Source organism: Cannabis sativa, chromosome 7 (genome assembly GCF_029168945.1).
Source record: "Cannabis sativa cultivar Pink pepper isolate KNU-18-1 chromosome 7, ASM2916894v1, whole genome shotgun sequence".
Taxonomy (NCBI): domain Eukaryota; kingdom Viridiplantae; phylum Streptophyta; class Magnoliopsida; order Rosales; family Cannabaceae; genus Cannabis; species Cannabis sativa.
Genome location: NC_083607.1, coordinates 37,610,861 through 37,682,949, shown reverse-complemented (window position 1 = coordinate 37,682,949; position 72,089 = coordinate 37,610,861). Strand labels below are relative to the sequence as shown.

Sequence of the window (72,089 nt, the reverse complement as noted above, 5' to 3'; positions counted from 1 at the left end):
ATCCAAAAACAAACAAACAATCGTTTTAAAGTCCAAATTTCTTGCAAGTAAATCAATTACCATGGCTCTGAGGCCAGTTATTGGAAATTATTTTACCAGGATCTTAGATCTACTCACAAGTATGTTTATTAACATCCTAAATAAGAACTTTCTAAAACGATGAAATAAACACATATAAAGTTAAAGAAACCTTACATTGGGTGCAGCGGAATATAATGACTCCTTCCGTTCAGATATCTAGCCCTTGATTCCTTTCTGTAGCAGAGCATTATCAATATCTGAACCTGGATCTCTTTCTCTGAATCTTTGATGCTGAATCTCCTTTGCTGATGATCTTTCTTCACGATCTTCCTCACTATGATTGAGGTATCACTTGATGTGTGTGGGCACTACTCATACACTAAGGATTTCGAAATATTGAAGAAGAAGAGAGAGAGTGGTCAGCTAAAGATAGGGAGAGAGAGAGGCTCAGTTTTTCTGAATCAGAAGAAGTAGAAATTTAAGTGTAATTTTCCTGAAGCCTTCACTATCTATTTATAGCATTCCACTAGGGTTAGGTTTGAATTATTTGGCATTAAAATAATAAAAATATCAGTTTAAATTGCCTACAAAAGTGGCTGGCCATGCTTAGTGGATTTGGGCCTCACTTTTTGCAATTTTGCAGTTTTACCTTTTCTGCATCTGATTTTCTCAAAAACGCCAATTTTCTAATTCAACCATTTAAATGCCAATTCTAACTATTTAATAACTATAAATAATTATTAAATAATATTGTCATTTATCATATTTATTAATTGAACCATACAAAGTATCATAATTAACAAATATGCCCCTATAAACTCTTTCTTTACAATTTCGCCCTTACTTAGTGAAAAATTCACAAATAGACATAGTTTAATTTGAGAATTATAATTGATTAATCAAAACCAATTACATGAGTCTTACAAGCAATATTATCTCAACTAGTGGGGGGACCATGGGTCTATATAACCGAGCTTCCAATAAGTAGATCAAGAATTTAGCACTAAAATTCACTAACTTATTAATTCTTCGTTAAATCCACGCATAGAACTTAGAATTGCACTCTCAGTATATAGAATGATCTATATGTTCCACCATATAGACACATCATTAGTTATCTATTGTTATAATCCTAATGTGATCAATGATCCTCTATATGAATGATCTACACTGTAAAGGGATTAAATTACCGTTACACCCTACAATGTATTTTATCCTTAAAACACTTGACCCCGTATAAATGATATTTCAGCTTATGTGAAATGAGTACTCCACCATTTATGTTCGTTTGGTCAAGCTCGAAGGAGATCATCCTTTGCTTACTATTCGCCAGATAGAAGCTATAGATTCCATGTTTATGCTAGCGCTCCCACTCAATTGCACTACCGTGCTCCCAAAATGTACATATCACCCTGACCTAAAAGTAGGCTTAACTAACAAATCAAAGAACACGAATAGCCTTTCAAGATTGAGCCTAATCATAACAGGATTAAGAACATTTGATCTAGGATCAACTAGGCGATATTGACTTGAATAGATATTACGGTAAGTTTTATAAATCTAAGTCAAAGTTCAATATCGGTCCCTTCCGATGCATACTCCATGCATCCAACCTGAGCTTTACTTTAACCAATGCTCTGGAAAGAACATAGTATTTCTCCAAATACAAGTAAACTCTTGTTGTAGATTATCATATCAGTAAAACCATGTGTTTGATAAATCTAGGAAACTTTATTCACATAGTCATGTTTACTTTCCAATGTGTTGACGGCACAATAAACAGGATCAAGTATGTGAAAAGGGTTTCAGATGAATTCATACATTATGTACATATAATCATGAAATAAATCATGTGATCCATGCAACATTAAATGTTATTTCTGATCTATATTAATAAGTAAATCTGATTATATTGAAATGAGTTTTATTTAGGGCATAAAACCCAACAGTATATACATATAGGGTATTATGGATAAACTCCACCCCTAATTATATAGAGATTATGATCCACCCCTAAAGGTTGTAAAGATCATGATTCTCTAAGTGTGATAGAGTTTATGTGGAGTTGAATACTATCCAGAGTTCATTAGATATAAAAGATCGTTGAACTGCATAGTTTTCTTAACTTTTCTCCACCCCTATTAGATCAAAAGATCTTTTTATTAAACAAATTCTTAATAATTGTATTGGAATGAACAATTATTAATAAACATAGAAATAATTTCTAGTGTTTATTTAATATAACTCTATGAAGAGTTGTAAATATTATAGAATTTGCATCAATAATAAAAAACACTTACACATACAAACATATAAATATAATGTGGTAATAGTTGATGAAGATAAAATAAATGAAGCTCAATCTCATAAATTGCAATGGTTTGAGTTCGTAAAATATAAGAAACTTTATTAATGATAATAAAAAAAATATTGCAACAATATGAGAAAAAACAAGGATAAATATCCCTAACTAAAATTTGAAATCCAAATTGTCTTTAAACTAAAACAATTAATTCAAAATAAATTGAAGAGCTTCATCTTCATCTGGACGATTTCACCCTTGGTCCAGCTTTCCGATCCAACTCATCTGAGTTCAAGTAGCTTGGCCTATAAGAAGAAGAAAACAAATAAACAAAGTTAGTCCAGAATCATAAATCCAATTGGATAATAATTCACTAAAACTCTTAAAGTTTACAAATAGAAATACCTTGTTTCCTTGCAAGATGTTTAGGATACTGGGGTTTCCAATGACTTTTCTCATTGCAGTAGAAACACTTTCCTTTGAGTGTAGCATCACCAGAAGCAGCAGCCTTTTTGTGTTTCATGGCTTTTGCACGCTTCTTGGTGTTCTTCCACTTCTTCTTCGATTTGGGTTTCGAAGCAGATGCAACATTTGCTTCAGGTTTTATCGTCCCGTTACCATTCCCAAGATTGTGAGGTTTACTACCTTTCTTCTTGGGTCCTCCAATCAAATTTTCATAAGTTTGAAGGTCATTGACTAACTCATGAAAGTCTATTTCCTTCTTATTCATGACATAATTTTATGTGTATGGTAGAAATGTTAGAGTTAGACTATTCAAGATAAGGCTTACTTGAGTAGTACTATCCATTTCAGCACCATGATCCTGGGCTTCTTGGAAATAACTTGCCATGAGGAGAACATGGTCACGCACGTTTTGATGAGGTTCCATCCGTGCATTAATATACTTCTTAGTCGCGTCGAAGCGAGACTGAAGTGATGCCTTATCGAATAGCTCATTTAACTTCGTCATTACTTCAGCAGCCTTTTAGAAACCCGAGTTTTGAGGGTGTCAACCATGCTGGAAAGCATAAAGTATAGAGCTTTGTCATTTGCTTTCTGCCAAAGCTCATACTTTTCTTTCACAGCTTTGGATGCATTATCCCCAGGCACTTCAGGTGACGGCTCAGTTAAAACGAACAAGGCACTTTCTCCTATGAGAGCAATATTAATGTTCTCATTCCATTTAGGAAAGTTAGATCCATTCAGCTTATTTTCAGTCAACAGTGATAACATGGGATTAATTATGATAATACAGGATACTACAAAATAATAGAAATCAACAAATAGAAATTAATAATGGTTTAACACAAAATCAATTCAGAAATTATATGCACATAGCAAGTAGGAATGATATGAGAAAATACTTAAAAAAAAAAAATCAATCCTAAATAATTTCCAAGGTTTTTCAATAAACTGATATCAGTGCCCCGTTTAGGCGAGAGTCAAAGCTACCATCTATTGAATAGAGTTGTCAGCTCATCTAAAATGTTAAACATTCTAGCAACCTTTTATTCGATCAAGATTGGAATCCAGCGTTGTCTCGTTTAGGCGAGAGTCAAGGCTATTCTATCTTACGAGCTACTACCATTGCTTCGCAATTTGCAAGGCAAATATGGTCGCCACCATTAGGGTGATCCATACCATATAAAACACTTACAAACTACTTATCTTTCGAGATTAAACGGTGCAAAATTGCTAATGAACGTTCCTCCATTAGGGAGGATGACTCACTAAAACAAACGCGATGTAAAACCAACAATAGAGATCGAATATCTTAATAATAATAAAGCTCATTCTTTAAAATGTATTTTCTTTATTATTCTAATAAATATATTCATTAAATTCGAATTTAAAATTAAAAATTCAAAAATAAGAATTTAATATAATATTTATAAAATTATACTTAGATGGTGATTGAAATAAAATTAATTATTTCCATCTTTAGTAGTAATTTTAAATATAAATATTAAGGAAATTAATTTAAGTTGTATTAATTTAAATTAATTAGCAACTTAAAAATTTCCATAAGAATATATTTATTGTATTCGAAAAATAAAGTATAAAAACTATACAAATTTTCGAAAATAATAAATACTTAAAAAATACTTCAAGCAAAAATATCACCTATCTAGATTTTCTTTTTACTAGTTAATTCAATTTCTAATAATATATTTTAATTCATTTATTTTAAATTAATCAATTAAATGAAAAAATCATTGATTTAAGTTGGTCCAAGAATTAATTAAAATAAATAATTAATTTACAACTCAATCTATTTTTCAAGATAAATTCAAAAATATTGCATAATTAAAATGTAATTTTCGAAATTGATTAATAAAATAAAAAAATATATATTTTGAAAATTATTTAAATTTAAGTTGAAAAGAAAATAAATTTCAACCTAAAAATAATTTTCTATTTAATTAAGTGTCATGAAAAATAAATATTTAAGTATCATGATGAGAATCAACTTAGATATTTAAAATTTTCAATTTAATTAAATGTATTAAATTCAAGAAATAATAATTAAGTGTAGAGAAGGCTTAATTATTAATTTCTACTTTAATACTAGGAAAAATATACTTAAATAAAATTGAACCAAAATTAATTATTTAAATAATTAATTTCACAATGTATAATATTTTCCTATTTAAATATTAGAAGTAATAAGTAGTCTAGAAATAACTATCTAGAAAATATCTTATTTGACTAAGTATCTTTTCAACAAAAAATTGAAAAAAATATCTAATTTAAGTTGTTTAGAAAAAATCTAAAACTTAAATAATTTCAAATTTAGATTTAATTAAATATCAAAAATTAAGTTGTAACCACTTAATTTGAAAAATATTCCATTTTAAGTGTAAAAATAACTTAAAAAATATCTTAAGAATCTTTAATAACTAATGCCTAGGATTCCTCAACTTAATTTAAAATTTAAATAAAATATTCAAATTTAAGTTAGATATGAAAAATCAGTTAAAATAACTAATTTATAACTTAAATAGGAATATTTAATTAAATAAGTTCCAGAAAGAATCTAGTTAGTTAAAATTCTTTATTTAATTAAATACAAGAAAAATACAAATAGTTTGTCTAGAAAAAATATCTAAAACTAAAAGTGTTTTTCTTGAAATTAACTTTAAAATATTAAAATGAAAATAACTTTTCATATATTTTAAAAGTTAATTATGTTGCTAATTCAATTTTATTAGGTCAAACTAATATAATTAACCTAGTACAGTTATTCAAATCAGGAAAATGGGCCTTCACAATTGGGGTAGTTCATGTGAGGGGGTGCTGGGTTTAGTATGTCGTACCCACTTCTATGGCTCCCAACTCCCACACAAGGCCCAAAAGAGAGGAATTTAACCTTAAAATAAATAACTGTTATGAATTGAATATGTCCAAAAACTAAATGGACCTTAATAAAATCTATCATGGTGTGACATTTTATTTAGCAACAACCTATATGCATCTATATAATAAAATAAACATATAGGCTCACACAGGCACACACTTGGATGGATCCTATCATGTTGCTAGGTCATACATAGATGAAAGAAGATTGTAAAATTTTACCTGTTACAAATTATTAACTTGACCAAGGGAGCCATGAGTTAAAATCAGATCATTGAATCTGTCAACAAGTTAACCATGGCTATTTGCAATCAAGTAATAATAGGTTTTGAAAACTTACAAACAAGCTAAAACCGCATACTCCTACAACCAGGTTAGCTGGATAGTTGGAAGTAGGATTTATTTAATTTTAAATAATTAAATTTCAAAAATAAAATAATTAAATAAATAGATAAAATTAATATTTAATTTTCGAAAAAAAATAAAAAATATTATTTATTTTTCGAAAATAAAAAAAAATTAAATTTAATTTCGAAATTATTTAAAATAATTATTTAAAATTAAACCTACAATTTTGAAAAATTAGGTTTCAACTAACCTAAATATCATTTCAAAATTTACTAACTACTTTTAAAAATTAAATGTTATTTTATAAATAAAATTAAATAAAAATTAAAAAAGATAAATTAAATATCTTTTTCAGATTTTAAATTTTATTTAAATAATTAAACTAACAAAATTTAAAAGTTAGCAAAATATCTTACATCTATTTAAAATTACATGATTATAGTTATCTTATTTTAAATTTAAATAAGGTCAAATTATTAAAAAAAAATTAATTTAAAAAAAAAAAAATTAATATTTGACCTTAAATTTAAAAATAAGATAAGATATAATAAAATTTTAAAAATAAGATAGATAATTAAGCAAAAAAGATAGATATTTACTATTTTCAAATTCAAATTACACTAATATCATGAATTAAATTTAAAAAATATTAATTAAATTAATTATGATAATTAGAATTGAATTAGGAATAGTAAATATATAAATACAAAACTACACAAAAAATCAGAACTTAAATCCATGAAAAAGTATGAAAAAACGAAGAAAAACGAAAAAATTGTGAGCTGTACGGACGGTATGCGTTGCATACACGTCCGCGCACGCACAGATGGGTGCTGGCCGAGAAACCTTGGCGGAAGGGAAAGAGTGCAGCATTTCCGCTGGCGTATGAGGCTTCAGACAGGCGCTGGGCGTGAATCTTGTCTGAATGCACTCTGTCCGTGCGCGTGGGTGTGTGCTGCTGCCCTATCTTTTTTTGAATCTTCAAAAAATCATAACTAATTCAAATTAAATCGAAATTGAGTTCTGTAAAAAGGTGACTTGCTTAATTTTTTCCATACTATCCAATAAAAATAATTATAGAAACAGATATTCAATTATTTTTTACGAAAATTCACAAACATCAATCAATCATCATATAACACTCAATACAACATGAAACCATCCAAATAACAAAAAATCGTTTTAAAGTCCAAATTTCTTGCAAGCAAATCAATGACCATGGCTCTGAGGCCAGTTGTTGGAACTTATTTTACCAGGATCTTAGATCTACTCACAAGTATGTTGTTTAACACCCTAAATATGAACTTTCTAAAACGATAAAATAAACACATATAAAGTTAAGAAAACCTTACATTGATGCAGCGGAATTAATGTCTCCTTCCACTCAGATCTCTAACCGTTGTATCCTTTCTCTCACAGAGTATTATCAAGATCTGAGCCCGAATGTCCTTCTCTTTGAGTTTGATCCTTCACAGTCTTCCAATCTATGATTGAGTTACTGCTTGCTGTGTGTGGGCACTCACTCTTTCACTAGGTTTTGAAATTTAGGAAGAGAAAAGAGAAGAGGGGTTTCGGCCAATAGAAGAGAATAGGGAAGGCTCAGTTTTTCTGAAGAGAGAAATTTCTGACAGAAAAGGTTATTGAAAACTTGCTATTTGACTGAGCCATCACTTTCTATTTATAGGCAACTACTAGGCTTAGGTTAGGAATTATTTGGCATTAAAATAATGAAAATATCAATTTTAAAAAGTCAAACAAGTGGCCGACCAAGGTGTAGATAATGGGCCCACTTGATTTTGCAATTTTAACAAATTTTATTTCTATTTTCTCAAAAATGCCAATTTTCCAATTCTAACCATTTAAGTGCCAAAAGTAATTATTTAATAACTAAAATAGATTATTAAATAATATTGTCATTTAATTTAATTATTAACTAGACATATAAAGTCCATTAATAAATAAATAAACCTAGAATCTCTTTTCTTTTGAATTTCGCCCCTGCTTAGTGAAAATTCATAAATTAGACATAGTCTAACTTTAGAATTATAATTGACTAATCACTAATCAATTATTGAGTCTTACAAGCTGAATGTTTTCAACTAGAATGGGGACCATGGATCTATATGCTGAGCTTCCAATAAGAGAACCAAATTTACCAAGTAAATTCCAACTTATTAATTCTTCGTTGAATCCACTCTTAGAACTTAGAATTGCACTCTCAGACTTATATAGAGCATATTATATGTTCCACGATATCAATATGCTATCTCATTTAACCATTGTTATAATCTTATTGTGATTTAAAGATCCTCTATATAGATGATTTACATCGAGATGGGATAATTTTACCGTTCTCACCCCTCAATGTATTTTGCCCCTTAAAACACTTAGCTACCTGTAAATGATGTTTAGTGATCTAATAATTAGTCAGTTAAACAAGAGCTCATCCATTTACTTATATTTGCTAAGCTCGAAGGGAATCATCACTTGACTTCTATACACCAGTAGAAGCTATAGATTCCATATTTATGTTCAGCACTCCCACTCAATCATGCTATCATGTTCCCAAAATATACGTATCACCCTGACCCAAAAGTAGGCTTAACTAATAAATCAAAGAACATGAATAACACTCCTGAGCTGAGCCTAAGCATATCAGGATTTAGATTCTTTTAATCTTAAGATCAACTACTGATATTGACTTAGAAAGATATATGACGGTAAGTTTGTAATATCTTAACTTAGTTGCAATATCGGTCCAGTCCAATGTATACTCCATACATTCGAAACTAGTATACTTTACTAATGTCCTGGAAAGAACATAACACTTACTTCAAGTGTAAGTACACATCATCGCTGATTATCACATTAGTGTAAATCCAAAACACTGATGAAACAGGGACTTAGTCTTTTGATTCATATGATCACAATCACATTCCACTGTGTTGACGATACTGTAATTGTGAATAAACATATGATCTGGATTTAACTGATTCTGTGTGTAAAAGTAATAAACATATTAAACCATTAGCATGTAAAATTCATGCAAACATAAATCACTTAAAATTTCTTGTATTGATTACTAATCAGATTGTAAAGAGTTTTATTTAGGGCATAAAACCCAACAATTATCACATCAGTGTAAATCCAAAACACTGATGAACAGGGACTAAGTCTTTTGAATCATATAATCACAATCACATTCCACTGTATTGACAATAATGTAATTGTGAATGAATATATGTTCTGGATTTAACTGATTTTGTGCATATATTAAATATGTATATTAAACCATAAAAATGTAACATACATTTAAACATAAATCACTTCAAAACACTATATTGATAACTAATCAGATTGTAATGGGTTTTATTTAGGGCACAAAACCCAACAATTAGTGCATCCATCCAGCACGAGACTTTCCGTTCAAGTTGGCCAACTCACTTGAATTTGGAAAGAAGGTAAGAATTGTATATAATGGTAATATGAATATGTGAATGTATGTATATGTTAAATGTATATCCATGCTTATATGTTAGTTATGTTGGGTTTTATGCCCTAAATAAAACTCATTTCAATATAATCAGATTTACTTATTAATATAGATCAGAAATAACATTTAATGTTGCATGGTTCACATGATTTATTTCATGATTATATGTACATAATGTATAGATTCATCTGAAACCCTTTTCACATACTTGATCCTGTTTATTGTGCCGTCAACACATTGGAAAATAAACATGACTATGTGAATAAAGTTTCCTAGATTTATCAAACATAGGGTTTTACTGATATGATAATCTACAACAGAGTTTACTTGCATTTGGAGAAGTGCTATGTTCTTTCCAGAGCATTGGTTAAAGTAAAGCTCAGGTTGGATGCATGGAGTATGCATCGGAAGGGACCGATATTGAACTTTGACTTAGATTTATTAAACTTACCGTAATATCTATTCAAGTCAATATCGCCTAGTTGATCCTAGATCAAATGATCTTAATCCTGTTATGATTAGGCTCAATCTTGAAAGGCTATTCGTGTTCTTTGATTTGTTAGTTAAGCCTACTTTTAGGTCAGGGTGATACGTACATTTTGGGAACACGGTAGTGCAGTTGAGTGGGAGCGCTAGCATAAAAATGGAATCTATAGCTTCTATCTGGCGAATAGTAAGCAAAGGATGATCTCCTTCGAGCTTGACCAAACGAAAATAAATGGTGGAGATCTCATTTCACATAAGCTGAAATATCATTTATACGGGGTCAAGTGTTTTAAGGATAAAATACATAGTAGGGTGTTACGGTAATTTAATCCCTTTATTGTGTAGATTATTCATATAGAGGATCATTGATCAAATTAGGATTATAACAATGGATAACTAATGATGTGTCTATATGGTGGAACATATAGAGCATTCTATATACTGAGAGTGCAATTCTAAGTTCTATGCGTGGATTCAACGAAGAATTAATAAGTTAGTGAATTTTAGTGCTAAATTCTTGATCTACTTATTGGAAGCTCGGTTATATAGACCCATGGTCCCCCCACTAGTTGAGATAATATTGCTTGTAAGACTCATGTAATTGGTTTTGATTAATCAATTATAATTCTCAAATTAGACTATGTCTATTTGTGAATTTTTCACTAAGTAAGGGCGAAACTGTAAAGAAAGAGTTAATAGGGGCATATTTGTTAATTATGATACTTTGTATGGTTCAATTAATAAATATGATAAATGACAATATTATTTAATAATTATTTATAGTTATTAAATAGTTAGAATTGGCATTTAAATGGTTGAATTAGGAAATTGGCATTTTTGAGAAAATCAGATACAAAAGGTGTTAAAATTGCAAAATTGCAAAAAGCAAGGCCCAATCCATTAAAGGTATGGCCGACCACCTATTGTAGTATTTTAAGTTGATTTTTTCATTATTTTAATGCCATATAATTCAAATCTAACCCTAGTGGAATGCTATAAATAGATAGTCAAGGCTTCAGAAAAATGAGACTTTTTCCTGACACTTTCTGAATCAGAAAAACTGAGCATTCTCTCTCCCTATCTGGCTGACCACTCCCTCTCTTCTTCTTCAATATTTCGAAATCCTTAGTGATTAGAGTAGTGCCCACACACATCAAGTGATACCTCAATCATAGTGAGGAAGATCGTGAAGAAAGATCATCAGCAAAGGAGTTTCAGCATCAAAGATTCAGAAAAAGAGATCCAGGTTCAGATATTGATAATGCTCTGCTACAGAAAGGAATCAAGGGCTAGATATCTGAACGGAAGGAGTCATTATATTCCGCTGCACCCAATGTAAGGTTTCTTAAACTTTATATGTTTAATTTATTGTTTTAGAAAGTTCTTATTTAGGATGTTAATAAACATACTTGTAAGTAGATCTAAGATCCTGGTAAAATAATTTCCAACAACTGGCCTCAGAGCCATGGTAATTGATTTACTTGCAAGAAATTTGGACTTTAAAACGATTGTTTGTATGTTCTTTGGATGGTATCATGTTGTATTGAGTGTTATTTGGTGATTGATTGATGTTTGTAAATTTTTCGTGAAAAATAATTGCGATTCTGTTTCTGGAATTATTTTTATTGGATAGTATGGAAAAAAATTAAGCAAGTTAGCCTTTTACAGAACTCAATTTCGATTTTATTTGAATTAGTTATGATTTTTTGAAGATTCGAAAAAATCGGAGCTGTGCTGAAATTTTCCTGCGATCGCGAAACTGTCCGTACAGTTCACAATTTTTTTTGTTTTTCTTCGATTTTTCATGCTTTTTCATGGAATTAACTTCCGATTTTTGGTATAGTTTTGTATTTATACTATTACTATTCCTAATTCAATTCTAATTATCATTTTGAATTAATTTAATATTTTTTAAATTTAATTCAAGATATTAGTGTAATTTGAATTTGAATAGAATTAGTATCTATCTTCTTGCTTAAAAATCTATCTTATTTTAAAATTTGATTATATCTTATCTTATTTTAAATTTAAAAATAAGATATTTATAATCATGTAATTTTTAGGAAAATTTACATTCCAGTACTTTAATTGCATTCTTTTTACAAAAATATGGTGCTGTCATTTATATATGAAAATGTACCGTTTTTTATACCGTTATCAATTTAATTCAATTTTTTTTTTTTAAATAATTGGATGGGACGTGTGATGTGTGATGACGTCATCACATCACGTCCTGCACGTCTTCCATGTTGCAGTGTTCAACTGTTCACGCGCCACTTTTTTTGCATGTGTAATTCAAATTATGGACGGTTTTAGAGGATTGTAATCATTTTTTTTTTATTATTTTTATATTGTATTTTACCATTTTTATGGTTTTTTAAGTGTTTGTATAAAAGGAAAGTAAGTTTGTTTTATAAATATTTATTTTGAGCTTTTCTTTTCTCTGTTTTCGTTTTATACAGAGTATAGGGGTTAGGGTTTCTTCTTCTTGGTGTGGTTTATTTTTGTGTTAGCAAGAGAGTTTGAGTGCATCATTTTCGTTTATTGCCTTGTTATTATCATCTGTAAACCTAAAAAATGGTTAAAACTCGTTCCTCAATTTCTCCTTCGCATTCTGTAAAGGTAGCTGCTGATAAGAAGAAAATGGAAAATGTCTCTGATGATGGAGATCGTGATGATTCTGATCGTTCTAATGGTTCTGGTGGATCATCGAATGGTAGCCGTGGCTCGGCATTGCAAAAGAGAAAAAGAGTTGTTGATAAAGTGAAGAAAGAAGATGTTCGAAATGTGAAAAAGATGAAGCAAGTTGCTGAAGATTTGCCTGAGGATTATGATAGTGAAGACTTGGAGGTTGAAGTTCGTAATGATTTGAAGGTATTTTTATGATTTTTAAGTTTTTTATTTGGTTGTATTGGGTTTACGATTTTTAGGGATTTAATTTATTTTTAGATTTTATAGTTTATTGTTTTATGTTTTTAAATGTTTTTGATGTTTGTTTGTAATATTTTTTTTGGTTTATATTGTAGTCGGTTTTTATTTGTGGTTTTTTGGGTGTTGTTTTTATTTTGTTATTTTTCATGATGTTTGTAATCTATTTTGTTGATTATAGGTTTGATTATTTGTTTTTAGGTTACTGTTTATGTGTTTTTTTGGTTTATTTGTTAATTTGTTTCGATTTTGTTTATTTAGGTTATGTTTAAGTTTATTTTGTTTTATTTCTGTATGGTTATGGTTTATTTTTGGGTTTTAGATTTTTGATGGGTATTTTTCTTGTTTACTATGGAAAGTTTTGGCTTACAAATATATTTTCTGTTTTTGTTTATTATAGGGTTTGATTATTTGTTTTTAGGTTATTGTTATTGGTTTTTTAGTTTATTTGTTAATTTTTTTTCGATTTTGTTTATTTAGGTTTATGTTTAAGCTTACTGGTTTATTTTTGTATGTTTATGGTTTATTATAGTTTTTTAGGTATTGATGTGTATTTTTTTTTTGTTTACAGTGGAAAGTATTGGTTTACAAATTTAAATGATTTTTGTATCCTGTGAAGTTGTTTATTGATGTTTATTTTTAGTTTAATGTGTGGATTTCTTTGTATATCATTTTTTTTTACAGGAATGGGATTTATATTTCAAGCCTGGTGAAAAGATTCAGGGAAAAGTGATGTTATTCCCTAATCAGGATAACATTGTTGTCAAAAATATTAATTCCAAGTTGACTAAAGATCAACGTAAGTTGTTTCGTGATACTTGTTTTGGTTATTTTTTGGATAGCCATCCTGTTGGTTTTCAGTCTCAATTAGTTCATAATGCCTTACATAGGGAGGTATATCAGAAAAATGAAAAAGAAATGTGGTTTAAGTTTGGTGATGAGAATTTCAGATTCAGTTTAGCTGAGTTTGCTGTTGTTTCTGGTTTACTGTGTGTTGGTGATGCCGATTTGAGTAAGTATACACACAGAGAAAATGCTTTTGTTGATCGATATTTTTGTGATCAGACAGTGACTGTTAGTGCTGTTGAGCATAGGTTTATGTATAGTGATTTCAAGTCAGATGAGTATGCTGTGAAGATGGCTGTTTTGTACCTTGTTACTAATTGTTTGATTAGTAGTGTTTACTCAAAAAAAGTTCCTGTTGAGATTTTGAACATAATTGGGGTTGATGAGTATGGTAGTTTTCCATGGGGTATACCAGTGTTTGAATTAACTTTGCACAATTTAAAGATTGGTCTGAGGGGTGTTATGAAGGGAAAAGGTGTTGCTAAGCCTCTTGCTAAGGTTAAAGGGAAACATTTGGAAAAGGGTCCTCGATCTTATAAACTTCCTGGTTTACCTTTTGCATTTTTGGTTTGGTTGTATGAAACCATTACTTTGTGCTTGAAGGCAAAGTTTTGTTCCTATGATTCTGGTAAACCATATAGGTTTTGTAGATGGAAGAGTATTGGAAATCCTAATTCAAGTGAAGTTGAGAAGAAAGTTCTATCTTCAAATAAGGTATTTTTTATATTTTGTAAATTGTTTATTTGTTGTTTTTATTATATTTTGTAAACTAATTATTTTTTCTTGTTTTGCTAGCTGAAAGGAAAACATATTGTGCCTACTGAAAATGAAATAAAAGGTTTATTGGTGCTTACTGGAATGGAGTTTATTGGCCGAGAAGAGTCAGATGATGACTTTGATGATGTTCCATTCTCAAAGTTTAATGTTGATAGAGTTGGATCTTCTGGTGTACAGAAGGAGTTTACTGGTGGGTTTGATGTCGATGGTGTGATGCGTAAGATGAAGGAGTTTATTTCTAGGCAAAAGAAGACTGATGAGTCTATTGAAGTATTGAATAATGTGTTGGAGGGTAGATTCAAGGAGTTGCAGTTAAGTCTTCAGTCGTATATTGACTCAAAGATCAGTGAAGGCTTGGTTTTTTTTATGGAATTGAAGTTTAATGAGTTGAAGGAAGCTATTGAAAATGCAAAAATTTCTAAAGATGGAAATGATAGCCCTGATGAGAGCGATGGCAAGGTTTGATTATGTTTATTTTATTAGTTTATTAGATGTTTCTTTGTTTTTTCATATGTTATTTTGATTTTGTTGGTTTTTTTTTTGTTGCAAGAATGATGATTTAAATGATGTTGAAGTTTTTGATGTGAAAAGTCAAGATGCAATTGAAACTGTTGGACTCGATGAGAATATTCAATATACTCAGGTTATTCTTGTTTTGTAAACTAGTATATTGTTTTTTGTTTATTGAATATTTTTTGTTTTTTGAATATTTTTTCTTTATGTTATTAATGTGTTCATTGTTTAATGGGTTTTTTTTTTAATTTTTTTGTAGGTTTTTAATGATGATGCTCCTTCATTTGATATTATGAGTTTTATTTCTAGTAAACCTGATTGGTTTACTGAAGAAAAAAAGAATACTGATAAATTGAATGATGAAGAACAGGTTGTTGATGATCATGGCCTATTTAAGGATGTTGTTAAAAAATCTAAGGAGGATGAAGATGATGGTGGTGAGGACCAGGCAAGTTTATTTATTTTTTAGTTTTTTCATTATTTAGATGATTTGTTACTATGTTGTTTGTTGTCTCTGTCAAATGTTTTTTTATGTTTGTTTTGTATATTTACAGGGTTTGGGGGGTGGTGATGCTGTTAAAGCTATTGGTTCAGATGGGACAAATAAAGACAATGTTGAGGGAAAGAATACTGAAGAAGCAAAAGATGTTGCAGATGGGAGTAATAAAGATAATGTTGAGGGCAGAGCAGTTGATGTAGATGCAAGTGTAAATGATGTTGAAGGTGTTTCTAGTAAGGGAAAGTTGTTTGATAGTCAAGGCACTGAGGATAGTATCACTGTGTCTGCTTTGGAGATTATAAATGAAAAGATTGATGCCTATGAGGGAAGCATTAAAAAGGTTTGTCATTTTTTGTTTACTGTATACTTTTTTTTATTTAGTTTATTTTATATTTTGAATCATTTTGTCATGTTTAATTATTTTTATTTTTTGTTTTTAGGATAAGTCTTTAAATAAATTAGAGGCAACAAATGCTGATGTTTTATCTACCTATGGGTTGGACAAGGTTTGTTTACTTTTTTTTTTTATTCTTGATTATGTTCTGAGTATTGATTTTTGGTTTACTATGTTTACATATTTTTTGTTTTTTTTTTGCATGATATTTTAAGACTGATGTTGTTGGTGTTGAGAAGAAGCATGGTTCTCAAGAAAGCTTTTCTGTATCTACCATGGAGGTTGTTAATGATCATTTGGTTTCCTATGAAGACAGTTTGAAAAAGGTTTATTTTTATTTTGTTTATGTTATTTGGTAGTTTGTTTTTTTTTTCTTTTCACTTACTTTTTTTTTTATTTGTTTGTAATTGTTTTGAATGCTAGGGAAAGTCTATAAAATTGGAGGAAGAAACTCCTACAGTTGGAAATAGAGAGAGGAAACCTAGTTCTGTATACAACAGTCCGTATGCCACAGAATTTGGTTCAGGTAGTATTGGTAAACCAAAAGGTGGACGTCCTGGATCATGTGCTTTTGGATTTGGCTTTTTCAATGTGATTGATGATGTGCAAGCTAAATCTTTTGATCAGTGGTTTAAGATTGGGTTTAATGATAAAAACAAAGTGAAGAAGTTTAAAGAATGTCATAGGAAGCTTAAGGTTCCATTGGATTTTGTGGTTTGTCAAATTGATGATAAGATGTGGTTCTATGATTTGCTTACTGTTGGGAAGAACTTGTCATGCTCGGTTAGTGTGTTATTATATATTTTTTTTTTGTTTATTGTATACTTTTTCTGTATATTTGTTTATAACTTTGGATTGTTTTATGTTTTTTGCAGCATATTGATGTTTGTTTCTACTATTTGAGAAAGAAGTTAAAGTATGACCAGTCTGTGAAAATTTCTGGTAATACTACTGATTGCTTCTTTGCTTCTCAAATTTTTGAATTATATAATGAGTTTGTTGCAAGTGGTGAAAATGTTGATTCGATTAAGAAGGATTCTAAGGCAGCTGCATACATAGCGGGTTTTTATATGTTATGCAATAAACCCTGGGCTGAGCTTGATTTCGTACTAATGCCTGTTAACGTGATTGTTCTTGCTCATTGGATATTGTGTATTCCTGACATTAAGATGAGATGCTTAAAAGTGTTGAATTCTATGAGGTTTGGGAGGTACAAGAACAACTCAGAGAGTTTTGTTCGTGCATTTGCTGTAATAATTCCTATCTTACTGTCACATGTTAATTTCTATGAGGGGAGAAAAGATATTGACAGGAGTAGTAAGCACTGGCAAGGTAAAAAAGATATTGATGCGTTTGATATTGTCGTGGTTGATAATTTGCCACAACAAGAGGATAGGTAACTATCTTTGTTTTTTTTTTTATATTTATGATTCTATGTTATTGTTTATTTTTTGTTATCTGACAATTGCTATGGGTTTATTTTTGTGATGTAGTGATTGTGGTGTTTTTATCATAAAGTATTGTAAAGCCCGCTTTGTTAATTTGGAAATTAGCAGTTATTTATGATAATCAGGAAATTATTTATAGCTATTTAAATAATTTATCATTGTTATTTATGGAATTCAGATATGCATAATTATGTCATCAGCAGTTTTTATATTTCGCATTTCCGGTGTCCGGTATTTTGGAACGCGGCGTTTGGCTCAGTAGAAATCACAACTTAGTATGTTAGTATTTTGGGGACGGGTTTTAGACATTGGGAATGTCGGGAATGGCCGGGAATTTAGAATGTCCCAAAAATACCCCTTTAGTATGAATTATGTGATTTTATGGTGGAGGGGCAAAATGGTCTTTTTGCCCCATTAGTGTTTTGTCTTATGTGATTTATTAAATGGGAAAAATAAATGTTTATTTTTATTATCTTGGCTGAATTGATATGTTAAATGTGTGAAAAACTCCTTTTTTCCCTTAATTCAACACTTAGTCATATTTTAAAGAAATTCCAAAAAACTCACACACACAAACACTCTCTCTCTCTTTCGGCCATCTTTGAGCAGCAAGGAGGAGGAATTTTCTTGGTGATTCAAGTCCTTCTTGTGTAGATTTTTGTGATCCTTAGTTGCTTGTAAGTGGTTCTCAACCTTTCTTTGTGTTCTTACTTGTTTTTCTTGAAAAAAGATGATGAATGCATGTGATTGTGGAATGTTGTTGCTGCTGTTAATTAGTTCTTATTTTCAGAGGTTAAAGCTTGTTAGATTAAAGTTATTTAGGTTGTTTTGAAGCATGATAGTTAGGTGGAGTAAAGCTTTGTTGTTTTTATGTAAAATATGTGAATTCTTGAATGAAATGGTTATGTTCTGTTGCTGTGTTATTGTTGATGTTTTGGATTGTTTTCAGAGGCTTAGTTAAGCTTGTCTAAGTAGGTTTTGATGGGTTTGGTTGCATGCTAGCTAGGTTTGCTCAAGTTTGAGTTTAGAACTCAAAGCTTGAGCTCTAATGGTGGTTTTTGATTTAGGGCAATCTGGGTGGTTTTGTTGCCTTAGAAATGTTCTAGGGGAGGTATAGAACAGGTCTGGAAGGTTTCATGTGATTTGGGGTTGAATTGTGCAAGTTATGAATTTTTGATGTTGCTGCCTGCGAGGAACCGGAATTCCGGTTGAGCATCCGGGTCGGATGGGGGTTCGTATTTTCCCGAACCGGAATTCGGTTGGGCAACCTGGTCTTCGGATGGGGGATTTTTCAGAACCCTAGTTTTCCTCGTTTTTGGGTTTTTAGGGGTATTGCCATGCTTTTTATCGATAGGGAAACTTTTAGTTTCAAGTTTTAGTCCCCGGGAAGTGATTTAGCGTGTCACTTATAGCGTTGTGATTTTTATGGTTTAGGAGCCGATGTCAATCCGCCGTTCGGCTTCGATTCCGGTCGGGTTGACGGCACACCCGAAATCGGAATCCGGGTAAGATTAGTATAACGGTATGCATATGTAGATTACATGTTTAGCGTGCATGTAGGAAGCCCGCTAGATTACATTAGATATGTATTTAGGCTTCGAACCATCCAACCCCGTCACGTCGGTACGGTCGGAGTATGACCGACGGCGGAGTATGACCGGTTCGACCGATCAGGCTGACACTTGGTTGGTGGTTCAGTGCTATTGACCTATCCCGTCGGTACAGGCTGGAGTATGACCAGCAGCCGGAGTATGACCGGTTCGACCGATCAGGAGGATACTTGTCAATAGTACCGTCCCCTGAACGTTCAAAACTCAGTACCATGTTGGACATGGCAGTAGTGCTCAGTACCATGTTGGACATGGCAGTAGCGGGACACAGTATCGTGTTGGACACGGCAGTCAGTTTTATGTATGATATTATTATGCTTTTCTTACTGAGTCTGTCGACTCACAGTTTACGTTCATGTGTAGGTAAAGGCAAGGCAGTTGCTGATGGACCGTGAGCGAGCTTATGAGATTGTACATGTCGGGGCGGTTAGGCCTGGAGCGTACGATCCTCGGGACAACAGGGCTGAGATTTTGTAACTGTCGTTAGACGACTTTATTTTGATGTAAAAGTTGAACAGTAAAAACGTTTGTAAATATTTTTATAAATCGGGATCCCGAGACTTTTTGCAAAATGGTTTATAAGTTTAATGAAAAAGCAAAATTTTAATTAATCACGTTTTTCCATAAACCTCGTTGACTAGCAACGAGCTGCACAGTACGTTTAAAAATCACGTAATACGCCTAAGATAGTTAGGGTGTTACAATTTGGTATCAGAGCCGCTGTGTTGTCTTAGAAGATCGTCACGACATGTACAATCATCATCAGCAGTTAGCTCGGTTCACGGTTCAGTAAGCCTTTATTGCTTTAGTAGTTTATTTTATTCAGTTATGAAAAAGAAAAGCCTGTTAGGAAGCATGTTAGTAGCCTGATAGTAGAATAGGCGCATGTTTCATTTCTAATTTCCAAATTAAGCGGCATTAGTAAGCTCGCCTTGAATACGACCTGATATGCCAACTCTTGGTTTCGCAGGCGGTTCTAACTAGATGGACGCCAGGCGGACTACCAGGAGTCGAGGCAACTCCGTGGGGTGGAATCAGGGAGAGGGAGCTCGGTTTCCCCCACCTGCTAGGGGCCGAGGTAGAGGTCCCCGAGGCAGGGCACGTGGTCGGGGTGATGAGAACCCGCCACAGGCTGCCCAGGCTCCCCCAGCCGATCAGGGAGCCCCGAATTGGGAGTTGCGGTTTGCGGAGATGCAAGCCCGGATCGAAGAGCAAGACCTCGAGATTCAGAGGTTGAGACAGCAGGGTGCTCCTGCAGTTCCAGTGCCAGTAGTTCCAGTGGCACACGCCCTCGCCGCCTGTGCCGAGATAGTGGTGGCGGCCCATAGATTGGAACCTTTGTATGGGCGGTTCCGGAAGCAAGCACCTCCGGTATTCCTGGGAGGTCCAGATGTATCGAAAGCCGAGCAGTGGCTTACGGTGATCACCAGAATCTTGAACTTCATGGGTGTCACCGGCAACGACAGAGTGGTGTGCGCTACATTCCAGTTCCAGGAGGATGCCCTGGTATGGTGGGACATGGTGTCTCAGATTCACGACGTCACCACCATGACTTGGGAGAGGTTCCAAGAACTCTTCAACGCGAAATACTACAATGAGGCGGTTAGAAGCGCCAAGAGGAAAGAGTTCGTTCACCTGACCCAGCGGGAGAACATGAGTGTCACTGAGTATACTACTCAGTTTGACCGGTTGGCGAGGTTAGCCTCGGGAATTGTGCCGACCGACTTCAGCAGGAAGGAGAAGTATCTGGACGGGTTGAGTCCCAAGATCAGGCATGACCTGATGATTACCACTGACGACAGCACCACCTATGCTCAGATGGTGGAGAAGGCACTGCGAGCTGAGGATGCAGTGGGGTGTATGTCAGAATCAGCCAGTACTCCGGTTAGTGGCGGAGCTCCTACCCCTCCTGCATCAGGCTTTAGCAGGGGGAGTAGTGGTTCGGCCATTGATCAGAGGAAGAGGGCACCCACTGCTTCCGGCGGCTCGAGTCAGAACAAGAGGTTCCGGGGGAACCAGAACAGAGGGAGTCGTCCTGGTGGTAATGAGACCCGATTCTCCTATCCCGAGTGCCCTAGCTGCAAGAGGCACCATCGGGGTGAGTGCAAGGGGCAGGGATGCTTTCATTGTGGCATGCCCGGGCACTTCAAGAGGGAATGTCCCCAGCTCCGGCCAGAGGCACCGAGAGCTCCAGCGATACCCACTCCAGCCAGGGTGTTCGCTATCACGCAGGCTGATGCAGATGCCAGCCCATCAGTTGTTACAAGTCAGATTTTTATTAACGACTCGCTTTATTCAGTGCTGTTTGATTCTGGGGCTACACGTTCTTATGTGGCGGCCAGAGTCTTTAGTAAGTTGGGTAGACCCTTTGATAGATATGAATCAGGGTTTGGAACCCTGTTACCTGGCGGAGAATTGGTTATCTCCAATAGGTGGATTAGGTCTATGCCGATCAGGATAGATGGTAGAGAGTTAAGCGCTGATCTGATAGAGATGAGTTTAGTCGAATTTGATATTATTTTAGGAATGGATTTCCTATCGAAATATTCGGCGAGCATTGATTGTAAGAGGAAGATGGTGGTCTTCCAACCGGAAAGTGAAGAACCGTTCGTATTTGTGGGATCGGTTCAGGGATCTCGGATCCCGGTGATCTCGGCTATGTCAGCGAGAGATTTATTGCACGGTGGGTGCTTAGGGTTTCTGGCCGTGGTGGTGGACACCACTCGGCCAGACACCATTCGGCCAGAGGACATCAGAGTGGTTCGGGAATTTTTGGACGTTTTTCCCGAAGAACTTCCAGGGTTACCACCTCAACGGGAGATTGACTTCGTGATTGACTTGGCACCAGGGGTGGATCCGGTTTCTAAAGCCCCGTATAGGATGGCTCCAGCTGAACTTAAGGAATTAAAGATTCAGCTCCAAGGGTTGCTTGACATAGGGTTCATTCGGCCCAGTGTGTCACCTTGGGGAGCCCCGGTTTTGTTCGTGAAGAAGAAGGATGGATCTATGAGGATGTGCATCGACTACAGAGAGTTGAACAAGCTGACGGTGAAGAATAAATATCCATTACCTAGGATCGATGACTTGTTCGATCAGCTTCAGGGGAAGACGGTCTTTTCTAAGATTGACCTCCGTTCGGGTTATCATCAGTTGAGGATCCGAGAGGAGGACATTCCAAAGACGGCTTTCCGCACTAGGTATGGACACTACGAATTTCTGGTTATGTCATTCGGACTAACCAACGCTCCTGCAGCATTCATGGACCTGATGAATAGAGTATTCAAGGATTTCCTCGATATCTGTGTGATTGTGTTTATCGACGACATCCTCGTGTACTCTCAGTCAGAAGAGGAGCATGAGTTACATCTTCAGATGGTACTGCAACGACTTCGAGAACATAGACTCTACGCCAAGTTCAAGAAATGTGAGTTCTGGTTGTCTCAGGTGTCCTTCCTAGGGCACATTGTGGGTGAAGACGGGATCAAGGTGGATCCCGGGAAGATCGAATCCGTCAGGGATTGGCCGAGACCGAAGACAGTGACAGAGATCAGAAGCTTCTTGGGATTAGCTGGGTACTACCGTAGGTTCGTGGAGGGGTTCTCCAAAATTTCAATGCCCCTAACCGAGCTTACAAAGAAGAATCAGCGATTTATCTGGTCAGATAAATGCGAAGCTAGTTTTCAGGAGCTGAAACAGAGGTTGATTACTGCTCCGGTACTAGCTTTGCCTTCGGACAAGGAGAAGTTCGTAGTCTATTGTGACGCATCCAAACAGGGTTTGGGGTGCGTATTGATGCAAGCCGATCGGGTTATCGCTTATGCCTCCCGTCAGTTAAAGGATTATGAACAGCGATACCCGACTCATGATTTAGAATTGGCCGCAGTGGTTTTTGCACTGAAGATTTGGCGGCATTACCTTTACGGGGAGAAGTGCGAGATCTATACCGACCATAAAAGTCTCAAGTATTTCTTTACTCAGAAAGATTTGAACATGAGACAAAGGCGTTGGTTAGAATTAGTGAAGGACTACGATTGTGAGATCCTCTATCATCCCGGAAAAGCCAATGTAGTGGCCGATGCCCTGAGCAGAAAGGGTCCCGGGCAAATGGCTAGCATGGTTCAGATCTCACTTCAGCTAGCAGAGGATATGGTTAGATCCAGCATTGAGTTTGTGGTAGGTCAGCTTCACAACTTAACACTGCAATCTGACCTGTTAGAAAGAATAAAGATTGCTCAGACGACAGATCCGGAGTTAGTGAAAATCCGAGATGAGGTATTGGCTGGTCAAGCCAAAGACTTTTCAGTGACAGACAGTGGGATGCTTTTGTATAAAGCCAGGGTTTGTGTCCCGAACAGTGTGGACTTGAGAAACGAGATCTTTGAGGAGGCTCATTCTACCCCGTATTCTCTGCATCCCGGCACCACCAAGATGTACCAAGATTTGAAACCGTACTTCTGGTGGAGCGGTATGAAGAAGAATTTGGTAGAATTCGTTTCGAGATGCCTCACGTGTCAGCAGATCAAGGCTGAACATCAGAGACCAGCAGGGTTGTTGCAGCCTTTAACTCTACCAGAATGGAAATGGGAGGATATTACGATGGATTTTGTGGTCGGGTTACCTAGGACCACGGGTTTGCATGATTCCATCTGGGTAGTGGTGGACCGATTTACGAAATCTGCTCATTTTCTGCCGGTTAGAACAACGTTTACAGTGGATCAGTTGGCAGAGTTATATGTCAGGGAGATAGTGAGACTTCACGGGGTACCGAAGTCTATAGTTTCGGACAGGGATCCGAAATTCACCTCCAAATTTTGGCAAAGTTTGCAACGGGCAATGGGTACGAAGCTAAAATTCAGTACAGCATTCCATCCTCAGACAGATGGTCAGTCCGAAAGGACAATTCAGATATTGGAGGATATGCTGAGAGCCTGTGTTATGGACTTTGAGGGTTCATGGAATAAATACCTACCGTTAATAGAGTTCTCGTACAACAACAGTTACCAGAGTACGATAGGGATGGCACCCTACGAACTGTTGTACGGTAGAAAGTGTAGATCCCCTATCCACTGGGATGAGAAAGGGGAGAGGAACTACCTAGGTCCGAGTCGGTTCGGCGGACCAATGAGGCAATAGAAAAGATAAAAGCTAGAATGCTTGCCTCACGGAGCGGACGAAGAGTTACGCATCCGAAACGTAGGGATGTTGAGTTCCGAGTAGGGGACCATGTGTTTTTGCGAGTATCTCCGATGAAGGGGATTAAACGTTTCGGGAAAAGAGGCAAGTTATGCCCTAGGTTTACAGGACCTTTCGAGATTCTCGAGAAGATAGGTCAAGTGGCATATCGGTTAGCATTGCCTCCAGCTTTATCAGCAGTGCACAACGTATTTCATGTCTCAATGTTGAGAAAATACGTTTCAGACCCCTCTCATATACTCAGTTATGAGAGCCTTCAGCTTCAGTCAGATATGTCTTATGAGGAACGGCCGGTGCGGATCCCGGATAGAAAGGATAAAGTCCTTCGGAATAAGACCATAGCGTTGGTCAAGGTTCTCTGGAGAAACAGTAAGGTGGAAGAAGCCACCTGGGAGCTTGAGTCAGATATGCGAGCTCAATATCCAGAGTTATTCAGGTTAGATTTCGGGGACGAAATCCTTTTAAGGGGGGGATAGTTGTAAAGCCCGCTTTGTTAATTTGGAAATTAGCAGTTATTTATGATAATCAGGAAATTATTTATAGCTATTTAAATAATTTATCATTGTTATTTATGGAATTCAGATATGCATAATTATGTCATCAGCAGTTTTTATATTTCGCATTTTCGGTGTCCGGTATTTTGGAACGCGGCGTTTGGCTCAGTAGAAATCACAACTTAGTATGTTAGTATTTTGGGGACGGGTTTTAGACATTGGGAATGTCGGGAATGGCCGGGAATTTAGAATGTCCCAAAAATACCCCTTTAGTATGAATTATGTGATTTTATGGTGGAGGGGCAAAATGGTCTTTTTGCCCCATTAGTGTTTTGTCTTATGTGATATATTAAATGGGAAAAATAAATGTTTATTTTTATTATCTTGGCTGAATTGATATGTTAAATGTGTGAAAAACTCCTTTTTTCCCTTAATTCAACACTTAGTCATATTTTAAAGAAATTCCAAAAAACTCACACACACAAACACTCTCTCTCTTTCGGCCATCTTTGAGCAGCAAGGAGGAGGAATTTTCTTGGTGATTCAAGTCCTTCTTGTGTAGATTTTTGTGATCCTTAGTTGCTTGTAAGTGGTTCTCAACCTTTCTTTGTGTTCTTACTTGTTTTTCTTGAAAAAAGATGATGAATGCATGTGATTGTGGAATGTTGTTCTTTCTTGTTAATTAGTTCTTATTTTCGAGAGGTTAAAGCTTGTTAGATTAAAGTTATTTAGGTTGTTTTGAAGCATGATAGTTAGGTGGAGTAAAGCTTTGTTGTTTTTATGTAAAATATGTGAATTCTTGAATGAAATGGTTATGTTCTCGTTCTTTGTGTTATTGTTGATGTTTTGGATTGTTTTCAGAGGCTTAGTTAAGCTTGTCTAAGTAGGTTTTGATGGGTTTGGTTGCATGCTAGCTAGGTTTGCTCAAGTTTGAGTTTAGAACTCAAAGCTTGAGCTCTAATGGTGGTTTTTGATTTAGGGCAATCTGGGTGGTTTTGTTGCCTTAGAAATGTTCTAGGGGAGGTATAGAACAGGTCTGGAAGGTTTCATGTGATTTGGGGTTGAATTGTGCAAGTTATGAATTTTTGATGTTGTTGCTCGCGAGGAACCGGAATTCCGGTTGAGCATCCGAATTCGGATGGGGGTTCGAATTTTCCCGTAACCGGAATTCCGGTTGGGCAACCGGTCTTCAGGATGGGGGATTTTTCAGAACCCTAGTTTTCCTCGTTTTTGGGTTTTTAGGGGTATTGCCATGCTTTTTATCGATAGGGAAACTTTTAGTTTCAAGTTTTAGCCCGGGAAGTGATTTAGCGTGTCACTTATAGCGTTGTGATTTTTATGGTTTAGGAGCCGATGTCCGCCGTTCGGCTTCGGTTCCGGTCGGGTTGGCCAAGCACACCCGAAATCGGAATCCGTGTAAGATTAGTATAACTGTATGCATATGTAGATTACATGTTTAGCGTGCATGTAGGAAGCCTCGCTAGATTACATTAGATATGTATTTAGGCTTCGAACCATCCAACCTGTCACGTCGGTACGAGTGGAGTATGACCAAGACGGCGGAGTATGACCGGTTCGACCGATCAGCCGACACTTGGTTGGTGGTTCGGTGCTATTGACCTATCCGTCGGTACAGCCGGAGTATGACCGGCGGCGGAGTATGACCGGTTCGACCGATCAGGAGGATACTTGTCAATAGTACCGTCCCCTGAACGTTCAAAACTCAGTACCATGTTGGACATGGCAGTAGTGCTCAGTACCATGTTGGACATGGCAGTAGCGGGACTCAGTATCGTGTTGGACACGGCAGTCAGTTTTATGTATGATATTATTATGCTTTTCTTACTGAGTCTGTCGACTCACAGTTTACGTTCATGTGTAGGTAAAGGCAAGGCGATTCTTGATGGACCGTGAGCGAGCTTATGAGATTGTACATGTCGGGGCGGTTAGGCCTGGAGCGTACGATCCTCGGGACGACGGGGCGAGATTTTGTAACTGTCGTTAGACGACTTTATTTTGATGTAAAAGTTGAACAGTAAAAACGTTTGTAAATATTTTTATAAATCGGGATCCCGAGACTTTTTGCAAAATGGTTTATAAGTTTAATGAAAAAGCAAAATTTTAATTAATCACGTTTTTCCATAAACCTTGTTGACTAGCAACGAGCTGCACAGTACGTTTAAAAATCACGTAATACGCCTAAGATAGTTAGGGTGTTACAAGTATGCTCATTTCTTTATGCATGGATTGATTGATAAGATTCCTAAGAAGTTGGACATTGCATTCACTCGTAAGAAGTTGTGTGTTGATCTGTTTGTTCATGCAAAGAAGAAGGAGTTGGGTGGGTACGAGTCTACTTCGGAGCATCCAGGAAGGATGCCATAGTTTTATGTAATAGAACAACATGTTGGAAACCTAGTTTACATTTTTTTTGAACTTTATGTGTATTTTCATGTCATGTTGTTTTGTTTTTAGGTTTATGTTTGTGTTTGTTTAAGAAACTGTTTGGAACAGTAATATTTTAGGAGACTCTTGCCTATTTTAATTTTGAAGTAACCTTTTGGTTTACTGGCACAGTATGTTTGCAGTTTTTATGTTATGTATTTCTGTGAGACAATATGTTAATTTTTTGGATTTAGAAATTAGTTTTAGTGTTCTGGCTTTTTTTATGTGATTTTTGTTTAATTTTGTTTGATCTTATAAACCAATGACATTTCTGTATACCATTCTAAGTGGTATAAACCAATGTGATAGTTTATTAACCTTTAAAATGGTTGTAAATAAATTACAGTTAGTAACTGTTCATATATTTGGTAACTTGTTATTTTTAACATTTTATTTCATATAGAGGAGGCAAAAAAAAAACTTACTTGAATCTAAGCGAATTGTAATCATTTTATTAAAAGTTTGTATTAATACATTGAAAAGCTTTATCAACTAACAATTATCATTGTAAATTGTTTTTGTATACTGTCTATTTAGTAACCATGTTTGGTGGTTACCAACATTTATTCATTTTACCTCAGGATCTTATTATCTTTTTCTTTTTCTTGGTGGTTTTAGTACTGGGTCATTTTTACATGATCTTTTGTTGTGTCCTCTCTGGCGACATTGACCGCATACCACTTGTGCTTTTGCTTCAAGTCCATTTTTGTATCGTTGTTTCTTTGGTCTTCGTGACTCTCTTATGTTTAGGTGGGAGGACTACAATATTTCTTATTAAATCTGGTATATTCCATGATGTTGCCTCACCTAATGGGAGTATACTGTCTTCATATGTTGCCATAAAAGCTTCTTTCGTGTAGTAGTATGAGCAATATTTGTAGCAAGACAGGTTCCTTTTGCTTAGTACAGCCATTGCATGAGAGCAAGGCATTTCATCATATTCAAATCGTTGGCGAGTTTGCATGTTTTATTCTCCAAGTTTACTATGTGAGATCTGTTGTTGTCGTGTACTTGGTATACCAGAAGGTTTGCTGTTTCAACCTGTATTAATCAAGTAAACGATTATTAAGTTTACAACAGAGTAAATATGTTTGTAAGCAATTTTTATTTTTCTGTATACATAATTACCTTGTACTTTAAACTCATATCTCTTTGTTTCTTTAATGTTTTTTCAGGTATTTTTGCCAGTGTTGTTGTAGTTTTTTGGGCTCTATTCTTGTTTTCCCAATACCATCTTTGCACCAATGAATGTAGGCATTCTAGTAGAGTTGCGATGGGTAGGTCTCTCATCGCTTTCAAGGCTGCATTGGTCGATTCGGCAATATTTGATGTCATTGTTTTGTATCTCCTGTTCATGCCATATAGTCTTGTCCACTTTTCGACACCAATTTCATTCACCAAGTAATCTCTTATTCTTACATCTATATTGTCCAAGTCTTGCATGCTCTTTTCAAAATCTTCTATGTTGTAAGCTTTAGATGCACTATTAAATGCAATCTTGAGCTCATCACCTCCTTTTTTGAATTTCATTTTTATATTCTTCATCAAATGGTAACAACATACCCCATGCATTATATCTGGAAAGGTCTCTTTTACTGCTTTTAGTATACTCTCATGTCTATCTGATACGATGCATTGACCTTCTCTTTCGCCATAAGTTTCCTTTATTTTGTGAAGAAACCATTCCCAAGAGTTTGTCATTTTCGGAATCTACTACTGCAAATGCAAGTGGGAATATATGTCTATTTGCATTTTGTGCACTTGCTATCAACAAAGTGCCTCCATGTTGGTTTGTCAAAAAGGTTCCATCTGTGACTATTATTGGTGTACAGTGTTGCCAACCTTTTATTGAAGCACCTACTACAAAGTATAGATATTTGAATTTGTTATTTTCATCTGTTACTAGGTCTGTGATTGTTCCTGTTTCAAAAGTAACCAATTAGTTTATAGTATAAATTCCTATATAGCATATTAGTACTTTATGTTGACGAAGTATTTTATTACCTAGGTTTGATATTTGCATCATGTATAAAATTGATGGTATCTCACTGTATGATTCTTGTGGGCAGCGACGAGCATCCACAATTGCCTTTTCTCTAGCTCTCCATGCTTTTTGGTAAGATATAGAGACACTGTAATCATCTGCCATGTCATCCACAATTTCTGTTGGAGTGTAATCTCTTTTTGGGTTTACAAACTTGTTTTTTATAACCTTTCCAACCAGGTTGCTTGTAGCTTGAGGATGGTCTCCAGAAGTGATGTCCAATGAACATGTATGAGTATGCTCTATTTTTCTTATGATAAACATGTCAGTCTTTCCATGTTTTGATGCTAAGAATGTCCAGTTGCAGTTATCATCAATACAGACTAGTTTATAGTCTAGTTTTGATGATCTTTTTACCTTGAAAGGTTGATTGTATCTTATTGAGTGAAGGCTTACTGCTTGTTGGAGGGTTTCCTTGTTTGCAAAAACTTGGCCAATGTGTATTTCAGCAACTTGAGGATTTAAAATTATTTGATTTTCTTCGGAGCTTTCTTCCATCGATATTTGAGTTTGTTCAATCACATAATCTGCCATCTTTGTTGCATATTCTGTTCTTGTTGGTAGCAGTTGCCTTGTTTGTAAACTAGTTTCCCCATTGTAGGTATAGTTTACTCTATCATTGTGTTCATTGTCGGTTGTGGATGTTGAGATGTTAACACAGATAGGATATTTGGTCTCATCATCATTTTTCCTTCGTATTTGTTCATAAAACTTGCATCCACTATCGTCTTTGATTCTTATTGGTGGTATGCCTTCAGTTACTTGAAATTGAAGATCAATCGTATATTTGTTTCTGTCCAAATTCAAAGCTTCGTATACTATGTGAGAAAGCTCATAATGTGAACAATCTGTTGGAATTAGTATACCTTCGACTTCATAATCAACGTATGTTGTTTTGTCAACCCAAGTTCCATTGTAAAAAAGAATCACTGTTCTAACATCCATATTCCTGCGTGATTTGTTTAGTTTAATCATGTTAAGTATTGTATACAGTAAACATTATGTATATACAAAAATAATAAACATGTAATAGGTGTGATGTTCATAAACTAAATTTTATATTTATTATAGTAAGGTTTATATGCAGTTTTACTAATTAGATGACTATATGTTGAACTATAATGTTGGAGCGATTACAATTATGAAGGTTTATAGTGTACTGTATTTTTTAAAGTACTTAGTATTGATTAGTTTACGATCAGTTATGATTACAACTGGTAAACTATCTGATTAGTACTGATTAATTGTCAAATAATCATGTTTAACAGAATTAACAAACATGATGGATTTTTAGGTGTTTTCAAGAATTGGAAGGTGTAATGTGTTATAAGCAGTAGTATGTATCGTAATGTATAATAGGTACCTTATTCAGATTTAGTTTTCGATGTTGTAGTTGACGGACTTCTTCTTCTTCCTCGAAGCAACGATTTCTGGTTTTCGATTTTTTGTTTGTTGTGATCAGCTCATAGGTTTATTGATCGATTGAATTGTAGGTCGAATTAGAGAGACGATGATTTGCTTGTTGTATACAGCAACAGTTTTGAGAGATATGATGATCGATTCTATAATTTTCAGATTCGTCGAGGTCTGTATTTTTCCGTCAATGGTGTTTTTTCGTTCAAGGTTGGTTTGGTTTCTGTTTTTCGTTTTCGTGTATTATTCCTATGGTATTTATAGCTTTCTGTTTTAAACAGTAGAACCACGTGCAGAGATGGCCGAGAAATATGGAATTGTGGGCGCGTCTCCTTCATCGCCGGTGGTTCCAAAATTATTGAAGCTAATCACGGTAAGCTTAATGACGTGTCACGGCATACACATGGATTGTTTTCATTTAACGTTTTTTCTGTAATATTAATGTATATAATGTATATATATAAAAATTTCCCAAATGATATAAGATATTTTGCTAATTTTTTAAATTTTGTTATTTTATTTATTTAAATTACATTTAAAATTTGAAAAAGATATTTATTTATCTTTTCTAATTTTTTATTTAATTTTTATTTATATAATAACATTTAAAATTTAAAAGTAGTTAGCAAATTTTTGAAATGATATTTAGGTTGGTTGAAACCTAATTTTTCAAAAATTGTAGGTTTAATTTTAAATTTAATTTTTTTTTAAAATTTCGAATTTTTCAAATTTTTTTTAAATTTTCGAAATTAAATATTTAATTTAAAATTAAATAAATCCTACATCCAACTATCCAACTAACCTTGTTGCAGGAGTATGTGTTTTAGCTTATGTGTAAGTTTTCAAAACCTATTATTACTTGATTGCAAATAGCCATGGTTACTTTTTGCCAGATCTAATGATCTGATGGCTCCCTTGGTCAAGTTAATAATTTGTAACAGGTATATTTACAATCTTCTTTCATCTGTGTATGACCTAGCAACATGATAGGACCCATCCAAAGTGTCCCTGTGTGAGCCTATATGTTTAATTTTATTATAAATACATATAGGTTGTTGTTGCTAAAATAAATTATCATAGTTCTTGATTGAATTTATTTAGGCCCATTTAGTTATTGGGCTTATTCAATTAATAACAGTTGTTCTTATTAAGGTTAAATTCCTCTCTTTTGGGCCTTGTGTGAGAGTTGGGAGCCATAGAAGTGGGTACGACATACTGAACCCAGCACCCCCTCACATGAACCACCCCAATTGTGAAGGCCCATTTGCCTGATTTGAACAACTGTACTAGGTTAATTACACTAGTTTAACCTAATAAAATTGATTAGCAACATAATTAATTTCATTTATTTTGAAATTAATTTAAGAAAAACATAGTTTAAAGAATTTTTTATTCTAAGCTAAACTATGTGTATTTTCTTGTATTTAATTAAATATAGAATTATAACCATCTAGATTCTTTCTGAAGCTTAATTTAAATTTTTCATTAAATATTCCTATTTAAGTTGATATTTAGTTATCTACAACTAACCAACTTAAATCTGAATATCTTTTGAATTTCAAATTTCAAAATTAAGTTGAGGAATTTTAGGCATTGGTTATTAAGATTCTTTAGATATTTTTTAAGTTAATATCTTTTCAAATATTAACTTAAAATGGAATATTTTCAAATTAAGTGGTTACAACTTAATTTTTGATATTTAATTAAATTTAAATTTGAAAATATTTAAGTTCTAGATTTTTTCTAATACAACTTAAATTAGATATTTTTTCAAATTTTGTGGAAAAGATACTTAGTCAAATAAGATATTTTCTAGATAGTTATTTCTAGACTACTTATTATTTCTAATATTAAATAGGAAAATATTATAAATTGTGAAATTAATTATTTATATAATTAATTTTGGTACAATTTATTTTAAGTATATTTTTTCCTAGTATTAAACTAGAGATTAATAATTAAGCCTTCTCTACACTTAATTATTTATTTCTTGAATTTAATACATTTAATTAATTTGAAAATTTAATATCTAAGTTGATTTTTATCATCATACTTAAATATTTCTTTTTCATGACATTTAATTAAATAGAAAATTATTTTTAGCTGAAATTTATTTTTTCAACTAAATTTAAATAATTTTCAAAAATATATTTTTTCTTTATTTTATTAATCAATTTTCGAAATTGGATTTCTTAAATGCTAGAATTTCGAATTTTATTTTGAAAAATAGATTAAGTTGTAAATTAATTATTTATTTTAATTAATTCTTGGATCAACTTAAATCAATGATTTTTTCATTTATTGATTATTTTAAAATAAATTGAATTAAAGTATATTATTAGAAATTGAATTAATTAGTCAAAGGAAAATCTAGATAGATGATATTTTTGCTTGAAGTATTTTTCTAGTGTATTTAATTAAATAGAAAATTAATATTTAAGTTGATTTTCATCATCATACTTAAATATTTAAAAATTTTCTTATATATTTAATTAAATAGGAAAATTATATTTTTGTTGTAAATTAATTTTATTAATTAGTTTTGGGCCAACATTAAATTAGAATAATTTGTGCAGGATTTATTTTTTATTTTAATATGCATTTTTCGAAAATTGTATTCTTATATACTTTAATTTTTCGAAATGCAATATATATTTATAGAAAATTAAATTTGAGTTGTAAATTAATTTTGTAACAACTTAAATTGAATATTTTTCTAAATATTTATTGGAAATTATTACTAAGATGGAAATAATTCATGTTATTTTCATATCCATCTAAGTAAAATTTATAAATATTAAATTAAAATTTATATTTAGAATTTTTCATTCTAAATTGGAAATTTTAATTAAATATATAGATTTAAAATAAATAGAATAAATAAAGAGAATCAAAGAAAATACAACTCACTTTAAATAATGAGCTTGATTATTATTAAGACATTCGATCTCCATTGTGGGTTTTACACCGCGTTTGTTTTAGTGAGTAATCCTCCCTAATGGAGGAACGTTCATTAGCAATTTCGCACCGTTTAACCTCGCATGATAAGTAGTTTGTAAGTGTTTTGTATGGTATGGATCACCCTAATGGTGGCGACCATACTTGACTTGCAAGTTATGAAACAATGGTGGAAGCTCATAAGATAGAATTGCCTTGACTCTCGCCTAAACGGGACAACGCTGAATTCCAATCTTGATCGAATAAAAGGTTGCTAGAATATTTATCATTTTAGATGAGCTGACAACTCTATTCAATAGATGATGCTTTGACTCTCGCCTAAACGGGACACTGTATCAGTTTGTTGAAAAACCTTGGAAATTATTTAGGATTGTATGTTTTAGTATTTTCACTAGTCATTCCTACTTTCTATATGTTTATAATTTCTGAATTGTGTATGAATTTATATTGAACCATGTTATTTTCTGTTATTAAGTCGTAGTTTAATTTCGAATCTTCATTGTTGGTCTAACATGTTTGTTTTTCTAATGAGATAAATCCCTAATGGATTTTCACCATTAGACATACATAATAGTGTAAGATCTCGAAAGATAAATATTGTATATGCAACATCTAGCTGTTCATCAATTGATGACACCTTAGACTAGTATTTTTACAATATGAAACAAGAAGATTACATAAATAAGATTACTTTGTCTTTCGCTAATCGAAGCATCGTTGGATTCTTATTTTAAACGTAATTATCCTAATTCCTCTTAGCTTATTCATTTCGAATTAGCTTTAAAAACATATCATTGGATGAATGGTCTATAAATCATTTCATGTCATTTTATATGACGCATATGATTATAATCCCGAAATTCTATTCGCAATTGATATAAATCCTCAATCTTAGAAATCTCCTACTTGTATGGGCAAATCTGACTTAGAGTTTAAATTAGTAGTGGTGGTCCAAGATAGAATTACTCATTATATTTGGTATAAATTTAAGTCTTCGACTTTAATTTTAGATTTCAAATAGAAATTTTCTTATATTTCTAATTCCAGAATACAATACAGTTACACTTTCTCAAGTGTTTAATATCCATCTTCTATTAATGGATTAAAACTGTATGGAATATGAGTTAGGTATTCTGTGACCAGGATCCACTTGCAGTATTCTAAGAACTCTTTGATGTAACTAAACCTATGTCATCAATAGACACTACCATTTTTTTAATCTATGGCATTTGTATCTTGTTCATAGTGGATTTGACAAGATCAATCTCTGCAAAGAGTTAATATGCCTATATCCACTGAAAGTAGTTCATCTCATTCGCAGATGGATGTACATTCAGGGGTGGATATAAGTTTTTCGTTGTATTCTTAAAACGATAACTCTAGATTATACCTTTTAGCAAAGAAATTTGAAATGTTTGAAAAATTTCATTAATTTCTAGCAATGGTTAAAACCATTAAGGTAAGTGGTTAAAGATCTTGCGAACTGATAGGGGTGGAGAAATAGTTAGTAGATATGCAGTTCAAAGATCATTAAATTGATTTTTGAATTATATCCAAACTTACCTCCCCAGAAATTTCGACATATTGATGATTAGTTACTAGTCGTTGCCTAAATCCTTCTATGGTAATACAATTTCAGAATGATGTAATTGTTGGGTACTTAATGTAAATCATTACTAGATTCATGGATGACCTAATCAAAATCTTAAGAAAAGCTAGAACTGTTAACCATGGTTTGTTAGCTGTTCTAAGTGATTAGGGGTGGACCATCCCATTGTCAATAGATAAGAAAGTGTTTGTTCAAACAAATACTACTTTTCTAAGATAATGACTAAGTCTGAAAACAAGTAGCAAATAAAAGAGATATTTAATTCTTGATTCCAAAAGTGTTCTATCATCTTATTTGATATATGATGATCCCACTGCCTCTGTTGTCTTGTCACAACTGAAGAGATCAATACCATTTAGTTTTCTTAGACATAATTTACGGTACCTCGTCGTAGTGGGAGAGTTTCTAGGAACTCACCTTCTTATGACTTGGGAGACACTAGTGATTAAAATCCATTGTGAGTTTAAACAAGTAATGGATTATCAAGATAAGAAACTAAGAAGAAAAGCCAATAGAACTATGGTTTAATCCATTCACATGGAATAACCTAAAGTTTTCTATTACAAGGACATAAAAGGAAATTTTAGTTAATAAGTCTATTCAATGGACTTAACGAACTTCCTGTTCCTAGTATTATAGGTTTGAGTTTATCTAAACCTATGGCTTGTGGTATACCTGGTAATTACTTACTCTAACGCAAGCAACTTACTTTAGTAAGATGCTGAAGCATTTTCTTTCAAATGGCAATCTATAGAAGCTTCACAACTTCTTAGGCATAGATTTTATCTAAGGAAAAGTCTCAACTATTCCAGAAAAGATAAAGCCATGAAAGAATTTCTTATATCAACAGTGAGAGGTCTTAGATATGCTTTTGTATGCCTTAGACCGGACGGCCTTGTTGAGTGGGAGTAATGAGTAGGTATCAGATTAATCCAGGAGAAGAACATTGGAAGACAATCAAGTAAATCCTAAGATTAAGAAGAGGAACTATATGTTAGTCTATAAGGGTGTGTTTAAAACTCTTAGACTACACCATATCAGATTTCGAAATTTGCCTTTGTGCTAGTAAATCTTTCTGATAAGATGGTGGTTACTCTGGGGGTGGAATATTGATTTTGGAGAAGTGTAAAAACCTATCTGAAGTCTCTAGGTCTACCAGAGAGAGACTGAATGTTAAAGTTGCAGGAAAGGTACTTATTCAGTCTAAGGAAAGTTCTATACATCTTTGGCACCATTCCAAATTGCGTTAAACTACTAGTGTTAATTTCCAGATTAACCAAAATGAGTTGCCAAAGGTATAGAATCAAGTATCCCAAGAGAGTAAGACATATAGAGAGGAATTTCACATTATCAATGATTTTGTGATTAAAGGAAGAGTAATAGTGGAGAAAAGGTTGTGGTTAATTCAACCTTTCAGATCCTATTACGAGGAGTTTACTTCTACCACACTTGATTTGTATATCAAGGTGTTGAGATTATTTGAAACACACTTTTTGTTTTATATTAGTGCAAGTGGGAGTTTGTTGGGTTTTATGCCCTAAATAAAACTCATTTCAATATAATCAGATTTACTTATTAATATAGATCAGAAATAATATTTAATGTTGCATGGTTCACATGATTTATTTCATGATTATATGTACATAATGTATAGATTCATCTGAAACCATTTTCACATACTTGATCCTGTTTATTGTGCCGTCAATACATTGGAAAATAAACATGACTATGTGAATAAAGTTTCCTAGATTTATCAGACATAGGGTTTTACTGATATGATAATCTACAACAGAGTTTACTTGCATTTGGAGAAGTGCTATGTTCTTTCCAGAGCATTGGTTAAAGTAAAGCTCAGGTTGGATGCATGGAGTATGCATCAGAAGGGACCGATATTGAACTTTGACTTAGATTTATTAAACTTACCGTAATATCTATTCAAGTCAATATCGCCTAGTTGATCCTAGATCAAATGATCTTAATCCTGTTATGATTAGGCTCAATCTTGAAAGGCTATTCGTGTTCTTTGATTTGTTAGTTAAGCCTACTTTTAGGTCAGGGTGATATGTACATTTTGGGAACACGGTAGTGCAATTGAGTGGGAGCGCTAGCATAAACATGGAATCTATAGCTTCTATCTGGCGAATAGTAAGCAAAGGATGATCTCCCTCGAGCTTGACCAAACGGAAATAAATGGTGGAGATCTCATTTCACATAAGCTGAAATATCATTTATACGGGGTCAAGTGTTTTAAGGATAAAATACATAGTAGGGTGTTACGGTAATTTAATCCCTTTATTGTGTAGATCATTCATATAGAGGATCATTGATCAAATTAGGATTATAACAATGGATAACTAATGATGTGTCTATATGGTGGAACATATAGAGCATTCTATATACTGAGAGTGCAATTCTAAGTTCTATGCGTGGATTCAACGAAGAATTAATAAGTTAGTGAATTTTAGTGCTAAATTCTTGATCTACTTATTGGAAGCTCGGTTATATAGACCCATGGTCCCCGCACTAGTTGAGATAATATTGCTTGTAAGACTCATATAATTGGTTTTGATTAATCAATTATAATTCTCAAATTAGACTATGTCTATTTGTGAATTTTTTCACTAAGTAAGGGCGAAATCGTAAAGAAAGAGTTTATAGGGGCATATTTGTTAATTATGATACTTTGTATGGTTCAATTAATAAATATGATAAATGACAATATTATTTAATAATTATTTATAGTTATTAAATAGTTAGAATTGGCATTTAAATGGTTGAATTAGGAAATTGGCATTTTTGAGAAAATCAGATACAAAAGGTGTTAAAATTGCAAAATTGCAAAAAGCAAGGCCCAATCCATTAAAGGTATGGCCGGCCACCTATTGTAGTATTTTAAGTTGATTTTTTCATTATTTTAATGCCATATAATTCAAATCTAACCCTAGTGGAATGCTATAAATAGATAGTCAAGGCTTCAGAAAAATGAGACTTTTTCCTGACACTTTCTGAATCAGAAAAACTGAGCCTTCTCTCTCCCTATCTGGCTGACCACTCCCTCTCTTCTTCTTCAATATTTCGAAATCCTTAGTGATTAGAGTAGTGCCCACACACATCAAGTGATACCTCAATCATAGTGAGGAAGATCGTGAAGAAAGATCATCAGCAAAGGAGTTTCAGCATCAAAGATTCAGAAAAAGAGATCCAGGTTCAGATATTGATAATGCTCTGCTACAGAAAGGAATCAAGGGCTAGATATCTGAACGGAAGGAGTCATTATATTCCGCTGCACCCAATGTAAGGTTTCTTAAACTTTATATGTGTTTAATTTATCGTTTTAGAAAGTTCTTATTTAGGATGTTAATAAACATACTTGTGAGTAGATCTAAGATCCTGGTAAAATAATTTCCAACAAGTTACACTACCAACACTAGTACGGTTACGGTATAGAGTGCATTGGTATAGTGTATACTGTTAAGGAGTACATTATGGTGATACCAGTACAAGTACGGGAAAGTACAAGGTGTGTGTGGTATATCACTTAGTGGTACTCAGGGTACGAAACTAACCCTACCAACACTTGTACAGTAAGGTACGTAGTGTACGTGGTATAGTTGATATGCCCTAGTATGGAACGTTCCTATTTATCTGTTAAGCCTTGTAAATAGGTGTGTGGGCGCCTAGTCACAACTCGATATTGTATGATATATTATATGCTTTTCTTACTGAGTCTAACGACTCACAGTTCTGCTTTTATGTATAGGTAAAGGAAAGGTGAAAGCTGAACAGGAGTGATCCGTAGCTGGGATGAGATTGCACATGTCATGGCGGCGCGACCTGGACTGCTCTGTCTCGGGACATCTAAGGTTGTGATTTTGTAGTCGCTGTGCGACCTGGATATTGTATTTTGAATATTTTGTATAAAAGTTAAAAAATGGGATCCCGGAACTTGCAAATAATTTTGTAAAGTTATAAAGTTTAGTATTTTATATAAAAGTTTTAATTTGACACGATTTTCGAGAAAGTTCTTTGATTAGCAAAGATAGCACTGTAATTAAAAAATCACTATAGTGTGCCTTAGCATTATGGCATTACAATACTTCTTCTCTGAAATTAATGGGGGCTGCCAAAAAATACTTATCTATTGACAGAATATAATTCACTTCATGCTGCTGAGCTCATAGCCTATTTACTCTTTCAATAGTTCATTTTTCCTACCGAGTAATATTTTCCTAAAGGATTGTTGGTTCTCCACTTCTCAAAATCATGATAATTTTCTTTAACACTATCGTTTTTCCTTTAGACGTTGGTTCCTCCCACGCGTCTGCTATCTTAATTGTCCTCTTGTTTTTTCCTTTGTGTATGATCCTTCAAATCTTGCTCCTTGGCTCCTTTTCACATATTGTTGAAGGCCACCCACTTAAATTATCATCTATATTCGTCTAATCATAGATCTATTGTCATTGATATAGTACCCCACGTCATTGTGAAAAGCACTATGCTTTGTTTGATCTCTTCTTTTGAGTGGTGCTAACATTTTGTAAGGCTCTTTAATATTGACTTTTCCTTATTTTCTTGAAAAATCTAAGTAGTTGTCACGTTGAATTGGACTTTGAAATCTGGCTCTATTCTCGTCCTCTTATCCACGTATCCCCTTTGATTATGTTCAATCTTCATGTTAGAGCTTTTGTAGCTCTTTGCTCATCTACGCAGAGGGGGATTTCCTTTAGGTAGAGTAGAGATCAAAGCAACTCTTCCTTCTTTTTGCCTTCTCTTACTTTTAATCTCCCTCTTCCTCTACTCTTCTTCTCTTTGGTCCATTAGCTCAAACATTCCTTCAGCTCTTTCTATTACTTCTATCATTGTTTTCGACTTTTAAAGTATAAGTTACTCGCTTAACAATGAACCTCTACAAAAATTGTTGGGGATATGCTCCTTTTTTTTCTTTGTATGGTATAGGTCCTTTCTTTCTTTCCTACTTTTGGAGTTTCCACTGTAATGTGGGGCAAAATGTTCCACAATGGTGTTAAACTATTACTTAGATTATGAGCTATCCATACACACATTAAGCATTAATCATCATTGCTCATAACCATTTAATCCAAGATCAATACTTTATTTAGAACATCCAAAATAATACACACATACCTCCCATTGAGCCATCCATATGAGCCATTTGAATCCAAGAATCACCTACAAAACAACACAAAACTCAAGATTGGAGAAGAGCACAATGTGGAGTTATCCCCTCTTCACTTCCTATTACCATTAACCTTAACCCTTTCACTTAAGACACATATATATATGTCATACCCCTCTAACCCTAATGGGTTATTTACTAATGGGGCTTAAGTGGTTCAATAATTGTATACTATAATTTAATGGGCAAATTATATTTTGAGGGTGCTCTCATGTACCTCTAACATAATAAATAATTATTATCCATCCCATTATGGTTGCTGAAAAATATTGGGCACATAGTTAATGATTGTGTTTATGGTATTAAGCTTATGATTATATTAGTCTACAATAATAATTCTAACATTCTCCCACTTGGACAATATAATCAACTACCGTAACATTATCTACCACACATAAGGTTAATCAATTAAAACATACATAATATCATGTCGACAAGATACATATATTATGTATGAGTTGACCTTGATGATATTTAATCCAATAACAATCATTAACAATCAATCCAAACATGCATGAGGTACAACAAAATTGAGACTATGCGCATTCATCTCCTTTTGTACCTATCACTTGAGTAAACAACACATACATGCATACATATGTCAACAATAACTGGAAGTGACTACAATATCATTATGCATGTTCAAAACACAAGTCATAAGCATTCCATACAAGATACTAGCATGTCCGATACATAATAATAAAACTCTCACTGAGCTCAACAAGCTATGCTCCTAATAATCCCATTCGAGAAACATGCTCCAAAAATACACATACGGGTATGCCTTTCGTTAGTGGGTCTACTAACATGCCAGTACTAGGCGTGTATTCAATTGAAATAAGAGACTTTATAACTTTCTCTTTAGCAAAATAGTACTTTATGTCAATGTGTTTAGAGCAGGAAGTACTTCTAACATTTTTAGAGAGAGCTATCACTGCAGAATTATCACAATACTATTTCAGCAGCCTAGAGATAGAGTCCATAACACCCAATGCTGAAATGAAGTTTTGCAACCATATTGCTTGACATGTAGCCTCATAACATGCCATGTACTCTGCCTCCATTGTTGAGGACGCTGTGAGTGTCTGTTTGACACTTTTCCACGAAACAGCTCTATAAGCCATCATGAAAATGAAGCCAGATGTGGATTTCTTATCACCCATGCATCTTGCATAATTGGTGTTAGTAAACCCAACTATATCAAGAGTGTTAGCTCGCCGATAAGTCAACATATGATCCTTGGTACCCTAAAGATACCGCATGACTTTCTTAGCCACTTTCCAATGGATAAGTGTAGGATCACTCAAGTATCTACCCAACACGCCAACAACAAAAGCAATATCAGGGCGTGTGCATACTTGAGCATACATTAGGCTACCCACAAGTGACGCATAAGGAGCTGCTTTCATTTCATCTCTCTCTTTATCATTTTGTGGACATTTTCCCTTTGAGAATTTTTCACCTTTTACTATTGGTACCTTTCCAGGTGAACAAGCATGCATATTGAATCTTTTAAGGATCCGATCAATGTAAGTTCTGTGAGACAACAGAAGGATACCTTTAGTTTTATCCCGAAGGATCTGTATCCCATGTACATATGAAGCCTCACCAAGGTCTTTCATATCAATATGGTCATATAACAATTGCCTTATCTCAGATAACATATTTTTATCATTAGAAGCAAGCAGAATATCATCAACATATAGTATTAAGAAAATGAAGTTGCTCCCACTGACCTTCATATATATACATTGATCAACTTTATTCTCCATGAAATCATTTGCGTTGACAACAACATCCAACTTGAGATACCACTGTCTCGATGCTTGTTTAAGTCCATAAATAGACTTATTGAGCTTGCAAACCATATGTTTGTTGCCAAGCTCCTCAAAACCAACAGGTTGAGTCATGTAGACATCTTTGTACAGATCTTCATTTAGAAAGGAATTTTTAACATCCATTTGTTCAAGTTCAAAATCAAAATGAGCAACCATAGCCATGATGACCCGCAAAGAATCTTTGGTAGAGACAGGTGAGAATGTTTCTTTGAAATCAATACCTTCTCTTTAGTTATACCCTTTAGTAACAAGTCTAGCCTTATACCTTACTATTTGCCCACTTGAGTCACGCTTAATCTTGTAATCCTATTTGCACCAATGGGTTTGCAACCTTTCGGTAGGATAACTAAATTCCAAACTTTGTTTTGCGACATGGAACTTGACTCATCTATCATTGCATTCAACCATAACTTAGATTGAGGACTCCTCATGGCTTCTTGATAAGTAACTAGTTCAGAAGCATCTCCCACATCATAATCATGTTCTTGCAAATAGACAAGGTAGTCATCATGAATACTAGGTTTACGAGCTCTCTCTGATCTTCTCAATATAACTTCACCACCCTCAATATTAAGATTTTCATCTTGCATATGATTCTGAGGTTCATCATGAGCTTCTATTGGAATTTGTTCAATCATAGGATCATTAGTACGAGCGGAAGCGGAAGCAACAGGAACATAAATACGTTCTTCCCTGGATACAATTTCTCTTGACCCTTGACTTGAACCAAATTCATCTTCAAAATAGACAGCTCTATCTGATTCTATCACCTTGGTGGTGTGTGAAGGACAATAGAACCTAGAACCCCTCGAACCAATAGTGTAGTCTACAAAATAGCCACTAATAGTCTTCAGATCAAGCTTCTTATATTGTGGATTATAAGGCCTTACTTCAGCTTTACATCCCCAAACATGAAAATGACGCAGACTCAGTTTCTCGCCTGACCACAACTCGTATGGTGTCTTTGGGACAGACTTTCTAGGCACTTGATTTAAGATATAAGCAGAAGTCCTTAATGCCTTACCCCATAAAAATTCTGGCCAGCTAGAATGAATCAACATACAACGCACCATGTCAAGAAGTGTATGATTCCTCGTTTCAGCAATTCCATTTTGCTAGGGTGTCCCTGGCATTGTATATCTTGCATCAATACTACATTCCAGTAAGTATTTGGTCAAAGGCCTAGGGTTCCTTCCAATTTCATCATAACACCCATAATACTCTCCACCTCTATCGGAATTGACAAATTTAATCTTCTTTCCCTTTTGAAGCTCAACATTCGTCTTGAAATTTTAAAAGCATCTAAAGATTCAAAAAATTTCACGAATGAGCTCAACATGTCCATATCGGGAAAAATCATCAATGAAGGTGATAAAGTATTTATAACACCCATAGCAGGTGGAACAAAAGGCCCACAAATATCAGTATGAATAAGCTCTAACACAGCTGCGCATATGTCTTACTTACTCTTTCTAACCTTGACAGTCAACTTTCCTTGTATATAATCAACACAGGAAGTGAAATCAGAGAAGTCAAGATCCTAAAGCACACCATGTTTCACCAATCTCTCCATTATATCTCTAGAAATATGGCCCAAACGTTTGTGCCAAAGCATGGGAGATTTCAAATCTGATCTTGCACATTTAGAGCCAACAACAGCATTAAGAGAAGAAGAAGAAGGACAAGAGGGAGAACTGACAGGAACAACATCAAGTAAATCAAGCTTATATAAGTTTCCACACAAAATTTCATTTCCAATAAACATAGAGTCACGAAACAAAGTTAGTTTTCCAATTCTAGAATGAAGACTGTAACCTAGTCTATCCAATATAGATATAGAGATCAAATTCCTCCTAATGGAGGGTAAATAAGCAACATCATGCAACTCCAAAAAAATGCCCAATATTCAGCTGTAGTTTAACACTCCCAAAAAATTCTACTCTAACTTTAGTATCATCTCCCATGTATACATACTCCTCCAACCTACTCGGCCTTCTTTGACTTGTCACTGCCTACAAAGAATTCGTAACATGAATTGTAGTACTAGTATCTAACCACCAAGTGTTTGAGGGCACATCAATTATATTGGATTCTAAACAAACCATCACAAGACAATTACCTCTCTCCTCTAAGTGATCTTTGAGCTTTCGGCAATCAGCTTTTTTATGCCTGAAGCATTGACAAAAGTTGCACTTCCCTTTAAAAAACTCATTCTTATGACCACTTGAAGAAGAGCTTGCTTATCCATTTCCCTTACGATTGGTGGCTTTCTTCTTATGAAACCTTTCGTAACTAGAGTTGTTGGGAGTGATTTTTCTCTTGTGAGAATCGTTTGGATTGGTCACCATGGAGATACTTCTTGCTCTCCCCTTTTTCATGTCCTCTTCTTCTTTGGCAAGAATAGCAGTCATCTCCTCAATGGTCCACTGCTCCTTTTGAGCATTATAGCTTGATCTGATCAAATCAAAATGAGAAGAAATGGTTTCCATCACAAACCACACCATGTAATCCTCACCAAGATCCAATCCCATGCCCTTGATCTTTTGGTATGAGCTTGTCAATGTGGGCTCTAATATTACCCATATCAGCATAATTGGTGTGATGGAACAAAGTTAAGCACTCATTTTTCTCATTCTTTGAGATCTTTTTGTTCTTTTTCTTAATGGCAGTAAGAAAATCCTTTGCATTTTCAATTTAAGGAATACTATCACGAATGATTCATCCATGTGATACCTCATAAGCATCAAACAACATCGATTGGAATGCTCCCAATCCTCATAGGATTTCTTATCCTTTTCAGTGGCATCATCAGCAGGTTTAGGCGGTGCATCCATTCCCAAGGCAAAATCCACTCTCATAAGTGTCAAATTTAACATGAGAGATTCTACCCATTGTATGTGGTTGGTTCCATTTAGTGTCAACATGGCAGAGGTTCTTGGAATGCTTAAATTAGCTGAATGAGAAATAAGAGTAATAACCATTTAATGCATGTTATAACAAAATCGTGTCATTTGTGCTCTTTTACTCAAAATAAATGATCGCAAAATAACAAATGATCATCATGTATGCTAAAGTTCTTAGACAAATTAATAAAGTAGAATTCATACACAGGTAAGAATAATCTATTAAATATTATAATCAAATACATTAATTTACTATCGAAAGGATAGATAAATTGTGATTCATAATATTTAATAAATTTTCTTCACCATATTAAGCATCCTTAGCAAGCAATTATTATCGATAGGATAATTAATTACTTATAAGGATCTTAATCTAATATTGGAGGAAGATACAATATTTAAATAAATTAATATTTAAGTGTTTCTCATTACCAAATAATTTTCCATGCTTAAGCGTACGATAACTAAGAAAATAAGCACTAATTGTTTAAATAAACATTAATTTATGCCATAACAATATAATATTAATAACTAAGATTATAAATAAATTCATGAATTAATATTATGCATAAAATTAAGATGTAGAAATGATAGAATGTCAAAAAAAAAAAGAATAAACTGGTGAAAAGTGGCCCAAAAAATGACCTTGCACGTGCCCCCACGCCCCCATTTTAGTTTTTTTTAACTGTCGGACGACATGTCATTTTTCGTTGGGTGAAAATGACATGCAGCAAGATCATAAAATGACCCGTCGTTTTGTGCTGCAAAGGGGGATGGACCTTATGTGCGTACGGCATGTTGTTTTTATCGTCCCTGTCATTTAAAAAACCCCAACTCGTGGGTCTGCGGGTCTGCAACTCAGATCGATGCGACCCAGTTCGTGACCTGGTCGGATAGACCATGTCTGACCACCAAATCCAACGTCGTTTGAGGGGTTTTGTTCCAATTTCAACCCTCTATCAATTTCCAAAATACATTTCATCCACTTCCACCAAAAGACATTACCCATAAAACATAAATCCCAAATTAAATTTCACCATTGATTAACACCTCCACAACAATGGAAAATAAACAAAAATAACCATCTAGAACATATATAAATCCATTTAAAATAGTAAATCTCATATTTAGACAACATTAAATATATTAATCCAATAAAGAAAAAAAAAATGAATTTTAGATTTGAAAACAAAATGGGCTAGTTAAAAATATTTTAGAGTTCTAAAATTAAATATACTAGCTCTTGATACCACTTGTTAAACTATCACATAGATTATGAGCTATCCATACACACATTAAGCATTAATCATCATTGCTCATAACCATTAAATCCAAGATCAATATTTTATTTAGAACATCCAAAATAATACACACATACCCCCCATTGAGCCATCTATATGCGCCATTTGAATCCACGAATCACCAACAAAAAAACACAAACTCAAGATTGGAAAAGAGCACAATGTCAATGTAACGCCCTAACAAGTAGGCATGCTACCCAAGACACTTAGGAAATCCTAATCCCCTAAACAGGATTACTAATAAAATTAGCGCGGAAATGAAACTTTAATTACAAATGGAAGAAAAATAAACTTGTAATAATTTAAACTTTATAAACTAAAAATTTCATGTATCGGGATCCCAAAAACTATTTTACTAAATAATATTACAAGTTCATTTTCACTAGCTGACCTAGGCGGCAAAATAGAGTCACAAAATACATCACTGGTAGACCCCAATCCGCTTGGTCTAGTGTGGCCCGAACATGTACATGCACTGTCCAGCTCCCATACTCATGGCTGATCAGAAAAAGCTTTACCCTTTCCTTCACAGTAGAGCACCCGTGAGCCAAGCCCAGCAAGATAGTAACATATATTAATAGCATACTTATCACACTATATAAACATTAATGCCATTCTCATATGTCTGTATGACACAGATCTGCATGTTACGCTCACATGCCTATTTATGTCTACGTAACGTAGACCTACGTGTTGCGCTCACATGCCTTGAACACATAACCCTAAATCTCAATATATTCATATACTCAGCATGGCATATCATTTACACAACATATATCACTAGGGTAATAACCCTAGGCTATTAAACCGCTCATGTTAGGGTGATAACCCTAATCTCGGTTACTAATTACTCACATATATCATTTCCAATATATGCGCCACCACGCATAACTCTACGTGCTAACTACTGTCTTACCTAATGTCCTGCAATAGTAGAGATTCCAAATCCTAGGGTGCTCCTGACCAGGTACCGGTAATCCTAGTCACAATACTGGATTTCACAAATAGGGTTAACCCCTGATTCCACATTTATAAAATACATACATGGCATTCAAAATACAGGTTACCACATAGAGCTAAGAACGAGCTTTCCAAAGGTATATAGAACTCCCAAAACAGAGTTCAGATCATAAAGTTATAAATTTTCAAAGTTAACATTCAAATCTGCCCAGAAACTCGAGGGCGGGCCGCGGCATGCAAAAGCCATGCCGCGGCACCTGGGACCAACTCCCAGGTTCTGCACAAATAGGCGGGCCGCGGCATGCTAAAAGCCATGTCGCGGCTACTGGGTTCCAAACTCAGAAACCAGCAAGCAAAGCTTCGAATTTAAACTTCTAAACACATTCAATTCAATCCAAAACTGAACCAAAACTCCCAAAGCAACAAATATATTTTTAATCATCAATCAAGGAGTTAAAAATATTTCATGCATTAAAATCCAGCACTAACCTTAAAATTCAGATTTCCCAACAAGCATAAAATCAAGCTCTAAATTAACGAAATTCAAGCTCTAGAACTTGAGCTTCAAAACCATTCAACTCTATTAATTTCCAGCAGCAAAATATAAAATACAACATGAATTCTAACCTAGAAAATTCCCTAAAATCTCAGTCAAAACTTATCAATACAATCCACAATAATATTATGCAATCCATACTCAAATCTATCAAGATTAAACACCAATTCTCTTAACATACAATCTCAAGAACAACTCGACCATTTCAGACTCTTTCCATAATAAAATTCAGCAAAAATTCTAAATAAAATCAGTTAGAAAGAGCTGTTGGAAATATTTTACCAGGATCTAGATTTACTACCAAGTATATTTTATTAACATCCTAATATGAATTCTAAAACAATGAAATAAACACATATAAAGTTCAAGAAACCTTACATTGGGTGCAGCAGAATATAATGACTCCTTCCGTTCAGATCTCTAGTCCTTGATTCCTTTCTGTAGCAGAGCATCACCAAGATCTGAACCTAGATCTCTTTCTCTCCTTCCTTGATGCTGATTCTCCTCCTTGTTGTTTAGATTCTCCTACAGTCTTACACACTATGATTGAGATACCACTTGATGTGTGTGGGCACTACTCTATCACTCAAGGATTTCGAAATTCAAAGAGAAGAAAAGAGAGAGGAAAGTGGCACATGGCTTTTTCTCTGAAGGAAACAATGTGCAAAGTCATGAGTTTCCTGAAGCCAATACTTTCTATTTATAGAATGCCTTCTAGGTTTAGGTTAGAATTGTATGGCATTAAAATAATGAAAAAATAAAATGGTAAACCCTTTGCATAGTGGGCGGCCAAATAAGGAAATTGGGCCTCACTTTGCAACTTTCCCATTTTGTTATTTTTCATTCCCATTTTCTCAAAAATGCCAATTTTCCAATTTAACCATTTAAATGTCAATTCTAATTATTTAATAACTAAAAATTAATTATTAAATAATATTTTCATTTAATATATTTATTAATTAGACATATAAAGTCTCTTAATTAATAAATAAACCTAGAATCTTTTTTCTTTACAATTTCGGCCTTGCTTAGTGAAAATTCATAAAGTAGACATAGTCTAACTTTAGAATTATAATTGATTAATTAAAGTCAATTAACTGAGTCTTACAAGGAGTATGGTCTCAACTAGTATGGGGACCATGAGCCTATATTTCCGAGCTTCCAATAAGTCGAACCGAATTTACCAAGTAAATTCCCTAACTTATTAATTTCTTATTGAATCCACACTTAGAACTTGGAATTGTACTCTCAGTCATATAGAACGCTCTATATGTTCCACGATATAGATACGCCATTAGTTATCCATTGTTATAATCCTAATTTGATCAATGACCCTCTAATAGATTATCTACATTGAATAGGCATTAAATTACCGTTACACCTTCAATGTATTTTATCCTTAAAACACTTAGCTTCGTATAAATGATATCTCAACGAAGTGAAATGAGATCTCCACCATTTATCTCTGTTTAGCCAAGCTCGAAGGATATCATCGTTTCACTTCTAAATTCCTATAAAAGTTATAGATTCCATGCTTTTGTTAGCGCTCTCACTCAATTATACTATCATGTTTCCAAAATGTACGTATCACCCTGACCCAAAAGTAGGCATAGCTAACAAATCAAAGAACATTTATAGTACTCTTCAGATCGAACCTAATCATATCAGGATTAAGATCATTTGATCTAGGATCAACGGGTGATATTGAATTGAATAGATATTACGGTAAATTTTAATATATCTAATCAAAGTTCAATATCGGTCCCTTCTGATGTATACTCCATACATCCGATACTGGTAAACTTTGCCAATGCCCTGGAAAGGACATAACATTTATCCAAGGTGTAAGAATACTTATCGCCGATTATCATGTCAGTCTAGATCCAGTGAACTGACAAATCAGGGAATAAACTTTCGAACGTATAATTAAGATTATATTCCACTGTGCTGACAACACTATAATCTTTAACAAATTCATATGTTCTGGACTTAAATAGAATTCATACATTATATACATATAATCATGAAATAAATCATGTGAACCATGCAACATAAAATGTTATTTCTGATCTTTATTAATAAGTAAATCTGATTATATTGAAATGGGTTTTATTTAGGGCACAAAACCCAACAAACTCCCACTTGCACTAATATAAAACAAAAGGTTCTTTTCAAATAATCTCAATACCTTGATATACAAATCAAGTGTAGTAGTAGTAAACTCCTCGTAATAGGATCTGACAGGTTGAATTAAACATAACCTCTTCTCCACCATTACTCTTCCTTAGTCACAAAATCCTTGATATTGTGAAATTCCTCTCTATATGTCTACTCTCTTGGGATACTGGATTCTATACTTTTGACAACTACTTTTGGTTAATCAGGAAATAACACTAGTAGTTAAGACAAGTTGGAACGGTGCCACAAATGTATAGAACTTTCCTTAGACTGAATAAGTACCTTTCCTGCAACTTTAACATTCAGTCTTTCTCTGGTAGACTAAGAGACTTTAGATAGGTTTTTACACTTCTCCAAAATCACTACTCCACCCCCACAGTAATCACCATCTTATCAGCAGACTTTCTAGCACAAAGGCAAGTCTCGGAATCTGATGTGGTGTAGTCTAAGAGTTTTAAACACACCCTTAGTGACTAACATATAGTTCCTCTTCTTAATCTTAAGATTTACTTGATTGTCTTCCAATGTTCTTCTCCTGGATTAATCTGATACCTACTCATTACTCCCACTCAACAGCAGGTGTCTGGTCTTAGGCATACTAAAGCATATCTGAGACCTCTCACTGTTGATTTAAGAAATTCTTTCATGGCTTTATCTTTTCTGGAATAGTTGACACTTTTCCTTAGATAAATAAAATCTATGTCTAGAAGTTGTGAAGCTTCTATAGATTGCCATTGGAAAGAAAATGCTTCAGCATCTTACTAAAGTAAGTTTCTTGCATTAGAGTAAGTAATTAACCAGGTATACCATGAGCCATAGGTTTAGATAAACTCAAACCTATAATACTAAGACCAGGAAGTTTTGTTAAGTCCATTGAATAGACTTATAAACGAAAATTTCCTTTCATGTCCTTGTAATAGAAAACTTTAGGTTACTCCATGTGAATGGATTACACCATAGTTCTCTTGGCTTTCTTCTTAGTTTCTTATCTTGACAATGCCTTACTTGTTTAAACTCACAATGGATTTTAATCACTAGTGTCTTCCAAGTCATAAGAAGGTGAGTTCCTAGAAACTCTCCCACTACGACAAGGTACCATGAATTGAATTGTGTCTAAGAAAACTAAATGGTATTGACCTCTTCGGTTGTGTCAAGACAACAGAGGCAGTGGCATCATCATATGTCAAATAAGATGATAGAACACTTTTGGAATCAAGGAAAAATTATTTCCTTTATTTGCTACTTTATTTTCAGACTTAGTCATTTTCTTAGAAAATTAGTATTTGTTTAAACAAACACTTTCTTATCTATTGACTATGGGATGTTCCACCCCTAATCACTTAGAATTGCTAACAAACATGCAAACCAAGGTTAACAGTTCTAGCTTTTCTTAAGATTTCGATTAGGTCATCCATGAATCTAGTAATGATTTACATTAAGTATACAACCATTGCATCATTCTGAAATTGTATTACCATAGAAGGATTTAGGCAACGACTAGTAACTAATCATCAATATGCAAATCGAATTTCTGGGGAGGTAAGTTTTGATATAATTCAAAATCAATTTAATGATCTTTGAACTGCATATCTACTAACTATTTCTCCACCCCTATTAGTTCGCAAGATCTTTAACTACTTACCTTAATGGTTTTTCACCATTGCTAGAAATTCATTAAATTTTTCAAACATTTCAAATTTATTTTGCTTAAGGTAAAATCTAGAGTGATCGTTTTAAGAATATAACAAAAACTCATATCCACCCCTGAATGTACATCCATCTATGAATGAGATGATTATACTTTCAGTGCATATAGGCATACTAACTCTTTGCAGAGATTGATCTTGTCAAAACCACTATGAACAAGATACAAATGCCATAGATTAAAAAGTGTGGTTGTATCTTTTGATGACTTAGGTTCAGTTACATCAAAGAGTTCTTAGAATAGTGCAAGTGGATTCTAGTCACAGAATACTAAACTCATACAGTTTGAATCCATTGATAGAAAATGGTTATTAAACACTTGTGAAAGTGTACCTGTATAATGAGTAACTCTTTCTTGGACCACCACTACTAATTTAACTCTATGATTGATTTGCCCATATAAGTAGATGATTTCTAAGATTGAGGATTTATATCATTTTGGGATAGAATTTCAGGAATATAATCATATGCGTCATTTAATTTCTTAAGAGAAAATATAGAATGACTTTATATGATTTATAGACCATTCATCCAATGATATGTTATTGAGCTAATTCGAAATGAATAAGCTAAGAGGAATGAGGATAATTTCGTATTTAAATAAGAATCCAACGATGCTTCGATTAGCGAGAGTCAAAGTAATCTTATTTATACAATCTTCTTGTTTCATATTGTAAATACTAGTCTAATGTGTCATCAATTGATGAACAGCTAGATGTCGCATTTACAATATTTATCTTTCGAGATCTAACACTATTATGTTTGTGTAATGGTGAAAATCCATTAGGGATTTATCCCATTAGATCAACAAACCAAATTAGACCAACAATGAAGATTCGAAATTAAACTACAATTTAATAACAGAAAATAACATGGTTCAATATAAATTCATACACAATTCAGAAATTATTAAACATATAGCAAGTAGGAATGACAAGTGAAAATACTAAAACATACAATCCTAAATAATTTCCAAGGTCTTCAACAAACTGATATCAGTGTCCCGTTTAGGCGAGAGTCAGTGATACCATCCATTGAATAGAGTTGTCAGCTCATCTAAAATGATAAACATTCTAGCAACCTTTTATTCGATCAAGATTGGAATCGAGCGTTGTCCCGTTTAGGCAAGAGTCAAGGCTATTCTATCTTATGAGCTTCCACCATTATTTCATACTCTTGCAAGTCTTATACAGTCGCCACCATTAGGGTGATCAATACTATATAAAAAACTTACAAAAATACTTATCTTTCGAGATTAAACAGTGCTAACTTGCTAATGAACGTTCATCCATTAGGAAGGATTACTCACTAAAACAATAGCTATGTAAAACCAACAATGGAGATCGAATGTCCTAATAATAATAAAACTCATTATTTAATGAAAGTTGTATTTTCTTCTAATATTTATTTTAATCAATTTATTTTAAATATATATTTGTTTGATTAAAATTTCCAATTTAGAATAAAAAATTCTAAATATAAATTTTAATTTAATATTTATAAATTATACATAGATGGATATGAAAATAACGTGAATTATTTCCATCTTAGTGATAATTTCCAATAAATATTTAGAAAATTATTCAATTTAAGTTATTTCAAAATTAATTTAAATTAATTTACAACTCAAATTTAATTTTCTATAAATATATATTGCATTTCGAAAAATTGAAGTATATAAGAATACAATTTTCGAAAAATGCTTTAAAATAAAAATAAATCTTGGAAAAATTATCTTAATTTTATGTTGGCCCAAAATTAATTAAGAAAATTAATTTACAACGAAAATATAATTTCCTTATTTAATTAAATATTTAAGAAAAATTTCAAATATTTAAGTATCATGATTAATATCAACTTAAATATTAATTTTCTATTTAATTAAATACACTAGAAAAATACTTCAAGTAAAACAGATAATATCTATCTAGACTTTCATTGACTAATTAATTCAATTTCTAATTATAATATATTTTAGTTCATTTATTTTAATTAATCATTAAATGAAAAAGTCATTGATTGAAGTTGGTCCAAAATTAAAATAAACAATTTTCAACTTTAATCTATTTTTCAAATTAAAATTCGAAATTTCTGCATTAAAAAAATGCAATTTCGAAATTGTGAGAAAAAGATTAATCAAATAAAATAAATAATTTTTTTGAAAATTATTCAGATTTAAGTTATTCTGAAATAAGATTCCAAACTTAAGATAATTTTCAACTTTAATTAAATAACATGAAAATAACAATATTTAAGTATCATGATGAAAATCAACTTAGATATTGAAATTTTTAATTTAATTAAATTTATTAAATTCAAGAAATAACTAATTAAGTATAGAGGAAACTTAATTCTTAATTCTAGCTTAATACTAAGAAAATATACTAAACTTAGATTGTACCAAAATTAATTATTAAACAATTAATTTCACAATCAATGATATTTTCCTATTTAATATTAGAAATAATAACTAGTATAGAAATAACTATCTAGAATATATATCATTAACTAAGTGTTTTTCTAAAATTAACTTTAAAATATTAAATGAAAAATAAATTTCATATATTTTAAAAGTTAATTATGTTGCTAATTCAATTTTAATTAGGTTAGACTAATATAATTAACCTAATACAATTATTTAAATAAGGCAAATGGGCCTTCACAATTGGGGTAGTTCATGTGAGGGGGAGCTGGGTTCAGTATGTCGTACCCACTTCTATTGGCCCCCAACTCTCACACAAGGCCCAAAAGAGAGGAATTTAACCTTTAAATAAACAATTGTTATTCATTGAATAAGCCCAAATCTAATTGGGCCTAAATAAAATTACTTATGTCAAATTTTATTTTAGCAACCTAGTCCATTTACTTAGTAAAACTTAAATGGGCTTCCTATATGCATCTAAGCCCAATAACAAACATATAGGCTCATACAGGTCAAATGATTTGGATGGGCCCTATCATGTTACTAGGTTTACACAAATGAAAGAAGTACAAAATTTACCTGTTACAAATTATTTATAAGATCTATTGACAATTGGACTATGATTAAAATCAGATCATTGGATCTGTCAATAAGTTAATCATAGCAATTTAGATCAAATAAATATTAAGTTTGTTAAAAAAATAATATAAATAAATAAACAAACATTGTCCATGTGACAAATGTGAAATAAGATATTAATACAATTAAATTATTATTCTTAGACTAACCAACTAAATTTTGAAGAATTTCGGGTTGTTAAAACAAACCTTAAAATCTCAAAAAAAAAAAAAACTAATTTTAAAATATCTAGGTTTATTTGAATCAAATTAAATTAAATATCAAATAAGATCAATGATTTAAAATAGATTTGGTTAGGTAATTATTATTTTAGGAATAAAATAATAAATAAATAATAATTACCATAATTATATGTCAAAATATCTCAAATTAACCAATATTCAAATTTCTACAAAATATCTAAGTTATTTAAATATTCAAAATATGATTTATAAATTTCTAATAAGGAAAAAAATGATATATATAGAAAAATATCATTTTTAAACTTATAATTTATAAATAATTAAATATTTCACAAAATAACAAATTTTGAATTTGAAAATATTATGGTAAGTGTATCTATAAAAATATCTATGTTAATTTCAAATTTATTAATTATTTAATTTGTCATATAAGATAATTTTAATATAATATTTTAAATAAAAAAGACAAAGTTATCTTTTAATTTAAAATATGTTAAATATCAAAATATCTAACCTTATAATTAAATAATATATAAATATTAAAGAAGTTAACAAATTTTTAAATCTTACCATAATTGGAAATATTTAAAATTGGAAATATTCCAAAAGAGGAAATATTCCAAATTGGAAATATTTAAAATGGAAAAATCTAAAATTGAAAAAATTGAATTTTGGGAAACAATCCCATAAAAAATTAGATTTTTGGGGAAAAATCCCACAAAAATGGCAAATTGGTGCTGGCTGCCGAGGAGGCTGCACGTGCAGCCTCAGGAGGCTCCAAAAGAGCCCAGGACGCATGCATTGGAGGGGACGCCGAGTAAACTCGGCGCTGGCAGGGTGCACACAGGCATGCTGCAGGATTCACGTGCCCGTAGAGGGGGTGCTTGACCGAGGGTCTGGTGCGCATGAGCACCACCCTCGACACCATTGAACCTCGATTTTTCCAAAATTCATAACCTTTTCAATTTTTATCGGAATTAAGTTCTGTGAAAACGAAAATTGCTTAATTTTTCACAAGGAATCCAAATAAAATATTTTCAAAAATAGAAAAAATATTTTTCATGGAAAAATTTTGTACAACACATACATTCATCACATAAGCACATAAACCAACATGAAACCATCCAAATCAATACAAAACATCGTTTTAATTCATATTTCATGAAAGTAAATCATTACCATGGCTCTGGTGCAAGTTGTTGGAAATATTTTACCAGGATCTAGATTTACTACCAAGTATGTTTTATTAACATCCTAATATGAATTCTAAAACAATGAAATAAACACATATAAAGTTCAAGAAACCTTACATTGGGTGCAGCAGAATATAATGACTCCTTGCATTCAGATCTCTAGCCCTTGATTCCTTTCTGTAGCAGAGCATCACCAAGATCTGAACCTGGATCTCTTTCTCTCCTTCCTTGATGTTGATTCTCCTCCTTGTTGTTTGGATTCTCCTACAGTCTTACACACTATGATTGAGATACCACTTGATGTGTGTGGGCACTACTCTATCACTCAAGGATTTTGAAATTCAAAGAGAAGAAGTGAGAGAGGAAAGTGGCGCATAGCTTTTTCTCTGAAGGAAACAATGTGCAAAGTCATGAGTTTCCTGAAGCCACTACTTTCTATTTATAGAATGCCTTCTAGGTTTAGGTTAGAATTGTATGGCCTTAAAATAATGGAAAAATAAAATGGTAAACCCTTTGCATAGTGGGCGGCCAAATAAGGAAATTGGGCCTCACTTTGCAACTTTCCCATTTTGTTATTTTTCATTCCTATTTTCTCAAAAATGCCAATTTTCCAATTTAACCATTTAAATGTCAATTCTAATTATTTAATAACTAAAAATTAATTATTAAATAATATTGTCATTTAATATATTTATTAATTAGACATATAAAGTCTCTTAATTAATAAATAAACCTAGAATCTCTTTTCTTTACAATTTTGCCTTTGCTTAGTGAAAATTCATAAAGAAGACATAGTCTAACTTTAGAATTATAATTGATTAATTAAAATCAATTAACTGAGTCTTACAAGCAGTATGGTCTCAACTAGTATGGGGACCATGGGCCTATATTTCCGAGCTTCCAATAAGTCGAACAGAATTTACCAAGTAAATTCCCTAACTTATTAATTCCTTATTGAATCCACACTTAGAACTTGGAATTGCACTCTCAGTCATATAGAACGCTCTATATGTTCCACGATATAGATACATCATTAGTTATCCATTGTTATAATCCTAATTTGATCAATGACCCTCTAATAGATGATCTACATTGAATAGGCATTAAATTACTGTTACACCTTCAATGTATTTTATCCTTAAAACACTTAGCTTCGTATAAATGATATTTCAGCGAAGTAAAATGAGATCTCCACCATTTATCTCTGTTTAGTCAAGCTCGAAGGATATCATCGTTTCACTTCTAAATTCCTATAGAAGTTATAAATTCCATGTTTATGTTAGCGCTTCCACTCAATTATACTATCATGTTTCCAAAATGTACGTATCACCCTGACCCAAAAGTAGGCTTAACTAACAAATCAAAGAACATGTATAGTAGTCTTGAGATCGAACCTAATCGTATCAGGATTAAGATCATTTGATCTAGGATCAACGGGTGATATTGAATTGAATATATATTTCGGTAAATTTTAATATATCTAATCAAAGTTCAATATCGGTCCCTTCAATGTATACTCCATACATCCGATACTGGTAAAATTTACCAATGTCCTGAAAAGGACATAACATTTATCCAAGGTGTAAGAATACCTATCGCTGATTATCATGTCAGTCTAAATCCAGTGAATTGACAAATCAGGGAATAAACTTTCGAACATATAATTAAGATTTGATTCTTCTAATTTTTAAACCCCAAAATTAAAATAAATATTATTTTTAAATATATTTAAACTTAAATATCATTTTTTAAATTAATAATATTTATTTTTTAATAAATTATTATTAATCTTTGATATTTTGAGGTTTAAATTTGAAAATTGATTATTTTATTTTTTAAATTATGGTCATATTTAAAAATTTGTTAATTTCTTTAATATTTATATATTATTTAATTATAAGATCAGATATTTTGATATTTAACATATTTTAAATTAAAAGATAACTTTATGTCTTTTATTTGAAATATTATATTAAAATTATCTTATATGACAAATTAAATAATTAATAAATTTGAAATTAACCTAGATATTTTTATAGATATTCTAACCATAATATTTTCAAATTCAAAAATTTTTTATTTTGTTAAATATTTAATTGTTTATAAATTATAAGTTTAAAATGATATTTTACTATTTTATATCATTTTACTTATTAGAAATTTATAAATTATATATTAAATATTTAAATAACTTAGATATTTTTTGTAGAAATTTGAATATTGCTTAATTTGAGATATTTTGACATATATTGCTTAATTACGATAATTATTATTTATTTACTATTTTATTCTTAAAATAATAATTATCTAACCACATCTATTTTAAAGTTGGTTTATTTTATTATTTCAATTTTATTAAATTATAAGATTAGAAGATGATATTGAAGATATTTTTTCAAATCATTTATCTTATTTTATATTTAATTTAATTTGATAAAAATAATTCAAATAAACTTACATATTTTAAATTAGTTTTCAATTTTGAATTTTAAATTTTGTGATTTTTAAGGGTTGTTTTAACAACCTAAATTTTTAAAATTTAGTGAGTTAGTTTAAAATAATAATTTAATTATATTAATATCTTATTTTACATCTGTTACATGGACATTTTTTGTTTAATTTTATTGTTTATTCAAAAACTTTTTTTAAAAAAAGTATTTTATTTGGATTCTTATGAAAAATTAAGTAATTTTGGTTTTTACGGAACTCGATTCCGATAAAAATTGTAAAAGTTATGAATTTTGGAAAAATCAGGTTCAATGGTGCTCTCATGCACCAGGTGTAAGGCCAAGACACCATTACGCGCGCGTGGGCTCGGACATCACCCTTGTTTGAAGTCGTGTCCGCCCGAGGAGCACCCCGCACATCCGCTCGACGAACCACCTGTGTAGCCGAGTTTTCTCGGCATCACCCTCACTTCCGCGCGTGCATCCCCGGGTTTGTAGCCGCTTGGGGCCGCACGTGGAGCCTGCCGGGTCATTTACACCCATAAATCCGAATTTGTGTGATTTTTCCCCAAAATTCGATTATTCTAATTTTTAAACCCCGAAATTAAAATTAATATTATTTTTTAAATATATTTAAACTTCAATATCATTTTTTAAATTAATAATATTTATTTTTTAATAAATTATTATTAATCTTTGATATTTTGAGGTTTAAATTTAAAAATTGATTATTTTATTTTTTAAATTATGGTCATATTTAAAAATTTGTTAATTTCTTTAATATTTATATATTATTTAATTATAAGATCAGATATTTTCATATTTAACATATTTTAAATTAAAAGATAACTTTGTGTTTTTTATTTGAAATATTATATTAAAATTATCTTATATGACAAATTAAATAATTAATAAATTTGAAATTAACCTAGATATTTTTATAGATATCCTAACCATAATATTTTCAAATTCAAAAATTTGTTATTTTGTTAAATATTTAATTGTTTATAAATTATAAGTTTAAAAATGATATTTTACTATTTTATATCATTTTACTTATTAGAAAATTATAAATTATATTTTAAATATTTAAATAACTTAGATATTTTTGTAGAAATTTGAATATTGCTTAATTTGAGATATTTTGACATATATTGCTTAATTACGATAATTATTATTTATTTATTATTTTATTCTTAAAATAATAATTATCTAACCACATCTATTTTAAAGTTGGTTTAGTTTACTATTTTAATTTTATTAAATTATAAGATTAGAAGATGATATTGAAGATATTTTTTCAAATCATTTATCTTATTTGATATTTAATTTAATTTGATTAAAATAATTCAAATAAACCTACATATTTTAACTTAGTTTTCAATTTTGAATTTTAAATTTTGAGATTTTTAAGGGTTGTTTTAACAACCCTAAATTTTCAAAATTTAGTCGGTTAGTTTAAAAAAATAATTTAATTATATTAATATCTTATTTCACATCTGTTACATGGACATTTTTTTGTTTAATTTTATTGTTTATTCAAAAACTTTTTTTAAAAAAGTATTTTATTTGGATTCCTTATGAGAAATTAAGTAATTTTAGTTTTTACAGAACTCGATTCCGATAAAAATTGCACAAGTTATGAATTTTGGAAAAATCGGGTTCAATGGTGTCGAGGATGGTGCTCTCATGCACCAGGTGTAAGGCCAAGACACCATTACGCGCGCGTGGGCTCGGACATAACCCTTGTTTGAAGTCGTGTCCGCCCGAGGAGCACCCCGCACATTCGCTCGACGAACCCTGCACAGCGCCGAGTTTTCTCGGCGTCACCCTCACTTCCACGCGCGCATCCCTGGGTTTGCAGCCTCTTGGGACTGCACGTGGAGCCTACTGGGCTGTTTACACCCATAAATCCAAATTATGTGGGATTTTTCCCCAAAATTCGATTCTTCTAATTTTTAAACCCCAAAATTAAAAATTAATATTATTTTAAAATATATTTAAACTTCAAAATCATTTTTTAAATTAATAATATTTATTTTCTAATAAATTATTATTAATCTTTGATATTTTGAGGTTTAATTTTGAAAATTGATTATTTTATTTTTTAAATTATGGTCATATTTAAAAATTTGTTAATTTCTTTAATATTTATATATTATTTAATTATAAGATCAGATATTTTGATATTTAACATATTTTAAATTAAAAGATAACTTTATGTCTTTTATTTGAAATATTATATTAAAATTATCTTATATGACAAATTAAATAATTAATAAATTTGAAATTAACCTAGATATTTTTATAGATATTCTAACCATAATATTTTCAAATTCAAAAATTTTTTATTTTGTTAAATATTTAATTGTTTATAAATTATAAGTTTAAAATGATATTTTACTATTTTATATCATTTTACTTATTAGAAATTTATAAATTATATATTAAATATTTAAATAACTTAGATATTTTTTGTAGAAATTTGAATATTGCTTAATTTGAGATATTTTGACATATATTGCTTAATTACGATAATTATTATTTATTTACTATTTTATTCTTAAAATAATAATTATCTAACCACATCTATTTTAAAGTTGGTTTATTTTATTATTTCAATTTTATTAAATTATAAGATTAGAAGATGATATTGAAGATATTTTTTCAAATCATTTATCTTATTTTATATTTAATTTAATTTGATAAAAATAATTCAAATAAACTTACATATTTTAAATTAGTTTTCAATTTTGAATTTTAAATTTTGTGATTTTTAAGGGTTGTTTTAACAACCTAAATTTTTAAAATTTAGTGAGTTAGTTTAAAATAATAATTTAATTATATTAATATCTTATTTTACATCTGTTACATGGACATTTTTTGTTTAATTTTATTGTTTATTCAAAAACTTTTTTTAAAAAAAGTATTTTATTTGGATTCTTATGAAAAATTAAGTAATTTTGGTTTTTACGGAACTCGATTCCGATAAAAATTGTAAAAGTTATGAATTTTGGAAAAATCAGGTTCAATGGTGCTCTCATGCACCAGGTGTAAGGCCAAGACACCATTACGCGCGCGTGGGCTCGGACATCACCCTTGTTTGAAGTCGTGTCCGCCCGAGGAGCACCCCGCACATCCGCTCGACGAACCCTGCACAGCGCCGAGTTTTCTCGGCATCACCCTCACTTCCGCGCGTGCATCCCTGGGTTTGTAGCCGCTTGGGACTGCACGTGGAGCCTACTGGGCTGTTTACACCCATAAATCCGAATTTGTGTGATTTTTCCCCAAAATTCGATTATTCTAATTTTTAAACCCCGAAATTAAAATTAATATTATTTTTTAAATATATTTAAACTTCAATATCATTTTTTAAATTAATAATATTTATTTTTTAATAAATTATTATTAATCTTTGATATTTTGAGGTTTAAATTTAAAAATTGATTATTTTATTTTTTAAATTATGGTCATATTTAAAAATTTGTTAATTTCTTTAATATTTATATATTATTTAATTATAAGATCAGATATTTTCATATTTAACATATTTTAAATTAAAAGATAACTTTGTGTTTTTTATTTGAAATATTATATTAAAATTATCTTATATGACAAATTAAATAATTAATAAATTTGAAATTAACCTAGATATTTTTATAGATATCCTAACCATAATATTTTCAAATTCAAAAATTTGTTATTTTGTTAAATATTTAATTGTTTATAAATTATAAGTTTAAAAATGATATTTTACTATTTTATATCATTTTACTTATTAGAAAATTATAAATTATATTTTAAATATTTAAATAACTTAGATATTTTTGTAGAAATTTGAATATTGCTTAATTTGAGATATTTTGACATATATTGCTTAATTACGATAATTATTATTTATTTATTATTTTATTCTTAAAATAATAATTATCTAACCACATCTATTTTAAAGTTGGTTTAGTTTACTATTTTAATTTTATTAAATTATAAGATTAGAAGATGATATTGAAGATATTTTTTCAAATCATTTATCTTATTTGATATTTAATTTAATTTGATTAAAATAATTCAAATAAACCTACATATTTTAACTTAGTTTTCAATTTTGAATTTTAAATTTTGAGATTTTTAAGGGTTGTTTTAACAACCCTAAATTTTCAAAATTTAGTCGGTTAGTTTAAAAAAATAATTTAATTATATTAATATCTTATTTCACATCTGTTACATGGACATTTTTTTGTTTAATTTTATTGTTTATTCAAAAACTTTTTTTAAAAAAGTATTTTATTTGGATTCCTTATGAGAAATTAAGTAATTTTAGTTTTTACAGAACTCGATTCCGATAAAAATTGCACAAGTTATGAATTTTGGAAAAATCGGGTTCAATGGTGTCGAGGATGGTGCTCTCATGCACCAGGTGTAAGGCCAAGACACCATTACGCGCGCGTGGGCTCGGACATAACCCTTGTTTGAAGTCGTGTCCGCCCGAGGAGCACCCCGCACATTCGCTCGACGAACCCTGCACAGCGCCGAGTTTTCTCGGCGTCACCCTCACTTCCACGCGCGCATCCCTGGGTTTGCAGCCTCTTGGGACTGCACGTGGAGCCTACTGGGCTGTTTACACCCATAAATCCAAATTATGTGGGATTTTTCCCCAAAATTCGATTCTTCTAATTTTTAAACCCCAAAATTAAAAATTAATATTATTTTAAAATATATTTAAACTTCAAAATCATTTTTTAAATTAATAATATTTATTTTCTAATAAATTATTATTAATCTTTGATATTTTGAGGTTTAATTTTGAAAATTGATTATTTTATTTTTTAAATTATGGTCATATTTAAAAATTTGTTAATTTCGTTAATATTTATATATTATTTAATTATAAGATCAGATATTTTCATATTTAACATATTTTAAATTAAAAGATAACTTTATGTTTTTTTATTTGAAATATTATATTAAAATTATCTTATATGACAAATTAAATAATTAATAAATTTTAAATTAACCTAGATATTTTTATAGATATTTTAACCATAATATTTTCAAATTCAAAAATTTGTTATTTTGTTAAATATTTAATTGTTTATAAATTATAAGTTAAAAAAAAATGATATTTTACTATTTTATTTCATTTTACTTATTAGAAATTTATAAATTATATTTTAAATATTTAAATAACTTAGATATTTTTGTAAAAATTTGAATATTGCTTAATTTGAGATATTTTGACATATATTGCTTAATTACAATAATTATTATTTATTTATTATTTTATTCTTAAAATAATAATTATCTAACCACATCTATTTTAAAATTGGTTTATTTTATTATTTTAATTTTATTAAATTATAAGATTAGAAGATGATATTGAAGATATTTTTTCAAATCATTTATCTTATTTGATATTTAATTTAATTTGATTAAAATAATTTAAATAAACCTACATATTTTAAATTAGTTTTCAATTTTGAATTTTAAATTTTGAGATTTTTAAGGGTTGTTTTAACAACCCTAAATTTTCAAAATTAAGTCAGTTAGTTTAAAATAATAATTTAATTATATTAATATCTTATTTCACATCTGTTACATGGACATGTTTTGTTTAATTTTATTGTTTATTCAAAAACTTTTTTTAAAAGAGTATTTTATTTGGATTCCTTATGAAAAATTAATTAATTTTAGTTTTTACGGAACTCGATTCCGATAAAAATTGTAAAAGTTATGAATTTTGGAAAAATCTGGTTCAATGGTGCTCTCATGCACCAGGTGTAAGGCCAAGACACCATTACGCGCGCGTGGGCTCAGACATCACCCTTGTTTGAAGTCGTGTCCGCCCGAGGAGCACCCCGCACATCCGCTCGACGAACCCTGCACAGCGCCGAGTTTTCTCGGCGTCACCCTCACTTCCGCGCGTGCATCCCTGGGTTTGTTGCCGCTTGGGACTGCACGTGGAGCCTACTGGGCTGTTTACACCTATAAATCCGAATTTGTGTGATTTTTCCCCAAAATTCGATTAAACTAATTTTTAAACCCCGAAATTAAAATTAATATTATTTTTTAAATATATTTAAACTTCAATATCATTTTTTAAATTAATAATATTTATTTTTTAATAAATTATTATTAATCTTTGATATTTTGAGGTTTAAATTTAAAAATTGATTATTTTATTTTTTAAATTATGGTCATATTTAAAAATTTGTTAATTTCTTTAATATTTATATATTATTTAATGATAAGATCAGATATTTTCATATTTAACATATTTTAAATTAAAAGATAACTTTATGTTTTTTATTTGAAATATTATATTAAAATTATCTTATATGACAAATTAAATAATTAATAAATTTGAAATTAACCTAGATTTTTTTATAGATATTCTAACCATAATATTTTCAAATTCAAAAATTTGTTATTTTGTTAAATATTTAATTGTTTATAAATTATAAGTTTAAAAATGATATTTTACTATTTTATATCATTTTACTTATTAGAAATTTATAAATTATATTTTAAATATTTAAATAACTTAGATATTTTTGTAGAAATTTGAATATTGCTTAATTTAAGATATTTTGACATATATTGCTTAATTACGATAATTATTATTTATTTATTATTTTATTCTTAAAATAATAATTATCTAACCACATCTATTTTAAAGTTGGTTTACTTTATTATTTTAATTTTATTAAATTATAAGATTAGAAGATGATATTGAAGATATTTTTTCAAATCATTTATCTTATTTGATATTTAATTTAATTTGATTAAAATAATTAAAATAAACCTACATATTTTAAATTAGTTTTCAATTTTGAGATTTTTAAGGGTTGTTTTAACAACCCTAAATTTTCAAAATTTAGTCGGTTAGTTTAAAAAAATAATTTAATTATATTAATATCTTATTTCACATCTGTTACATGGACATTTTTTGTTTAATTTTATTATTTATTCAAAAACTTTTTTTAAAAAAGTATTTTATTTGGATTCCTTATGAGAAATTAAGTAATTTTAGTTTTTACAGAACTCGATTCCGATAAAAATTGCACAAGTTATGAATTTTGGAATAATCGGGTTCAATGGTGTCGAGGATGGTGCTCTCATGCACCAGGTGTAAGGCCAAGACACCATTACGCGCGCGTGGGCTCGGACATAACCCTTGTTTGAAGTCGTGTCCGCCCGAGGAGCACCCCGCACATCCGCTCGACGAACCCTGCACAGCGCCGAGTTTTCTCGGCGTCACCCTCACTTCCACGCGCGCATCCGTGGGTTTGCAGCCTCTTGGGACTGCACGTGGAGCCTACTGGGCTGTTTACACCCATAAATCCGAATTATGTGGGATTTTTCAACAAAATTCGATTCTTCTAATTTTTAAACCCCAAAATTAAAATTAATATTATTTTAAAATATATTTAAACTTCAAAATCATTTTTTAAATTAATAATATTTATTTTTTAATAAATTATTATTAATCTTTGATATTTTGAGGTTTAAATTTGAAAATTGATTATTTTATTTTTTAAATTATTGTCATATTTAGAAATTTGTTAATTTCGTTAATAATTATATATTATTTAATTATAAGATCAGATATTTTCATATTTAACATATTTTAAATTAAAAGATAACTTTATGTTTTTTTATTTGAAATATTATATTAAAATTATCTTATATGACAAATTAAATAATTAATAAATTTTAAATTAACCTAGATATTTTTATAGATATTTTAACCATAATATTTTCAAATTCAAAAATTTGTTATTTTGTTAAATATTTAATTGTTTATAAATTATAAGTTAAAAAAAAATGATATTTTACTATTTTATTTTATTTTACTTATTAGAAATTTATAAATTATATTTTAAATATTTAAATAACTTAGATATTTTTGTAAAAATTTGAATATTGCTTAATTTGAGATATTTTGACATATATTGCTTAATTACGATAATTATTATTTATTTATTATTTTATTCTTAAAATAATAATTATCTAACCACATCTATTTTAAAGTTGGTTTATTTTATTATTTTAATTTTATTAAATTATAAGATTAGAAGATGATATTGAAGATATTTTTTCAAATCATTTATCTTATTTGATATTTAATATAATTTGATTAAAATAATTTAAATAAACCTACATATTTTAAATTAGTTTTCAATTTTGAATTTTAAATTTTGAGATTTTTAAGGGTTGTTTTAACAACCCTAAATTTTCAAAATTAAGTCAGTTAGTTTAAAATAATAATTTAATTATATTAATATCTTATTTCACATCTGTTACATGGACATGTTTTGTTTAATTTTATTGTTTATTCAAAAACTTTTTTTAAAATAGTATTTTATTTGGATTCCTTATGAAAAATTAAGTAATTTTGGTTTTTACGGAACTCGATTCCGATAAAAATTGTAAAAGTTATGAATTTTGGAAAAATCGGGTTCAATGGTCCTCTCATGCACCAGGTGTAAGGCCAAGACAACATTACGCGCGCGTGGGCTCGGACATCACCCTTGTTTGAAGTCGTGTCCGCCCGAGGAGCACCCCGCACATCCGCTCGACGAACCCTGCACAGCGCCGAGTTTTCTCGGCGTCACCCTCACTTCCGCGCGTGCATCCCTGGGTTTGTTGCCGCTTGGGACTGCACGTGGAGCCTACTGGGCTGTTTACACCCATAAATCCGAATTTGTGTGATTTTTCCCCAAAATTCGATTATTCTAATTTTTAAACCCCGAAATTAAAATTAATATTATTTTTAAATATATTTAAACTTCAATATCATTTTTTAATTTAATAATATTTATTTTTTAATAAATTATTATTAATCTTTGATATTTTGAGGTTTAAATTTAAAAATTGATTATTTTATTTTTTAAATTATGGTCATATTTAAAAATTTATTAATTTCTTTAATATTTATATATTATTTAATTATAAGATTAGATATTTTCATATTTAACATATTTGAAATTAAAAGATAACTTTATATTTTTTATTTGAAATATTATATTAAAATTGTCTTATATGACAAATTAAATAATTAATAAATTTGAAATTAACCTAGATATTTTTATGGATATTCTAACCATAATATTTTCAAATTGAAAAATTTGTTATTTTGTTAAATATTTAATTGTTTATAAATTATATGTTTAAAAATGATATTTTACTATTTTATATCATTTTACTTATTAGAAATTTATAAATTATATTTTAAATATTTAAATAACTTAGATATTTTTGTAGAAATTTGAATATTGCTTAATTTGAGATATTTTGACATATATTGCTTAATTACGATAATTATTATTTATTTATTATTTTATTCTTAAAATAATAATTATCTAACCACATCTATTTTAAAGTTGGTTTATTTTATTATTTTAATTTTATTAAATTATAAGATTAGAAGATGATGTTGAAGATATTTTTTCAAATCATTTATCTTATTTGATATTTAATTTAATTTGATTAAAATAATTCAAATAAACCTACATATTTTAAATTAGTTTTCAATTTTGAATTTTAAATTTTGAGATTTTTAAGGGTTGTTTTAACAACCCTAAATTTTCAAAATTTAGTCGGTTAGTTTAAAAAAATAATTTAATTATATTAATATCTTATTTCACTTCTGTTACATGGACATTTTTTTGTTTAATTTTATTGTTTATTCAAAAACTTTTTTTAAAAAAGTATTTTATTTGGATTCCTTATGAGAAATTAAGTAATTTTAGTTCTTACGGAACTCGATTCCGATAAAAATTGCACAAGTTATGAATTTTGGAAAAATCGGGTTCAATGGTGTCAAGGATGGTGCTCTCATGCACCAGGTGTAAGGCCAAGACACCATTACGCGCGCGTGGGCTCGGACATCATCCTTGTTTGAAGTCGTGTCCGCCCGAGGAGCACCCCGCACATCCGCTCGACGAACCCTGCACAGCGCCGAGTTTTCTCGGCGTCACCCTCATTTCCCCGCGCGCATCCCTGGGATTGTAGCCTCTTGGGACTGCACGTGGAGCCTACTGGGCTGTTTACACCCATAAATCCGAATTATGTGGGATTTTTCCCCAAAATTCGATTCTTCTAATTTTTAAACCCCAAAATTAAAATTAATATTATTTTAAAATATATTTAAACTTCAATATCATTTTTTAAATTAATAATATTTATTTTTTAATAAATTATTATTAATCTTTGATATTTTGAAGTTTAAATTTGAAAATTGATTATTTTATTTTTTAAATTATGGTCATATTTAAAAATTTGTTAATTTCTTTAATATTTATATATTATTTAATTATAAGATCATGTATTTTCATATTTAACATATTTTAAATTAACAGATAACTTTATGTTTTTTATTTGAAATATTATATTAAAATTATCTTATATGACAAATTAAATAATTAATAAATTTGAAATTAACCTAGATATTTTTATAGATATTCTAACCGTAATATTTTCAAATTCAAAAATTTGTTATTTTGTTAAATATTTAATTGTTTATAAATTATAAGTTAAAAAATGATATTTTACTATTTTATTTCATTTTACTTATTAGAAATTTATAAATTATATTTTAAATATTTAAATAACTTAGATATTTTTGTAAAAATTTGAATATTGCTTAATTTGAGATATTTTGACATATATTGCTTAATTACGATAATTATTATTTATTTATTATTTTATTCTTAAAATAATAATTATCTAACCACATCTATTTTAAAGTTGGTTTATTTTATTATTTTAATTTTATTAAATTATAAGATTAGAAGATGATATTGAAGATATTTTTTCAAATCATTTATCTTATTTGATATTTAATTTAATTTGATTAAAATAATTCAAATAAACCTACATATTTTAAATTAGTTTTCAATTTTGAATTATAAATTTTGAGATTTTTAAGGGTTGTTTTAACAACCCTAAATTTTCAAAATTTAGTCGGTTAGTTTAAAATAATAATTTAATTATATTAATATCTTATTTCACATCTGTCACATGGACATTTTTTGTTTAATTTTATTTTTTATTCAAAAACTTTTTTAAAAAAAGTATTTTATTTGGATTCCTTATGAGAAATTAAGTAATTTTGGTTTTTACGGAACTCGATTCCGATAAAAATTGCAAAAGTTATGAATTTTGGAAAAATCGGGTTCAATGGTGTCGAGCATGGTGCTCTCATGCACCAGGTGTAAGGCCAAGACACCATTACGCGCGCGTGGGGTCGGACATCACCCTTGTTTGAAGTCGTGTCCGCCCGAGGAGCACCCCGCACATCCGTTCGACGAACCCTGCACAGCGCCGAGTTTTCTCGGCGTCACCCTTACTTCCGCGCGTGCATCCCTGGGTTTGCAGCCTCTTGGGACTGCACGTGGAGCCTACTGGGCTGTTTACACCCATAAATCCGAATTATGTGGGATTTTTCCCCAAAATTCGATTCTTCTAATTTTTAAACCCCAAAATTAAAATTGATATTATTTTTAAATATATTTAAACTTCAATATCATTTTTAAATTAATAATATTTATTTTTTGATAAATTATTATTGATCTTTGATATTTTGAGGTTTAAATTTAAAAATTGATTATTTTATTTTTTAAATTATTGTCATATTTAAAAATTTGTTAAGTTCTTTAATATTTATATATTATTTAATTATAAGATCAGATATTTTGATATTTAACATATTTTAAATTAAAAGATAACTTTATATTTTTTATTTGAAATATTATATTAAAATTATCTTATATGACAAATTAAATAATTAATAAATTTGAAATTAACCTAGATATTTTTATAGATATTCTAACCATAATATTTTCAAATTCAAAAATTTGTTATTTTGTTAAATATTTAATTGTTTATAAATTATAAGTTTAAAAATGATATTTTACTATTTTATATCATTTACTTATTAGAAATTTATAAATTATATTTTAAATATTTAAATAACTTAGATATTTTTGTAGAAATTTGAATATTGCTTAATTTGAGATATTTAGACATATATTGCTTAATTACGATAATTATTATGTATTTACTATTTTATTCTTAAAATAATAATTATCTAACCACATCTATTTTAAAGTTGGTTTTTTTTATTATTTTAATTTTATTAAATTATAAGATTAGAAGATGATATTGAAGATATTTTTTCAAATCATATATCTTATTTTATATTTAATGTAATTTGATAAAAATAATTCAAATAAACTTAGATATTTTAAATTAGTTTTCAATTTTGAATTTTAAATTTTGAGATTTTTAAGGGTTGTTTTAACAACCCTAAATTTTCAAAATTTAATTTGTAAGTTTGAAATAGAAATTTAATTATACTAATATCTTATTTCACATCTGTTACATGGACATTGTTTGTTTAATTTTATTATTTATTCAAAAAACTTTTTTTAACAAACCTATTATTTATTTGATCTAAATTTATAGGATTAACTTGTTGACAGATCCAATGATCTAATTTTAATAATAGTCCAATTGTCAATAGATCCTATAAATAATTTGTAACAAGTAAATTTTGTACTTCTTTCATCTGTGTAAACCTAGTAACATGATAGGGCCCATTTAAATCATTTGACCTGTGTGAGCCTATACGTTTGTTATTGGGCTTAGATGCATATAGGAAGCTCATTTAAGTTTTACTAAGTAAATGGACTAGGTTGCTAAATTAAAATTTCACATAAGTAATTTTATTTAGGCCCAATTAGAATTGGGCTTGTTCAATTAATAACAATTGTTTATTTAAAGGTTAAATTTCTCTCCTTTTGGCCTTATGTGAGAGTTAAGGGGCCAATAGCAGTGGGTACGACATACTGAACCTAACCCTCCCTCACATGAACAACCCCAATTGTGAAGGCTCATTTGCCTTATTTAAATAATTATGTTAGGTTAATTATATTAGTCTAACCTAATTAAAATTGAATTAGCAACATAATTAGCTTTAAAATATATGAAAAAAAATTCATTGAATATTTTAAAGTTAATTTTAGAAAAATACTTAGTTAATTGAAATATATTCTAGATAGTTATTTCTAGAACTAGTTTTATTTTCTAATATTTAATTGGAAAATATTTTAAGTTGAAAATTAATTATTTATTTTAATTAATTTTGGACCAACTTAATTATGGAATATCTTTCCTAGTATTTAATTAGAATTAATGATTAAATTTCTTTTATACTTGATTATTTAATTCTTGTATTTATTACATTTAATTAAATTGAAAATTAAATATTTAAGTTGATTTCATTCTTGATACTTAAATATTATTATTTTCATGATATTTAATTAAATAGAAAATTATTCTAAGTTGGAAATTTTAATTTCAGAACAACTTAAATTTGAATAATTTTC

The 72,089-nt window shown here is 31.0% G+C and overlaps 3 protein-coding genes across 3 annotated transcripts; 2 read left to right on the top strand and 1 right to left on the bottom strand.

Annotated features, from left to right (window-relative positions):
• The first annotated feature begins 12,195 nt into the window (after positions 1–12,195).
• LOC133039841 (uncharacterized) lies at positions 12,196–14,563 on the top strand. Its single transcript, XM_061118832.1, has 2 exons — positions 12,196–12,881; positions 13,620–14,563. The coding sequence occupies exons 1-2, from the start codon at positions 12,585–12,587 to the stop codon at positions 14,547–14,549; spliced, it is 1,227 nt and encodes a 408-aa protein (XP_060974815.1). The 5' UTR covers positions 12,196–12,584; the 3' UTR covers positions 14,550–14,563.
• Positions 14,564–15,503: 940 nt separating this feature from the next.
• Positions 15,504–17,477, top strand: LOC115696264 (uncharacterized). The gene is made up of 5 exons (XM_061118831.1): positions 15,504–15,910; positions 16,011–16,076; positions 16,180–16,290; positions 16,388–16,747; positions 16,840–17,477. Exons 1-5 carry the CDS (start codon positions 15,557–15,559, stop codon positions 17,362–17,364), a joined length of 1,416 nt encoding a protein of 471 aa, XP_060974814.1. The 5' UTR covers positions 15,504–15,556; the 3' UTR covers positions 17,365–17,477.
• Positions 17,478–29,057: 11,580 nt separating this feature from the next.
• On the bottom strand, positions 29,058–30,697 carry LOC133039840 (uncharacterized). The gene is made up of 2 exons (XM_061118828.1): positions 30,562–30,697; positions 29,058–30,147 (listed from the first exon to the last, which is right to left on the bottom strand). Exon 2 carries the CDS (start codon positions 30,141–30,143, stop codon positions 29,094–29,096), a length of 1,050 nt encoding a protein of 349 aa, XP_060974811.1. The 5' UTR covers positions 30,144–30,147; positions 30,562–30,697; the 3' UTR covers positions 29,058–29,093.
• Positions 30,698–72,089: the final 41,392 nt, after the last annotated feature.

Excerpts from the sequence above, each read along its gene's own strand:
- LOC133039841 (XM_061118832.1), top strand. The coding sequence starts at position 12,585 with ATGGTTAAAACTCGTTCCTCAATTTCTCCTTCGCATTCTGTAAAGGTA. Across the intron at positions 12,882-13,619 it reads AAGTTCGTAATGATTTGAAG|GAATGGGATTTATATTTCAA; the intron begins GTATTTTTATGA and ends TTTTTTTTACAG.
- LOC115696264 (XM_061118831.1), top strand. The coding sequence starts at position 15,557 with ATGATTTGTTACTATGTTGTTTGTTGTCTCTGTCAAATGTTTTTTTAT. Across the intron at positions 15,911-16,010 it reads ATGAGGGAAGCATTAAAAAG|GATAAGTCTTTAAATAAATT; the intron begins GTTTGTCATTTT and ends TTTTGTTTTTAG. Across the intron at positions 16,748-16,839 it reads GGAAGAACTTGTCATGCTCG|CATATTGATGTTTGTTTCTA; the intron begins GTTAGTGTGTTA and ends TGTTTTTTGCAG.
- LOC133039840 (XM_061118828.1), bottom strand. The coding sequence starts at position 30,143 with ATGGATGTTAGAACAGTGATTCTTTTTTACAATGGAACTTGGGTTGAC.